Source organism: Oryza sativa, chromosome 10, assembly GCF_034140825.1.
Source record: "Oryza sativa Japonica Group chromosome 10, ASM3414082v1".
NCBI lineage: Eukaryota > Viridiplantae > Streptophyta > Magnoliopsida > Poales > Poaceae > Oryza > Oryza sativa.
The window spans coordinates 13,403,723-13,466,916 of NC_089044.1; the positions used below are offsets into that span (position 1 = coordinate 13,403,723).

General features: G+C 42.4%; 2 protein-coding genes, 3 long non-coding RNA genes and 15 other non-coding genes across 20 annotated transcripts; 17 read left to right on the forward strand and 3 right to left on the reverse strand.

Annotated features, from left to right (window-relative positions):
* The first annotated feature begins 1,430 nt into the window (after positions 1-1,430).
* Positions 1,431-2,928, forward strand: LOC107277328 (uncharacterized). Its single transcript, XR_001540866.3, has 3 exons — positions 1,431-1,667; positions 2,012-2,288; positions 2,564-2,928. It is a non-coding gene; the product is annotated as an uncharacterized lncRNA (long non-coding RNA).
* Positions 2,929-3,100: 172 nt separating this feature from the next.
* Positions 3,101-7,229, reverse strand: LOC4348512 (ethanolamine-phosphate cytidylyltransferase). Its single transcript, XM_015759496.2, has 10 exons — positions 7,103-7,229; positions 5,896-6,299; positions 5,217-5,452; positions 4,930-5,087; positions 4,560-4,631; positions 4,386-4,453; positions 4,145-4,262; positions 3,952-4,011; positions 3,737-3,859; positions 3,101-3,620 (listed from the first exon to the last, which is right to left on the reverse strand). Exons 2-10 carry the CDS (start codon positions 6,264-6,266, stop codon positions 3,549-3,551), a joined length of 1,278 nt encoding a protein of 425 aa, XP_015614982.1. The 5' UTR covers positions 6,267-6,299; positions 7,103-7,229; the 3' UTR covers positions 3,101-3,548.
* Positions 7,230-12,894: 5,665 nt separating this feature from the next.
* On the forward strand, positions 12,895-15,543 carry LOC107279000 (uncharacterized). Its single transcript, XR_001540362.3, has 3 exons — positions 12,895-13,205; positions 13,322-14,982; positions 15,066-15,543. It is a non-coding gene; the product is annotated as an uncharacterized lncRNA (long non-coding RNA).
* Positions 15,544-16,222: 679 nt separating this feature from the next.
* Positions 16,223-17,507, reverse strand: LOC136353537 (uncharacterized). Its single transcript, XM_066304544.1, has 3 exons — positions 17,309-17,507; positions 16,564-17,196; positions 16,223-16,455 (listed from the first exon to the last, which is right to left on the reverse strand). Exons 1-3 carry the CDS (start codon positions 17,505-17,507, stop codon positions 16,223-16,225), a joined length of 1,065 nt encoding a protein of 354 aa, XP_066160641.1.
* Positions 17,508-25,601: 8,094 nt separating this feature from the next.
* Positions 25,602-25,684, forward strand: LOC112936741 (small nucleolar RNA Z163/Z177 family). The gene has a single exon (XR_003239165.1). It is a non-coding gene; the product is annotated as a small nucleolar RNA Z163/Z177 family (small nucleolar RNA).
* Positions 25,685-26,130: 446 nt separating this feature from the next.
* On the forward strand, positions 26,131-26,214 carry LOC112936739 (small nucleolar RNA Z163/Z177 family). The gene has a single exon (XR_003239164.1). It is a non-coding gene; the product is annotated as a small nucleolar RNA Z163/Z177 family (small nucleolar RNA).
* Positions 26,215-28,566: 2,352 nt separating this feature from the next.
* Positions 28,567-28,658, forward strand: LOC112936728 (small nucleolar RNA Z165). Its single transcript, XR_003239152.1, has one exon. It is a non-coding gene; the product is annotated as a small nucleolar RNA Z165 (small nucleolar RNA).
* A 13,235-nt stretch (positions 28,659-41,893) lies between these two features.
* Positions 41,894-42,000, forward strand: LOC112936735 (small nucleolar RNA Z173). The gene has a single exon (XR_003239159.1). It is a non-coding gene; the product is annotated as a small nucleolar RNA Z173 (small nucleolar RNA).
* A 903-nt stretch (positions 42,001-42,903) lies between these two features.
* On the forward strand, positions 42,904-42,987 carry LOC112936724 (small nucleolar RNA Z168/Z174). Its single transcript, XR_003239148.1, has one exon. It is a non-coding gene; the product is annotated as a small nucleolar RNA Z168/Z174 (small nucleolar RNA).
* A 297-nt stretch (positions 42,988-43,284) lies between these two features.
* On the forward strand, positions 43,285-43,379 carry LOC112936738 (small nucleolar RNA Z163/Z177 family). The gene has a single exon (XR_003239162.1). It is a non-coding gene; the product is annotated as a small nucleolar RNA Z163/Z177 family (small nucleolar RNA).
* Positions 43,380-43,573: 194 nt separating this feature from the next.
* LOC112936743 (small nucleolar RNA Z175) lies at positions 43,574-43,654 on the forward strand. Its single transcript, XR_003239167.1, has one exon. It is a non-coding gene; the product is annotated as a small nucleolar RNA Z175 (small nucleolar RNA).
* A 938-nt stretch (positions 43,655-44,592) lies between these two features.
* Positions 44,593-44,674, forward strand: LOC112936721 (small nucleolar RNA Z168/Z174). The gene has a single exon (XR_003239145.1). It is a non-coding gene; the product is annotated as a small nucleolar RNA Z168/Z174 (small nucleolar RNA).
* A 728-nt stretch (positions 44,675-45,402) lies between these two features.
* LOC112936755 (small nucleolar RNA Z169) lies at positions 45,403-45,473 on the forward strand. Its single transcript, XR_003239179.1, has one exon. It is a non-coding gene; the product is annotated as a small nucleolar RNA Z169 (small nucleolar RNA).
* Positions 45,474-45,770: 297 nt separating this feature from the next.
* LOC112936725 (small nucleolar RNA Z168/Z174) lies at positions 45,771-45,844 on the forward strand. Its single transcript, XR_003239149.1, has one exon. It is a non-coding gene; the product is annotated as a small nucleolar RNA Z168/Z174 (small nucleolar RNA).
* Positions 45,845-46,787: 943 nt separating this feature from the next.
* LOC107278997 (uncharacterized) lies at positions 46,788-51,629 on the reverse strand. The gene is made up of 3 exons (XR_001540350.3): positions 51,407-51,629; positions 51,191-51,289; positions 46,788-47,160 (listed from the first exon to the last, which is right to left on the reverse strand). It is a non-coding gene; the product is annotated as an uncharacterized lncRNA (long non-coding RNA).
* Positions 47,223-47,303, forward strand: LOC112936723 (small nucleolar RNA Z168/Z174). The gene has a single exon (XR_003239147.1). It is a non-coding gene; the product is annotated as a small nucleolar RNA Z168/Z174 (small nucleolar RNA).
* On the forward strand, positions 47,407-47,475 carry LOC112936754 (small nucleolar RNA Z169). Its single transcript, XR_003239178.1, has one exon. It is a non-coding gene; the product is annotated as a small nucleolar RNA Z169 (small nucleolar RNA).
* LOC112936742 (small nucleolar RNA Z163/Z177 family) lies at positions 47,793-47,875 on the forward strand. Its single transcript, XR_003239166.1, has one exon. It is a non-coding gene; the product is annotated as a small nucleolar RNA Z163/Z177 family (small nucleolar RNA).
* On the forward strand, positions 48,256-48,337 carry LOC112936722 (small nucleolar RNA Z168/Z174). The gene has a single exon (XR_003239146.1). It is a non-coding gene; the product is annotated as a small nucleolar RNA Z168/Z174 (small nucleolar RNA).
* Positions 50,205-50,296, forward strand: LOC112936727 (small nucleolar RNA Z165). Its single transcript, XR_003239151.1, has one exon. It is a non-coding gene; the product is annotated as a small nucleolar RNA Z165 (small nucleolar RNA).
* Positions 51,630-63,194: the final 11,565 nt, after the last annotated feature.

Sequence of the window (63,194 nt, forward strand, 5' to 3'; positions counted from 1 at the left end):
ATTTTACATTTTGGCAGCAAACCAAATATGATCAAATGCAATTTTACCTTACCAAATATTTGGTAGTGCCAAAACTTGCTTATATTTTGGCACTAACAAAATATTTGTACGGTAACAATCCAAATATGCCCTAAAAAATAATAAAATTGTATTTACCAGTATTGGAGATTTTAATCTTGTATAGTTTTCAATATAAAAAGATTTGATAACTATTGATATTTATACAAAAATATAGAGCACAGTATAAAATCGCCCTCCCCCAGGGCGGCAAGGGGGCCGCCTGCAAAATTCCATGCCCCCTCGCCGCCCATTTGCAGGCGCCCCCCCCCCCCACAGTACAAAATCGCCCTAGCGGAGGGCGGCAAGGGGGCCGCCTGCAAAATTCCATGCCCCCCCTCGCCGCCCATTTGCAGGCGGCCCCCCGCACAGTATAAAATCGCCCTAGCGGAGGGCGGCAAGGGGGCCGCCTGCAAATTTCGTTGACGGCCGTCGCCCGAGAGCGAACGGCCGGCTGCCACGTTATTTTCGCCGCCCTCTGAGAGGGCGATTTTTAAAAATCGCCCTCCCAGAGGGCGGTAGGCGACTACTTCCGTCAATTTTCAAAATGGAAAATTATTTTTGTAAAACTTTTAATAAAAAAAATTATAAATAAAAAAAATTCGGAAAAGCTTACGTTGGTGGTGACCTATTGTGCGAGGGGGAGTTCCTTCTGGTTAGCGCAACCGAGTAGTGCAAAGGGCACCTAGTATTGTGTGATTCTCTTGTAGAATCATTGTTTAGAATAGGATGAGGTTCATTGCTTGAGAAGAGTTGAGTTCTGAACTGAACCTACGGCTTTGAGGCTATCTTTACATTTTACCTGTTAGATGAATTCAGTTCAAATGTCCAAAGCGCCATATGTTCAGTTCAGGCGCTTAATTCTACTTATCTGTCTGTGTGCTGTTGTAAACTTTTAATACATGATACAATCTCTTCCATAGGAATTTCATGAGATAAACAGTGATTGTTCGGTTGTGCTTATATTGAATTTCTGGTGATATTTAACACTCATTCTACTCAAATACCAGCAATCAAATATCAAAATTTTCATGTAATCTTCTCATAGCACTCCCATGAATTTCCCAATCTTTTGTTCTATGAAGAATTGAAATGTCAAATGCTTCACTGATGATCTTTTTCCTATTCTTTTGTACCCAGAAGCCTCTCTAACAGGGGATAATAACAAAGAACAGTTATCTTTGACCCTTTTCTGTTTTACACAGGCCTTTCATTTGCCAACAAACAACCGTAGGAATGGAAAAAAAAAAGAAGCTAAGGGTAAAGTACTCTCTCTAGTCATTGTAAACGTGCAAAGTCAACTTGAATTAGTCAACACAAACACACCATAATAACATCCATGGTTGTTACAACTGAACTTCAAGGAACCATCAAGATCCAAGTCATCTTGGTTGCCTAGTCAACTCTTTCTGTTCACAAGAGATAAGTTGGCTGAATTCTGTTAATTAGTAGACTCCAAATCATTAGCTGTCCTGGGTTGTCTTGAGGCTATCATCATAGCTTAGAAGATGGCTAATCTTGTGGCAATGAACATGAAGAGGAAAGAACATGCTGAGGTGGCCAACAATGGATTGTCCATCTTTCTTGATCCTAAGAGGCTCAAATTACAGGTATGGCAATAGCAATTGGCAAATGCTGTCCAATCCTCACTCTTCTGTACTAATTAATATACATAAGTTTTTCTTTTTTACGAGATCGTGTTAGAAGCTAGCAGAATTTGGGCTAAATAGTAGAAAAGCATGAGATCATCAACATGGCAAGATTCCATGGTTGATTCACTATACTCACCTCAATCTATAATCTGCCTGAATTGTTCAAAAACCTAAAACCATTATCAATTCACAGTGGAAACCAAGAACATAAACTGAGGCATTCAATTCAGTTCATGTTTTGAGGGCAATTGAAACATTTAATCCATGAGTTCTAATGTTTCATCTCTTCTTTCTGTCATCAGGATGGTGAGATTCCAGACATGATGGAGGAAGAGAAACCATCAGCAGGTGTTCAACTTGATCCTAATGTGCCAACCATGGCCTTATCATGGATGCTACCAACTCAGGGCCAAGAGACTACCCATGACACTATGAACACTGCATATGAGATGTCATCTTCAGAAACGCCGCCACTCAGAGCAGACCAAGCCGCCACCGCGGCGCCGATGGACGTCGAGGTTCAGCTCCGGTAGCGGCAGCCTCAGGCGGCGCCGTGTCAGCAGGCTCATTTCCGGTCAGGTTAGTGAACAGCAGACGATGCTAGCTAGGCCATGTTGATGATGATTTTACCTGTGAAAAAATAGCCTTCAGGAATCAGGATTCTGGTAGTAAGTAGAGTAGTAGATCGAGCTGAAGGACCATGGTGTTCTTGATTTTGATTTTTTATTTCTTCAGTTAGTATTTATGAATACATGTGGGCTGGATATTTGAAATATTTGGGGAGTGAAATATCACTTTATAAGTATTTTCTTTTTTTTTTTGGCTAATTGAAATGATTGGTTCCTACCATGCAGGTTTCTTCTGAACTGTAAGAGGCTGCTGGAATTGGGGGGAGTAAAAATGACAAACTCCTACAAGTTGCTCTGAACTTGTATTGGGGGGAGTAAAAATGACAAACTCCTACAAGTTGCTCTGAACTCTGAACTTGTTAACGTTAGCATGTGACTAGCATAGGGTGTTTCCAAATCCATGTTGTCATATGCCACAATGTGCTGATCCAGACTAGTATTTGTCGGAGCAATGTATGCTGATTTGATGGTTAAGAGTATGCAATGTGAAATTCATCTGCAGATTCTCTCTTTCAGATGAGTTTCGTGTATTGTTTTGTGAGAAATTACATAAAATATCCAAAGAAAACCATGTTTAGTGTAACGATGCTGTTGAACGGACAGAAGCCTGGAGAGCCTTAGTCGCCTACTGCCCTTAACCAGAATGTCATGTGTCCAATTATTTCATCTCAAAACACAAATTCATCTTCAGCATTCCCTGATTTAGTATCAGAAATTTGATGGATTAAACAAAGTGAACATAAAATTCTCAGACAGGGCAAATGAAATAAATGAAATAGACCACGGTCATCGCACAGCTCATTGTCTCATAAGTGTCGTTTGGTACAATTAGGGAGTATGCAACTCTAATCACTCCACACACTGTTAAGTAATAACATACAAGTATACAACAATGGTTTGCTGAGCACCTGTTCAGCTATGAATATTGTCCCCTCCAGGGACAACAAAAGTAAAAAGAAAAAAAGAATCATGTATGTGAATTCTGGCTGTTAAGTGGATTTTCCTGCCAAAAGGGCGACGGCAGATTTTTAATTTAGTTCCTTGAGCTGGTTCCCATGCTGAATGGCCATCAATTATAACTGACTATGACCTTTCTATAGCCGAGTAACTGTTGAAATCTCTGTTGTAGAATTATCTTGAATAAATGTGGCAGCATGCCGTCCCCCCTCTGTTTTAGTGCAAAAATAAGTGCCACGATATTTCTGAGCCATTAATCTCCAGAGACAAATTTCTTTTGTGTGTAGTATCTATCTTCGCTTGCCTTCTTTTTCAAGTTCCTTTTCTGTTTACAGAAAGAATACAGCAATAATGTAAAGTAGAGAAAATACTACTGATCAAGCAGACCAAAACACAAATTATTTTTATTCATAAAGTAAATCCCTGAGACAGAAAATGTACCTTGTAAGCTTCATGGTTATCGATTATTCTGGTAGCCACTGAAACTGTTGTTATAGGTTTGGTGCTTGTGATTGTTTGGAAGATACCCATGCTCTTTGGAACAGCGTATGAATCAATACCGACCTGCAGCATGGATTCGTTAAGTTCCAAGGAAAATTGGGCAACTCATTATGGTAATCTTTCAACCTGTAATTAGATTAAGATTAAGTGCTTACCACAGAACTACCCTCGGTTACTGTCCCATGCACAACCAATGAAATGTTAAATGTGGTAATCTGCATCATTTGATAAGAGAAAGTGTGAGGGCTTATTCAGTTGTCAAAAAGATGTCATGACACTGCATTGTGTTCACTACAATAGTTCTTTAAACCTATTCACGCAAACATAGCTAAACATATGTGAACATACCATATCCCTTGAAACCTCCCATGGGGCACCTATTATAACTTCATCAACATAGCGACATGCAAGTACACTGAGAGTACGCTCATGGAGGTGCATGATAGGACGATACCCTCTTCTATCCCTGGACATTTAATTTGCATAAGCATCTTATATGAACTTACAAAAGAGTCACATAACATGAATTGGTCTCAAATGTATTTTACGTTCGCTTATTATTAACTAGTTTCCGATACCAAATAAGTACCTGATTGCCTGGTCATCATGGACACCAACAAGAAGGAAGTCACCAAGTTGCCTAGCACTTCTGAGGATCTGCATTAAACAAAAACAATATACACTTAAACTCTGGAACATGTGAACCACTGGGTGAATTATGGTAAAATTATTGGCAAATGATAACATGAACCACAAAAATTACCTCAACATGGCCGGCATGAAAAAGGTCAAAAGCACCATCTATATACACAACGCGAGCACCTGGCGAAGGAGCCTGAGTGCATATGAGCATATTGTTCAATAAAACCAATAGAGTGACATACTGACATGTCATAGAAATATGTACGAAAATTACCAACTTTATACTGTCAACATTATCATTCATGACCAAGATTGAAACAATACATACGGGTGTATTATCATTAATGTGTGTGATCAGTCAGATTAGCTCAGAGTTATTTTTTATCCATAACCATGCTAAATAAAGAACACTCACATGGAACCATAAGAATGTTGAGTAACCTTAGCCCCAACACAAGTGAGAAAAATCAGAGTTCCTTAAAATTTCATACCTGTCCATTTGAAAACTGCATTATCCGGCGAGATGTTGGAAGAAAATTGGATAGCTGACTTTTCACTTTATCACATGTTGCTCCAGTGTTCTGATTTGCATCTGTGGTAGTTTCCATACTGCCAGCCTCTTTCTGCTTGAATGTCAGTAGTATCCTCCCTGGGTGGAAAAAGAATACAGTTCCCACATTAAGATCACAATAGACTGAGAATATATGACATTGATGGCCACCAAGAGAATTAAATCCCAAAAGAATAGTGTCGATACTGAACCATGTGGTCATCTTACCGACTATATCAGTGCTTGAGACACCTTCAGTGCGTTTGATTTGCTTGTAGCGTCCAACCTTCTTTGCCAACGCATAAGCATCCGTTCCATCAGGTAGAAGACAAGGATCATCTCCATGTATAATGTAATCAATGTTATATTTATTGAAGAGGGTATTCATAAATTCTTCCGTGATCTCATAGGGCGCGTTGGGAATGACCTCGTCCACCCACTTCAATCCACTAACAAGTGTCAACCTATACAGAAATAGCAAGTCAATGGGGAACCAGAATATTGTACATCTAGCTAAAGGAGAATTTGCGGTTAATATTAAAATAACCTAGGACAAGGCAATTTATAATCTCGAGAGGACAATATCAACGATCATCAATAACATAATAGAGTACTTCAGCAAAATGAATTCAGAATATTTTATAGCATGCCTCACAATACTAGCAAGGAGCCAAGGAAACCTACATTTTAGAGTTAATGTACAATTGAAGATTGTGTAATTCCATGACTGCCAATTCCAAGAGGTCTAGAACTCTAGCTTTTAAATGTTTTGGATATCAAATGATAAGATGGTGATTCTACAAGCTTTCCCAGTCAATTTTGTAATCCTACTGCTAACATCAACAGCATAATTTTAAGGAGAAATTGATAGTGTATTGCACAAAACAAGAACTATTTTCTGCAGTACCTCTCTTCCATTGAAAGCACAGGTGGACCCTTGTTCGCCACAATCTCCTCATCACTAACAACTCCCACTACAAGTTGATCTCCCAACAACTTGGCCTGCCGTAATGCATTTGCATGGCCATAGTGCATGAGGTCAAAGCATCCATCCATGTACACTCTCACAGGCCTTTTCCGTTCCTTCTTCTTTGGAAGTTGTCCTAGATATGGCCAAAAATATGGGGCAAAAGGAGCACCAATTCCTCCAAAGTAGCCTGTCGATAACCAAAGAATGGCGACAGTGACCATAACTCCTCCAATCCCAAACAGCTGGGAATAATATCCACTATTCCAGAGCCCTTGGTTGCTCTCAAACGCTAGCAAACCCATCATCATTTGACAAGCAGGTGTATTATCTTGGTATTATATCTGAAAATAAAGAATAAGCAACCAAAATAAGATCCCAGAGTTGACAGAATTGTGACATGAAAGGATAGTGATATACACAGAGATGGAAATCGTGTCGTTGTCCAACCAATGGAGATTCATTCTAATTTCTTTATTATTTTATAAACAAAAGAAAGTGACTGCATAGAAGGAAAGTGTCTTTTTTAAAAAAAATAATTTATTGCGAAAGGTTTGACAGATGTTAGACGCATAAGCACAAGAAATAGCTACCAAGTCATGCTGTAACCACCAGATATTTCATAAAGCTACTGCGCGAGAAGAAAATTGTTAGGAATACACAACAGACTTATGTTGCGTTTGCAGGAAGCCATATAACGACAAACAATGCTAGCCAAACAATGCACGCTGATTGCATGAACCGTGTTCTATCTTTCCCCATCAGCTCATCTCATAACAACAACTTCAATATACAATACAGAGCACAATGTGAAAATGTTGTTCTATATCACCAGGCATCAGAAATCAAACAGAATAGCCACTGGAACATGCATTATGTTAAGCCAAGTAAAGAAAATCTAGCGACAAACGGAACCATGATCCACCAACACTACAGGGGCGGATCCAACTTGGGACATGGGGGGTTCACAAACATTTCGGGGAACAAACAAACGGTTACTTGTATTAAGGTTAAGGCTCTGAAATTAAGAGAAGAGCTTCTTCCAGATCTAGAGGAGAAGCTAGGGTTAACGAACGAACGCAAGCGAATTCCAGACAAAACTAGTCCCGAAGGGAGAGAGAGAGAGATGAATCAGGAAGAGGCTCACCAGGATCCCCTCCCGTCCCCTGCTCTGCCCGCCAGATGGAGATCGCGGCCCCTCCCCTGTTCAGCCGCGACTCGTCTTGGCAGGAGACAAAGAGACGGGAGATTTCCCTTCTTTCATTTACGCCGCCAAGGGAAGGGAAGGGGAAGATACTCGGAGTCGGAGATATAATATAAGTACTACTCCTACTGCACATACACATGTATTCCCTTTTTCTATTAGAAATACATGTCTTTGTCCATTTTCTTATAAAGTTTTTTTTCTCAAATTACTTATCTGATCAATAATCCGATTACATCATTTTGTTCGTTGCAATTAAATCTTCACAACAAAATCTTACATGATTAAATTACAATGAAAAATTATTTATGTATGTAAATTACTTTATTATATATGTAAGTTACTTTTATCATATTTATGAATTACTTTTAGATTTGACTAAATTACTTCTTATACATTCATCATGCTCTAAGTTGATTGTTTTGATTATTTTTTTAGTCAATTCTATAATTTATGGACTTTAAATTTATTTTTACATAGACCATATTTTTCTCTCTAATGAATTTACTTCTAATATTGTAACAACTTACTTCTATTTTGTGCTAAGTTATTTTTATGATTAATGCAAATTAATTTTAGACTTTATTAATTTATTTTCATAAATACATTTACTTAAAAATTTTCTCTACACTTTACTTGTGAATTTACTCTACGTAGTTTTTTATTCCAACTCAGTCACAATGTAACTACTTCTATTACAAAGAGTTACTTCTGTTGCATAGCTAAATTGTTTCTACAATTTAAATAATTACTTTTATATTAATAAAATATTTAAATATATTCAACATGTATCTTGTTTTGTCACATATTTTATGTAGAGCACAATGATGCAAATAGATCTTGAATAATACGTGATTTAAAATATATAAGTTATTAAAGAGGTTATATCAAAAAGTAATTTGAATATATATATATATATATATATATATATATATATATATATATATATATATATATATATATATATATATATATATATATATATATATATATATATATATGATAAAGTAACTTACATATAATAAAAGTAATTTACAACATAGATATTTTTATCATAATATAATCATGTAAGATCTTGTTGTAAAGATTTAATTACAACGAACACAACGATATAATCGGATCATAGATCAAATAAGTAATTTAAGATAAAACTCTATAAGAAAAAAAAGACATGCACTATTGAGTATACTAGTAGCATCTAAAGTGAGGTCGTTGGATATGCCTAACCAGCAAGGGTCTCGTCGTAGTCACATCCTTACCTATTTGTCACTCTAACTATTGGTAATTAAGAATTTGCCACTAGACCTATATGTTATAGACACATGAAGCCCCACGTATCATAGATTATAAGTGGTAAATCCTTAATTACCATATCTTAAAAGTGGTAAAAAGTTAAAAGCCCCAGACGAGTACTCTCACTTTTATCTCAATATTTTTACTACTTTAAAACTAACTATTTCTTTATAAGACTAGTGGCCCACATACCAAAAATTAACAAACTCGGTTAGCGATTGTGTCGACAACAAAATCCTTATACCACCAACAACCACTAACCATCACTCTACGCACCACCACCACTGCTCTTCTCCATGAGCCACCATCGTTCCCCCTCTCCGCCTTTGCATGCGCAACCACACTCTTGTTACCCTCCATGAGCCACCCTTTTTTTTCTCCTCCCCTCTCGTCATGCACACTATTGTTATAGATGCCATTGAGGTCGCTAGTGTCGGGCTTGCAGGGACTCAGGGAGACAAGAGTTGACCCGATGAAGAGCGGAGACGCTAAATCCGGACTCCTTGCTAGATCTAGCGGTTCCCCAACTGTCGGAGGGAAAAAAATAGGGAGAGAGAGAGAGAGAGAGAGTTAGTGTGCAGAGTGGTTGGTGCGTCACCAGACTTGGAGATGGATGTACATAGCTATTACTAATAATCTCATGATATGTTGATGCATGAAGATACGGATTTCTACTAACACATGTTGATTAATTATGGTTAGAATAAAATTAACCGTCAATTTTGCTCAACAATAAAGCATTCAAATGTGGTCTCCTTTTCTTACTGCATGATATACGATGACTATATCAGTAGATATTTCCGTAATTCTTTCATATTATTTTTTTCTACATATACGTTAATTTGGACTAATATTTTTTTCTCATAATTAAATAGATAATAAATCATTTTTCATATTTCTCCTATAAAATGTGAATAGGGCATTGTATAATTTGAAAATTATATTATAAGTATATGTAATTTAGTGTGTAAGATATGGGCTTATAGTATAAGATTTAACTTTTTGTAAAAATGTCGCACGATAGTAGATAGGTAATGAACTGAAAAACCAAAAAAAAAATACAGAGAATCCATTGTGTGTTACTGATTTTATTCTTGTTCTACAATATGTCACTGGGTTTGTCAAGTTCTAATATGCCATTGTACTTTGCTTAACTTCTATAACATACCATCGTCGTCTAGTTAGCTTCCATTACTATTGTACAATTTTATCATAATGATCGAAATAGCCCTGGGACAAAAAATTCCAAATATTAGATTGTAAAACTTCCAAAGTTTGAGATGGGCAACTTGTTTGCCTTGTTTATAATATGATATTTCGGAATTTTCGGCCAAATTCTGGAATTTCCGTCCTTGTGATATTTCGGTTATTGGGACAAAATTATACAGTATTAACGGAGTCTAAATGGACGGCGACGGTATTAGAGGTTAAGCAAAATACGATGGCATATTGTATAACTTGACAACTCAGTGGCATATTATAGAATAGGGACAAAGTCAGCGACACACAATGGATTCTCTCTAAAAAATAATCTAGTCAAATTGTTTCTTTATTTCATTCAAAATAAAACATTTTTTTACCAAATACGTTAGGAGAACTTCGAAAGAATGTAAGAAAAAGAGGAGGTTAGTCACTAGCTCAAACACACGTGTGGAAAAGTTACTCACCTCCATAGTACGGTATATACTCACATTAATCGATAATATACTAATATTATTAAAATTGTTCTTCATCGTAATATAGTGTGAAACTAAAACTTTACCCTTATATTTTTCTATTGTTACATCTTCTTCTTGTTTTCTAATTCTTATTTATTTTTGATAATAATATTGCTACAACCAACACTATTACTTGCACATGAATACTAGCAGGTAAGTCATGTGTGTGTGCTCCGTAATAGATATTATCTATGTTTTTACATGAGTAAACAATAAGTATTATCTTTGTTAATGATATTGTATTTATATAAGATACCTGACTAGTTACTTAACAAGTGGAAAGATATTTTTGTTAAACATAATCTAGAATGCTATAAATATTAATGCTATTGAACGATATATAATCATATAAATTTTTTTATGGACGAATTAGAGATTGACAATTGTTATGAATCCAATGATCATAATGCTATATATATATTGTTCAAGTGAGTTGTGACATTCTATTTATTTACTAGTTACATGTCTATGCATTACAATGGGATCTAGAGATAAAAATAAGATTTAGTATATTTCTTGTCCAATTTTTATGATATATTGGTTTTTTTATACTTCATTAGAGATAATATTATATAATAATTAGAATTTTTTTTTTGTTTTATAAGTAGATTAGTTTGTTGTATCCTCATTTATAAAATCATACGTCTGTTACTGCAACACTAGCATTCATGATATCACACAAATTAAAAGGCATTAATCAGAAATAGCTAGCCAATAAATTAAAAGGCATCCATCAGACATAGCTAGCCAATAGTGATAGGTACCTGCATAATTCTGACTTAACTTCTTCATGGTATCACCGACGGCACCCTGGAATGGCGAGTTCCATGTTCCGAGCTTTTGACGTTGGATGAAGCCGAAGCCAAAAGGTCCAAACTTGTTGTTCCTGGAACTGGGCCTCCCTAGTCCCCCATGCCCATGACAGTGAGCACGATGCCCATGATAGGAGATCTCGACACTCGGCCGTGACAGTCAGTGAACAAGAGGCATCGCCCGGCTGGTGTGCGAGGAGCATGGAGTGCCTGTGCTCAACGTATTCGACCGGTTGTCCATCTCACCGAGAACCTCTAAAATTGCAGCCTTTGGAGGGCGAGGAGGTCGATGACTGTATTATCAATACGTAACGTACCGGTGGGTATGCATCCGCTGCGAAGAACAAGCCGGTGGAGAGGAGGATGATGGTGAAGAACACGAACGACGAGGATGATGGTGAAGAACACGAACGACGTGGTTCCCATAGCTTGCCATTGACGGGATGAAGGGGTCGGTGAAGGCGGCCGAGGAGGAAGATGGGAACGAAGGTGGCGAGGAAGTTGTGCTAGTTGCCGAGGAGGACGACGGGGACGAAGAAGATCGGTGATGGCGGACGTGGCGATGTTGGTGCGCTGCTGGGGAGGACGCCGAGGACGACGAGGTCGGCGCGGCGCCGGTGACCGGAGTGGAGGGGGAGGGTGGTGGTGGAAGCTGCAATACACTGCTATGCTCTATTTACGGTCAAAAATGAGTCTGGTATCGATAAAAAATGAGTCTGTTCTCGGTCTCCACATCCTCTGGCTGTGTTGCCGGTAGACATGGGCAAATGGGTCGTTCGACCCGGCACCTCAGATCTGGCTAGAAAAGTTTATTATACATCCCTCATATCTTTGCCACTTTCCTGCGTGCTGTCCTTTCACCGAAATGGCAAGACACCAAGCTCTCTTTCTTTCCCCTTATTTTTTCTTTTTCCTCACCGCCAGCGTCACCGGCCCCCTCTGCCGCCAGTTGTCTCCTAGCGCGGGCCCGGGCGAGACGTCGCCCCCGGCCCTCGAATCCATCCGTCCGTGGCGTGATGACGTCCTAGGGTTGGTCGGATGGACCGGGCCGGGCTAATTAAATTTCCCTACTGCATGTTGTGTCCTATGCGCTATGTGCAACTAGAAGTAGAAGCAGCCCGATACTACACTGGTATAAGTAGCAGCTTGGTGGTCGATGTGTGCAACAAGCCAGGGGGACACAAAAGAATCTCTGCATGCCTCCCATTCCGTGCATGCATGATGCATGTTCGATTGCTTCTACTCCAATCTGGGGCTGCCATTAAAGGGGTGCAACCGAAAACGGCACAGTCAAAGCAGGTGCTCGTACCGTGAAACGAAGCCCCTCTCTTTATCCATTTATCTATGATCTGCTGCGCTGCAGAGCTAGCTGCTGCTGCACATTAATCTGATCTCATGGTCGTGGAGCAGCAGCATGTTTGTCTGCTAGCTTACTATTCTAGGGGCCATATAGCATGTGAGAGGGATTTCTCTTCGTCTCTCCTCTTTTTTGTTGTTGCCCATGTGAAAGAAAAGCAGATGCAGCTGCAGCTGGACAGGTTGCAGAACAAACGAGGCCTTTGTGGCCGCACAGTTCTCCGAATGAGCAGTGGATCCCGGGGAGCAGGGGCGGATTCAACGTGGTTGCAGGAGGGACTTGAGTTCCCCTTACCCTCTCCGAACCTATGGAGTACCCCTTGAGCCGCCCTCCCCCCCCCCCCCCCTCCCCCCTCAAAAATTTCGCCAAGGAAGCAGCAGTGTGACTGCTGTGAAGGTCTTTGGAGGCTGGAGGTTGAAGAAAGCGCGAAATTGGGCCAAGGGGAAGCTATTGGGCTTTCATCTTACTCACAGAGAAAATTTGTTGCAGGCCAACAGGCCACATCTAGCCCCCAGCCCAACTACCTATTTCCCCAATCCCCACCCCCAAATCCCTAACAGCCATTGGGGCGACCCCGTGCGGCGGCGCAAGAGGCGAGCAGCGAGGGGGTCGGCGGCACGGCGGCACCGGCGAGGTGGACCGGCAAGCAGCATGTGGAAGCGTGTGGCGGCAGCTTGCACGACCTCGTGAGCAGCGGAGCACGCGGCGGTGAGTCCGCACGAGCATCAAAAGGAGCAGCAGCAGGCCACACCGCCACGGGAGCTTGCGGAGGCAGCGGAGCAGCTGAGCAAGAGCAGCCCGCAGCCTGCAGCCCATAGGCGAGCAGCAGTAGGCCGGCGGCTGCAAAACAACTAAACAAAAAAAAGGTATGTAAATATGTAATGTAATTGTGATTAGTGATTACTTAATTGGAAATTTGGAATGATTCAATCCATTAGCAGTTTAGCACCTGATTTAGCACTTATTCATTTTGTTTGTCTAGACTGAATCGCAGCATGTCGAAAAGAACATTGTTCAACTATTATTCGAGTGGCAGCAGCAGTACCCCTACTGCAGAGGATGATGAGAACATAAGGCAACAAAAAATGGCAAGGGTAGAGTATGTCGGTGTTTCCAGTATGTTGACACTCCCCCCCCCCCCAAAAAAAAAAAAAAAATTCATTCTTGGATCCGCCCCTGTGGGGGAGCGCGCGAGAGAATTCGTGAAAATGTTCACACACTCTCTCTCTCTCTCTCTCTCTCTCTCTCCCTGCCTACTGCTACTGCCACGGGCCACGGCGCAGAAAGCGGCAAAAAGGCTACGCGCATACAGCAGAGGTCTCGTGGTTTTGCCCGAGCTAGGGCATGGTGTTGTACGGTTTGACGACGTACACACATAACATGCACCGTGCTATGCGCATACGGGGGTGGCCGGTTAGTCCGATTCGGTACGTGCCTATGTGAGAGAAACGACGCGTGATTTTGCCCACTCGTAACAGTGACACGACGCAATGCAGGCGATCGTTGTCTTGTGGATTGTTTCCATGTTGCAATGAGCGCTAGAATTGCAGGCATATATCCTTCGTTTGTTATCACTAATTAAAACCTTATGAGTGTGTCATGACGAAACAACGTTCCAATGAGTTGAATCTGTGGATAATTAATGCAGCAAAATGTCTCTACATGGTGTGTTTTCGTTGGTGCCACTTAGGCACTTTTTGGTTTTGATTTTTGATCGCACCCAAATTTTGTAGAGCTCCTAGTAGACATTTTCTTTTGACACTAGGAATTAGATTGCATGTTTGAAATTATTTTTTCCCAAAGAAAATAACTAAGGCTAGGATCCTACTATTACCTGTTTTATGCTTGCCATCCATGCGATTAAGCAGCAGCGCTGTAATACAGGATTAATTGAGGCCGTATGATCTGTTTCAGTAATCTGTAGCCATCATAGGCACCCACGCCTCTCATCACAGGAGCGCATGGAAGCGGTGGTTGGTTTGTGGTCTGTGAGCTAGTACAATGGTTATAATCTTTTTTGCTTCCTTTTGGTTTATCTCCTCCCGATTTTTATTTGGGTTAATTGGATCCATGCCACCGCAAATGTGGTAAATCAAAAAAATGCCACCACTATTCGTCATATCGCAGGCGTGCCACTACTATTGTGTCTAAATTGGATATGTGCCACAATATACCACACGCGTGTGCTTTTCCAGAGTTTAAGCATACCGTATTTTCATATGGACCAAAATGCCCCCGTGTCGCTGGGTTGTAAGCCATCGTGGTCTGGCTCGACGAGCTCGCCATCCATTCCCTACCTCACACCAAAACCCTAGATCTCGAAGGCGGCGACGATGGCGTCCGCGATGATTGTCAGCGCGACCTCGCTATCCATTCCCAACCTCACACCGAAACCCTAGAATCTTGAAGGCGGCATCGGAGGCGGTTGCGCAGGCGACGGCGACGACGACGACTGCCGACACGAGGATGGATTCACCGAGGCAAAAGCAGGACACACAGGCAAGCGGCAGTGTTGTTCGTCGACCGGGGGGATTAGCTCCTTCCATCCCCACATTGAAGTGCGCTTGCGATGTCCCCGCCGCGGCGCTCATTTTGAACACCCCGAGGAATCCTCGACGGTGATGGCTCCAGTGCGGCAAATCGGTAAGAAATGTTAAATTCTTGTGTTAATTGGCCAGTGCAATTGATCCAACTGAGTATGTGTTTGTGTGTGTTTGCAAAAGAAGGGTTTATGCTACTTATGGATTTGAGAAGACCTACTGAATGAGCACGCTGAATAAATGGTAGCATACTGCCAGGCCGGTGTGCAAGATTATCTGGGTGAAAGAATCGACATGCTTCAGCAACAGTTAACTGAGGCTCAACATGAGGCTCAACATCAAAATTGCAAGTTGTCTGAGCTGGTTGATTTTGTAGGACAATGAACTGAAGTTGATGAAGAAACATTTGGAAGAAGAAAAGATTACCCGTTCCAGATTACTTTATCTTGTGTTAGTGATGTCCCTTGTAATAGTTAGCTTAGTTATTTGTTCAAATTAGCTAAGTTGAGATGTATTGTAAAGAAGTCAGCTTCTGGTACTTCAATGAAGCCCCTGCTCCCCTATTTTGTATGTAATGAAGCATAATCTGTGATCAAATGTTGTGTGGCAGAAATGTTGAGTATTTTGGCAATGAAAAGTGATGCAGAAATGTTGAGTATTTTAAGTTAAAATGTTGAATAATGATAGTGATCCAATAATGTAGCAGTTTCCTTTTTGCAATAACCTCAATTTCAATTTTATTTCACAGATCACAGTATGTAAGACATTTGCACATCTTGTATGTTCACAGGAATAGCTAACCTCGTTGCCAAATATTGCATGTTCACAGGAATAGTTGTATGTTCACAAAAATAGTTGCATGTTCATAGGTGGCATTAAATTCACAAGAATAGCCAACCTTATGGCCAAATATTACATAATGAGTTCTCAGCAAAATGAGTTTTAGCAGAATAAACTGCATGTTCACATATGACATTACAGACCATGTTCCACAAGTCTTTAGCAATACTTGGCATTACAGATCAATATAATAGATTTAGCAAAATACTTAGTTTTAACATAATAAGCTGGAATAAAGCTGGCATTACAGACCAAGCAAGCTAGATAAACTTCTAATTACTCTAACAGGTGGTGCACTAGATGTAGCCAGAGCTTTCCTCTTCTGTGGTGTCTTCTTTTTCGTTGGTGTCTTCTTTTTCTTTTTTGGTGCAGATAAGCTAGCTTCATCTTCCCTGGACACTTGTCTCCTCCTCCAAATTGGTAAGCACTCAATTAGGGCAAACAGAACATAACATGGCAAAAAATGGAAAAAGGCTACAAATGTACCTTTTTCTGGGGGTGTATTAGCTGCCCATATCATGTTCATCACCAGGCCTAGCCTGTTTGCATGTCTTTTGGAAATGACCAAATCCATGACATCTCTTACATTTCACCTTCTTTCTTCCCGGCTCTAGACAACCCCTTATCCTCTGTACTCTAGGACTTCGAGCACCACTCTTTTGCCTAAGTGCATGCACCTTGAAGCCAAGATCAACTATTGGCCACTGTGATCTATGAGTCATGGGTGCAACTCTACCTGCATATGCAGCCCTAAACATCTGCACACTATAATATGGACTGACAAAATCTTGAATTATTCCTCTGTTAGTACATATCCAAGCCAATGCATGCCTGCATGGCTTACCTGATACTTGCCAAACCCTACAAGAGCACTTGCGATTGTCTAGATCAACAGTGTGCCTTCTAGTCATATTGTCAGCATCAACAAGAGTGACTTCTGCAAAGCCATCATCACTCCTTGCCACCTTAACAACCTTGAGAAGAGAAGTCAAATCATTCAACTGCTTCATCACTGACATAAGAATTTCATCACCCAGGTTCTTGGCCACTTCTCTTCTAGTGGTCATCTTCTCCATGATTAAGTCTCTAATGGAGTCAACTAATTCATGTGGAAGCAACTCTTTCAATCCTCTTATTTTAGCATTAATGCTCTCTGACATATTATTTGTCAAGTAATCACACTTGTTGCCTTCCCCAAACCCACATGTGTACCATATCCTTGAATGATGCTTCTCAAGAAACTGTATTGCTTCTGGCTTGGCTACATGTATTTGACCCATATGGTATTTGAAGCCTTCTTTTGTGTAGCTTTTAGTAACATGGTACAGATGATCAGTGATAACAGTACCATGAAACTTCTTCAAAAAGTTAGAATAGAGGTGCCTAATGCACTCTCTATGCTCCACAGGCATAGGAAATGAAGCATCAACAACCTTCTCTAACCCCTTGCAAGCATCTGCTGATATCACCAATCTTTCTGGACAACCAATTATCATCAGTTTCTGAGTGAAAATTTGCATATGCTACATAAAACAACCAGTTGTGACCATCTACAACAGTGGCTGAAGCTAACTGTCCAGTGTATTTACCAGTCAACTTAGTTGCATCTACACCTATAAAGGGTCTACATCCAGCAAGAAAGCCATCTATGCAAGGTTTTAGAGCTACAAATATGCGCTTAAAACACATTTTCTTGCTTGGAGACTTCTCCATTTCAGCCTTCCAGTTGAAAAGCAATTGAAAGCTCTCTTCAAATTTCCCGCGTATCTGTTCCAGTGCAACCTTCATGCCAAACCATGCCTTGGAATACTTCAACTTAGGCCTTGTTGTTTCAGCTTAAGATTATTGCAATCTAGATTATTAAACCAGATTACTCTAAGCTGGATTATAATAAGCTAACATAAAATAAGCTGCGACTTGTTTGTTTCTCTGGATTATTGAAGGCATCTAAGGGTAGTGGGTCTTTAGCCACCCAATAATCTGGAAAAAGCTCCTCCAGAGGAGATTATTAGATTATAGTAATCTGGCTTATAGATTATAATAATCTATCATAATAATCTACTTGTTTGTTTCAGCTTACTCATAATAATCCAAATTATAATAATCCTAAGCTGAATCAAACAGGGCCTTAATCTCATTGTTCTTCCAACTTCTCCTTGGCATCCTTTGCCTTCTTCTGTGGATTTTTCTTCACCCAGTCACCAATTATGTCAGCAATCCAGCCTTGTGTAGCCATCTTCCCTTCTCTTAGTTTTGTTGATGCACAATTATGGTCAAATGGAAGCACCTTATTCTACATGGCATGATGGACATTCATTAGTAACTGAAACAATTTAACTCAACTTTAACCATGTCATATAAAACACTGCTTACCTTATTTGTTTTACTGTCATAGATTCTTGAAGCACGAATGCGCCAAGGACAACCTTTAGCATGATACTTAGCAATGAATCTTGTTGGATCTGTCTCCAAATTAGCAAACTCAAAACCTTTCTTAATTGCATAATGCCTAATTTCTTTTCTATAAGATATAATGTCAGGGAACAATGCATCCTTCTCAATTTTTGGATTCTCTAGATCATGTATGACTCTAACAAGCTAGGGATCTTCATCAATAACTTCTACCTCAGGAGCTCCAACCCCTGTGGCAGCAGGCTAAGAAGATTGCCCTTCAACCCTTGTGGCAGAAGGCTGGGAAGAAGGGCCTTGAGAAGATTGGCTAGGGATTTCAGATGGTTGTGCAGGTTTTGGAGGAACATATAAGTGCTCATCATTAACACCCACATATTCCTCCTCATTGTCAAACATGTCTGATTCTCTAACATCTTCTTCCATTGTTGTAGGCTGTGCAGAACCTCCAACATTAGTTGCAGCTTGCCAAGAACCAACACTTGGTGTGGGATTCTCTAGAGGAATGACAACAATGGTCTCATACACATATGATGTGGCATCTAGTATTTCCTCATGAATTGTTACTATAAGGTGGAAACTCACCTCAGTTGCATACATCTCGAAAAAACCAGGCAGATCATTGTCCCCTAGGAGCCTAACAACCTGACCAATAGTTTTGTGAAAATACCACACTGATGGAGATTGGTTTGAACCCCAAGTAAACCCAGTCCTTATGCTTTTCATCAGAAAATAAAAGGAAAAACTCTCTGAATCGATAACCTAATGCCTAGTGTCACCTTTACTGATGATTTTCCTACCATCAGAATCTACTGTCACATAGACTTGAACACTAACATCGACTGAGAACTAGTGCCTACCAACGAATGACAAATAAACTCAAATCGTGCATAGCAGGGCGTACCATAACCTCACAAATAGCATATTCTAGCTCGACTAAGAGGTCTTAGGGGGAAGATACTCACGGTTTTGAAGTAACGCGTCGAAGGGATCCGCCCAGATCCATTGCCTCTGCTGCTGACGAGGGGAGCATAGGCATAGGGCCTGGCGCACTCATCCCTCCATTGGCGGTGACCAACTCCTCCTCGCCATTTGTGGTCGCGCTGACAGTTGTCGCTGTCGACGTCGCGGTAGCCGTCGTCGCCGCCTTCAGGATCTAGGGTTTTGGTTTGAGGTTGGGAATGGATGGTGAGCTGGTCGAGCCGGACCATGATGGCTTACAACCCAGTGATGCGGGGACATTGCGGTCCATACGAAAATATGGTATGCTCAAACTCTGGAAAAGCATGCGCATATGGTATATAGTGGCATGGATCCAATTTAAACACAATAGTAGTTTGACGCCCCGATATGACAAATAGTGGTGGTATTTTTCTGATTTGCCACATTTTGGAGTGGCATGGATCCAATTAACCCTTTTTTCTGCCTTGTTGCCCCAGCTTTTACTTGGGGTCCTGCCTTTCCCCCCTTTTTTCTATACATTTGGATTTTTGTGTCTTGCAGAGTAGGGGGTTCTCTACTGCTCTGTCCTTCCAGCTCTTCGAGGCGATCACTATCAGGCGGGGCTAGCTTCTTGCTGGAATTTTGTTTCAAAATTGGCTTCTTGCTTATCAATGAAATTGGCGCCAATTGTTTTGGTTATTGCTTTCCAATCCTACAGAATATGCAAGAAAGCAGTTTGAATTAGTGCTATACTAAACCAAGAAACTAGCTCTACTTCAAGAGTTAACTGAGCATACATAACATACAGCAGAAAATCGCTTATATGAATCAACCTAAATTGTCGAGTAGGAACTGAAGTGTCATTACCATGAAGGACATGTGAATCACCTTCAACTATTTCATACAAAATTCAGTCTAAATAGCTTTTTCCCTACGTCGCTCTCGCGCAGGCAAAACCCTAGCCTTGACACCTCACTGCTAGAAAGCCGAGCAACTAGCTGGGAAGGCGGCGGTAGGTACAACGAGATCCGGCGAAGCTCGTCCTCGATGCGGGAGGACAGAGCGGCACACGGCATAGCAGGACCATGGTGATCGGAGATGGCAAGGGCACGACGAATCAGGCGCTCCCAGAGGTGAATGCGACGTTCCCCAAGGTGGAGGTACAAATAGTGGGGGAGGTTGGCCATGGGAGCAAAGGTGGCGTCGGTGGTGCCGGATCTGGAGCTCCTAGATCCAGTTTCAACAGCGGCGCTGCGTTGACGGCATGGGGCTTCTAACACCGGGAGGAAGGTGGAGATGGGAGGAAGCGGACGACGCCGGCTAGGAATGGGGCCGGCATGGCGGTACGTGGCCGGCGGCAATATCACGGTGGCGCGTGGCTAGTGGGAGGAGCACGGTGGTGGAGGCCGGCGAGGCGCGCAACACCCGTGGTAGGGCTCCCAGGGAAAGGCCCCAGCACGGAGGAGCACAGCTGGTGGCGGGAGGCCAGCGAGGAGCATGGAAGAGCACGGCACAGTGGCACGTGGCTGGCGAGCGCGGCGCGGAGGTTTGAGCGGTGTGGCGGCGAGCCTACCGTGGTGTAGCACGGCAAGGTGGGGCGGTGCAGCGATGAGACTGTCATGGTGGGAGGACGAAGGCAACGGCGATACGACTGGTCCATTGGAGGACATTAATCAGCCTGGTTGAGGTAGAGACAATGGTAGCGCAATGAGGTGGGTGTTGAAAGCTGCGATAAGCTCCTTTCCAAGCGCACTCCTCTTGCCGGTAGGTGACGACGCGTTGGCACGGTGGCCATGTGTTGAATGGGATTAGCTGGTGGTGGCTGCTGAACTAGACATGCACTCAATGACGCAGGAGAGTAGGGAAACTACTGGCGAAAACCTAGCCTTCAGGCCGATAATGGTGACGCCTGCAATCACTGCATTCCTATAGAGACGCTGTTGCATTTCTTCTCTCCCAATGGTTAAAAACACTAGTACTACATTTCCCTTTGGTTTTCCTCCTCCAGTCCTCAGTTTCTATTTGCTCCGTGTTGTTGCCTCAGCTTTTGCTGCGGCTTCTGCCTTTTCCCTTTTTGTTCGATTTTGTATTATTTGATTTTGGTTTATTTTGGTAAGATTGGTTGAACGAATGAACAGAGACTTACAGTGGCATGGATTAGAAAGACCAAACTGGAGATTTTGGGATGAAATGCACTGTAGCATCTCGCATGATTGTCTGCGTAGTGACTTCATTTACCGATGTCGCGGCTGGTACTCATGCTCGTGTAGGTGGGACGAAGAACCATGACGGCAACCTGGCAGCCTAAACACATTTCCATGGTCCAAACTGTAACCTTTTGGCAAATTTGGATGGTGTACAATGCAAAATTTAGCTAGCAAATCCTGGTCCAATATGCAATCACGATAAGAAAAATGGGTGCAAAGTGGAATTCACTAAAAAAAATAAAAACTAATTAGTGAACTACACTTATTATATTCAAGATGGAACTATACTTATTATATTCTTAAAAAAAAATAGGAACTTACATGTTAAACGTAACAGTATTATGCAAGTCCTTCAACTCAAAATATATTTTTGGGTCCCCAAATTTATCATGAGTGTTGTATAGATTGAAGGGTTAATTATATTCACATCATTATAAATTTGCTGATTCGAAAAAGTACCACTACTATACTATTCTTGAAATATATTGCGTGCCACTGAAATTATCTAAAACTTAAACCATGCCACCGTCACGTTTACGGTTAGCATCCTCTTTCTATCATCGGTGGGCCCACTTCTCAGGCCATCTTCAACCTCCGGCTGTTACTTCGAGTTTAGCCGTGGTCGAGAAAGGGGTTCCATCTCCCTCTAGTTTGTGTTCATGAATTCGCCGAAGCACCATCTCAATGGATTCTAGTTTCTGCTCATGAATTGCTCAAAGCCTTAGCCATAGCAAAGATCAGATCCAAGCACATGGACAAAAAAAATCCATCCAAATATCCATGAAAAGCTAAATCCAAGACATGGACTAAAATAAATCCATCAGGTACAAGGCCAATCACAACACTGGACCACAGTTTGCCACATCTTCCTGAATGCGGCGGAGCAAGGAGAAGCCCCCATGGTTTGCCACATTGGAGCCGGAAAGGAACAACGGTGAGATGCCCCTGTATCTTCTGATTGAAAGGGGATTTATGAGGGGATTGGAGAGGGAGTTGGGAGGAGTAATTCCCCTCAATCAATTGGGAACAAGGATGGCTGAGTGAAGCGAATTGGAGGCCAAGCTGCGCTAGGGTTCTCACTGAGGAGAGAGGATGCAGCAGCTGGAGGTTGAAGATGATCTGATGAGTGGGCCCAGCAACAGACGGAAGAGGATGTTAAAAGAAAACGTGCCAGCGATGGCATAGTTCAAAATTTAGAAAATTTTACTGGCACGCAATAGATTTCATAAATAACAATGGTATTTTTTTAAATCGATATATTTATAATGGCATGGATCCAATTAACCCTGATTTAAATGTTAGTGGGGCCGACATGTCAGTCACATGAAAAAATAAAATAAACATAATCTTTATCTCCTCTTAAACGGAGAGGAGAAAAGATAAAATTGAAAGAAATATTTTTAGAAATTTCAAGGTATAATAGAAAAAAAAATTTAAATTTTTTTCAATAATGTGACTAACATGTTAGTCCCACTGATACATAGGCACCACTGTGGCATGTCATGTTAGCTCATATGAAATGTTGAGGATCCGAAAATGTATTTTAAGAGTTGAGGGGCTTAGATGACACACCCTCGTAAATTTAAGGACAATTTTTGTACTTCATGACAGGATGTTGAAACATTGTGAAACGGAGGGAATAATTAATAAGCTACTGATAAACAACTTACAAAGTTATAAGCGTAAAGAAAGGACAACATAAAATTGGCTTAATAAGAGAGTTGCATCAGCAAGTTACTTAAGCCAATAATGATTGTCTAATAAACTGACCGCGGCGATGTGATTGCGCTACAAGAATTGGCGCGGCGGCCACGTAAGTACGAGATGTGAGTCCGTCCTACAGCTATGCCCCACTTGTCAGGGCACGTCTACGTACGTACGAACAAAAAGCAGAGAAGAGGGATCGATGGGAGAGGCTTCTTGCCCGCGACGAAATCTGGCGCCATCTGGGCCGTCCGTCCGATGCGCCCAGATGATCTGCGCCGTCCGCGGCAACCCAATCCTACGCCTATTTATATTGACCACTTCCTTTCTCTCCACCCGATATATATGATGGTTATCTCGTTTCTGCTAGCTCTGCATGTTCCAGTTGCAGTGGCTGGTAGAACCAGCTTTTGGTTGGTTTCTTTTTTCCCTTCTGGTTTTGATCTGTTCTTCTATCTATCTTGCCATTGTTTTGTGGGTTCTCCCTCCGGGTGTGCTCTTCGTGAGAGATGGAGTGGCATATGCCATCAGAGCGCTTCTGTGCTGCGTGCAGGTTGGGTGTTTCTTTGCGTGTGCGTGCGTGTGTGTTCATCTGCTAGATCTTGCTGTTTCTTTCGGAGAGTGCGTGTGTGCGGTTCTTGCTGCTCCTGGTTTACCCATTCGCCTATGAAAAGATTGAGCTCATATATATGGTGATTTGGTCACAAAAACGCTCAGATCTGAGGCACTCGGTACACGCAGGTGCGGCGTTGTTTTGATCTTGGGATTGGATGAACATTAATTTGCGTCGTTTTTGTTCGATGCAAAGCTAGCCCAGTGCGAAAAGCATCTCCCCTTGTTCTTTGGCAGGATTTTTTGCCATGTTATATACTGTATATTCTCTCATCTCTTTTCCTTCCCTGCGTGTGTGCTGCGTGATCATCTCATGTCTTGAGCGTATGTGCTGCTGCGGATGAGCTACGCGGCCAGAGTAGTGTGAGATCTTCTGGTAATTTATATTTCCAGAGAACTCGTCCCTTCTTTTTGCTTCTTTTTCCATTTCTTCGGTTCTTTGCTATCTTTCTGATCGATCGATTTCTTCACTTGGTTGCCTCTTTAGTTTGTTCTTCCGCGTTTCTTGATCTTTCGCAATATACATTCTTGAGGCCCTACATATGTGGATTGATCGGCAACTTCTCCATCCTCTTTTTTTTTTTAAAAAAAATAATGCATCTCAAGGCAGGTACCTGGCCAACCTACCAATAGGTGCAAGCCATCTGTCCAAGCCAATGGACATGCATGCATGCGACGCACTCTTACTCCAGGACTCCTGGTCAGAGACTCAGAGCCAACAAGTTTTTTTTTTTCTCTTTTTTGGCTTCTCTTGCACTGTCCTGGAGGAAAATCAGGATCAATAAAGCTGCCCTTCTTTTTCCCCCCTTTGGGCTTGGCTCTCTGTTTGTGTTCTTCTGCAGGCAAAACTGCAGTAGTAGGGCTTCTTTTGCATCCCTGGTCCCTGCTCTTCTTTTGGAGGACAGTAACTTGCAAAACATCAGCACCACATTTGCACTTCTTGCCAGGACCTATCTTGGACCAGCACAACTGTTCTGTTGATCTTGTTCTTTGGCTGCAACCTGTTCAATGCAAGCAGCTTTGTTACTTTGTTCTACATTCCTTGATTTGGTTTTATTTGGGGGGCACCAATGATTAGTTCAAAACACTAGGTTGAATAATGATGGACCAGATTGCTGTTCCTGTGTGGAATAATTAATATGTACGTTTCAGACGATTACAACCACATGTTCCTCTCGATATGAGCTGCCCTTTGAAATATATTGATAATTTTGTAAACGCAAACTCTTTTTTCTTTCTGGAGGTTGATTTCTTTTGATTTATGGAGTGTAATTTAATTGCACCCCCAATGATAAGGTTTGTGATTTCCTTTTTTTATTATATTTTTCTTTTTTTTGCCTTTTTATCTACTGCCAAAACTGCAAATACTGCAAAAGCCCCTGCAGCTTTGAATGTGGGTGCCTTGAGCGCGACGAAACAATCCGGGCCGTTGTTATCTGAGCGGAGCAATCTGCAGCGTCCACCTGTCCCTCTCTCTCTCTCTGCAACTATGCTGCTCGGTTTTTTCTTCTCTCTGATAGAAGAATGTTACTGCTGCTTACCTTTTGATCGATCAGCTCTCGTTCTGATAAGTGTGGTGTTTGTATTTTTTTTTTCATTTGACAACAAATTTCCGATGATTGTTTACGCTGTAGACACTGAAGCACATTTTGGACTGGGTTTGAAGATGTCTGAAGTTTGAATAACTGCGTAGTATTTGATTTGAAATCCGATTCAACTAATACATTGAAAATGTCCAACCCGATTTTATCTTGATTCAGAACTTTCTGATTTCTCGTTCCCAGGAGATTGCAGTTGCTTTCTTCTTTTTCCTTCTTTCTTGCCCAGGTTCTGTAACAACTGCAGTGCATCTTCAGTAATTGGCATTGCATCGATTTAATCGAGTTTTCTTCACTTTGTTCGAGCCGTAGGAAACATCCGAGTGTGCTCTTCCGCCCAGCCACAGAAATGTTTTAAAAAAAATAATCTGAATTTTAAGCTTTTTGTATTGCACCAAAATCTTTTGGATTGGCCAGTGATTAGATGAAACGTGAGTTGTGCAGACACTCCACTGAAATTAAATGAAGCGCAGTGATTAGTCTTCTGAGGCCATGGATTTAGTTTAAAATGTTCATGTTACATTTAACCGCGTTTGTGGGTAGTTTTTTTTTTTTTGCCTTCCATTATCCTCTGTTTTACCTGCAACTAGTATTTGATTTGAAATCGATTCAAATAATACATCGAACATATCCAACCCGATTTTATCTTGATTCAGAACTTTCTGATTTCTCGTTCCCAAGAGATTGCAGTTGCTTTCTGCCTCTTCCTTCTTTCTTGCCAGGTTCTGCAAGAACTGCAATGCATCTTCAGTTGTTGGCATTGCATCGATTTAATCGAGTTTTCTCCACTCTGTTCGAGGCATCTATGGAGAAAGGCAGGATATGAAACATTCGAGTGTACTCTCACAGTCACAGAAATAAAACACTGAAATTTAAGTTTTTTGTATTGCACCCAAGTGTTTTGGATTGTTCGTTAAAAGAAAAAAAAATGTTTTGGATTGGCCAGTGATGAGATGAAACGTGAGTTGTGCAGACACTCCACTGATACCAAATGAAGCGCAGGGATTAGTCCTTCTGAGGCCATGGATGGCTTCTTTGTTACTCCACTTTGAAATGTTCTTGTTACATTTAATTGTGTTTGTGGCTAGTTGTGCTTCTTTATTAGGCTTCTTTTTTGCCAATCATTATCCTCTGCTTTACCTGCTGAAAGATGAACTATTCGTGCCGATGATGAGAGAACCTCATTGAATTGACGAGCCGTCCAACCGGTCCATGGATCTCTTGAATTTCTTCACTTTGTTTGAGGCATCTCTGAAAAAGTGCAGCCTAGGAAACATTCAAGTGTTCTCTTATCAGTGACAGAAACAAAAATCTGATTTTCCAGCCTTTTGTTTTGCAAAGTCTTGGATTGGCCACCGATGAAACGTGATTTTTCATGCTCCCGACTGTTTATAACCCATTATTTTGGTTTTTGCATGCCAACGCTGCAAGGAATGTCAGGGTTAGCCTGAACAAATTTTGTTTTCTTATGATAGACCAATGTTGAGGTGCTGGCAAATTGTAAGTCATTTTAGCATTTCCCACATTTATATTGATGTTAATAAATCTAGACATATATATCTATCTAGATTCATTAATATCAATATGAATGTGGGAAAAGCTAAAATAACTTACATTGTGAAACGGACGAAGTATTATCTTGGTTTGTGGCACAATTTACTATGACTTTTCCTGTAGCTCTGTTGCTGCAGATCAAATGCAAATGTGTTGAACTTACCTCATTTGATCTGTTATCCATGCATGGTTAGTAGCTAAAGTATTTGTTTGATGGATGGACGAGGCCGATGGTAATTGATGCAAATCTTGTTCCTCTGATCTCTGCGTCCATTCTGATCTTTTGATTCTGAACTTTCACCCTATTCTTGCCAAATGTTAATTTGCTGTACTTGAGAGGTATTGCAGTTGCACAGGGTGCACTAAACTGGCTTCTCAATGAACTGTTGAGAACTCTACTTGTTTGCCCTCTAGAAGCCTTGATTTCCCCCCAATGTCTTGTGGATTAGCCAGTGATGAAACAAAGTTGTACAGAAACTCTAGGAGTGAAATGAAGTGCAACTATATCTCGGGCCTTGAATTAGCTTATATGATACTTTGCAATTATCATGTTAAAATTTGACTTGAATATATCTGGCTTTATTACTACTCTGCTCTATAGCTGTTTGTTTGATTGGCTTGGAAGCTTGTTCTTGACAGAAATATATACTTTTTTGTTTTTCTTTTATGTATATATAAAATAAAATGACTTTCTGTCATTAAAACTAAAATGCAGTTGGCCAAGTACAAATAAAATGTCAATAACAATAACATGCTGAGAAATTCCTGACCTACAATTTTGTCTGTTGAATGTGTTGTTCTTGAACCCACCAGTGTTTGGCCAATGATGCATCTATGCCTCTATCTGAGTTCCTTATTTGGTTGAGACTTTTTCTGAAAGGAAACTAACTATAGCTGAGGCCTTATATCTTTGATCTTTTAACTTCGTCACCACTTTTCTTTCTTGAAAATTACTTAGTTGGATGATGTTGACAAATCATCCCTGTGTATTCTTGTGTATGCCTGTGAAAGTATTTATCCTCACTCTGATATTGTGTCTTCTTGGTTGTAGGCGAATTTAATACTTTTAGCTGTAGAAATTAGGAAAAAATATATCTTAGTTACTAGTTTACTCAAAACTCATTTTACTCAATTAATGTATGTAATTTTATTTTTGAGCATAATACAAAGGTATCGAAAGGGACAAGCTGTTTACATAGAGAGCCAAAGAGAGTTCTCTACACCATCTAGCGAATACAGGTACCTTACAGCTTGTCTTTCTCATGTCTTGATCCTTCTATGCATTTTCGTTACTGGTTTGCTCACAACCATCCTAAAATGACATCTTAGTTATTACTGGAGATATGACATGAAAATTTTAACTCTCTGATAAGGTGCCTCTATGGCCCTGGAGCACCAAACATATTTATTTGATCAGTATGCAAATTGTCTGCATTGGAATTAAAATGAAAGAAAATAAAAGGACAATATTAAGATCTATCTAGTAATAGTTCTGGTCAATGATATGATATTTAAGTTGCCACTATGGGTAGTTACTTATTTCAATTGCTAGAGGCGTTTTGGGTTCAATTTCCCATCAATTTGTACATGTCCACTTTGTTTGAATACTCATTTTTGTATCTTTCTGAATAGAATTGAATAACCCTTGAAATGTCATTCTTTGGTTGATGCTGCATTTGAAAAATACATTTGCACTCATCACTTGTTCTGTGCCACATTTGAAAAATACATCTTGATGTCCTTTTGCATGATTTTTAGATTTTGTCTTCTACTTTTCTGCTAAACATAGAAATTTGCACTCATCACTTGTTCTGTGCCATAACCATTCTATGATGAATTGTCCTTAGCGGATTCCGATGAACCTGATGTTAATTTGGTTCTCTGAGAACATGCTATGACATGTCTGAAATAATAAAATTTCTGAGTCATGATCACTTATATCTGACTATGTAAAATGGTTTTGAGCCGATGGGTTCACAAGTCCATTTGTTCTGCATTAGTTGTCAGCAGTGCATTTAGCTTTGCAACGTAAAATTCTTGATGCTATTTAAGGCAGGGATTTACCTCTTTTTTTTTTGCTAGTTTGCATTTTATGGATCACTTGTGCTTTCTACAATCTGATTCCAGTGTTTTGTATTACATCTTGTTTCCGCTCATGGTCTGATCAGTGCAGTTATTATGTTATCAACTTCTGTTTGGCACATGCACTTCCTCTGCTTCTTCTCTCTTTTGGGATGTTGTGAATCAGAGGTTTTCCAATGTGTTGCTTTCATCGAAGATCTGTGGTTTTCACTTCTCTTAGTGGTAACCTCAGCGTGAGCTTGAGTTGCCATCATCAAGTCATTTCATTCTTTAGAATATGAAGATTTTTTGTTTGCGTTTTTTGTTCTCAACATGGTTTTTTTTTTTGGCATGTCCTATATGAGTTTGGTGTCCCAATGGTTATGACAAAATGCTAATGAACCAAGGCTGCAATGACGGTTCAAAGGATGAACTTATTTAACAAGAGAATATTGAAATCAAAACTGTTGTTTCATGTAGAATGTTTTATGTGCAGAAATGCCTTATTGTATCACTTATCTGATCATGTTTGTTATTTAAAAACTAAGACATAACACTGGATTGGTGTACTAAGACATGGAGCCTCTAATTATGATATAGCTGATCCATTTCTAAAACTTCTTGTTAAGAAAACTTATTTCCTAAATGCAAAGTTACATTGATTCCTGAGTATGTGCTTTCTCAGAAGAAATAAACAGGTGCCAATGCAACCATTTAGCACAGCAGAATTCCTGTGCAAACGTAGTCTTATATGACTCAAAAACTGAGTAAACATGGACACTTGGTTGCAGAGCATTATCTGTAACTGCATTTGTTCCTAGATACAAAGGATTTACCTGTCTTTTCTTTCTGAAGGACTGAACAACAACCACCGCAACGGTGCATCACGCGCGGCGGAATTACTCCGTGATACACAGCTCCTACTCCCACGAACACACAGAGTTACAGAACTGAGCATACCAGTGGTGATAAATCCAACTGGGCAGTGTTCTCCTGTATCGCAACCATCAACCGAGAACAAAGAAGCTAAATTATTCCTATCTATAAATAACTGGCCATGACTGACATCTATTTCTTGTAATTAAGAAAACTTGTACTCCTATTTTTTTCAAAACTCTGAAAGCTTCTATTTCTTCCTGATTAATGCGCATGTGCTTTCTAGTTTCTACTAAGAATCGAAGTACAAATGCAACTGTGCAGCAAAAACCAGAATGTCGCTGAAACTGTAAGCAACATGGACATTGAGTAGCAGAGGCGGTGGCCGGAGTTGAGGGCGAAGAGGCAGCGTCGGCGGTGGTGACTACGATCCAAGGGGGGATTGGCCGGCGAGACTTGATGGGGATGGCTCCGCCGTTGGGGAGGAGCCTCACCGTCACCGGGAGCGGCATGTGAGGTCGGAGACGGCGGCGCGCGATAGGACTCGGCGCGTCCGACAGACCGACCGGCGGCGACTCGCTAGAGAACAAGGCGGACAGAATGTACGAGCCCAGATTTTTTGTTACGGCCCATGGACAGAAATTTTTGTCAGTTTTGGTTTATTTCTTAATTTCCTAAAAGGGTAAATTGTAAAGTGATTTCGCTAAGTCCACGAACTTGTAAAACGTGTATAGAGATTCTTAAATTTTATTTATAGTACTCACTCTATCCGAAAGTTTAAGAACTCTTTCATTTTTTTGGTTTTTCCAAAGAGATAAGCCCATTTTACAACCTCCAAGCTTCGTCTAAAATACACCCTCGTCCATTTTACGGGAAAAAAGAGAGAAAGGAGGGAGAAAGAGAAAGGAGGGAGAAAGAGAGATGAGAGCTGACATGTGGGTCCAAGGGCATTTTTGACATTTCACGTGATTTCTCTCTCCTCACCCGGAAATCATTATTCTAATCGGCGCGGTGTCCATTGGCAAATTACCACGTTTATGGAGTGTTTTTCCCCAAAAGTGACTTTGGGCAGTATCCCACGGCTAAAACTACGAACTCGTAGTGTCCTGTAGCAAAATTTGCCAAAATAAAAATAAGGAGAGTCACCACTTCTTCCTCCATCTCTTATCCCCTTTCTCTCCTTCCTCTTTCTCTCTCTCTATCCTTATTCCTCCCAGGTCAGGTCATCCCCGAGCTAACATCCCCGAACTAAAAAAAAAAACCTGAATTACCCCCTTTGTGGCTAACGGGGCCATTGCTGGCATCTGATTGGAATCACAACTAGCGGAAGTAAGTCACGGAAGGTCGGAGATGCACTATCTCAGGAGCAGGAGGCAGCCGACGGCGAGGTAGCAGAGGCGGTGGCCGGAGTTGAGGGCGACGAGGCTGCGCCGGTGGTGGTGACTACGATCGAAGGGGGGGATTGGCCGGCGAGACTTGATGGGGATGGCTCCGCCGTTGGGGAGGAGCCTCACCGTCGCTGGGAGCGGCGTGTGAGGTCAGAGACGGCGGCGCGCGATAGGACTCGGCGCCTCCGATAGACCGACCAGCGGCGACTCGCCGGAGATCAAGGCGGACAGAATGTACGAGCCCAGATATTTTGTTACGGCCCATGGATAGAAAAATTTTATCAGTTTTGGTTTATTTCTTAATTTCCTAAAAGGGTAAATTGTAAAGTGATTTCGCTAAGTCCACGAACTTGTAAAACGTGTATAGAGATTCTTAAATTTTATTTATAGTACTCCCTCTATCTGAAAGTCTAAGAACTCTTTTATTTTTTGGTTTTTTCAAAGGGATAAGTTCATTTTACATCCTCCAACTCTTTGCTTCGTCTAAAATACACCCTCGAACTTCAAAACCGGGTATTTGACACCCCCTGAACTTTCAATACCATTCATTTTATCCCCTCTAGTGGTTTTCAGCCTGATTTTCACCTATCTAGCGCTGATGTGACGGTCCAGTCAGCAAATATAAATAAAAGGCAAATTTTACTAGAAGACACTACGAGTTCGTGGTTTTAGCCTTGGGACCACTGCCCAAAGTTATTTTTGGGGGAAAACACTCTATAAATATGGTAATTTGCCAATAGACACCGTGCCGATTAAAATAATAATTTCCGGTTAAAGAGAGAGAAATTACGTGAAATGTCGAAAATGCCCTTGGGTCCACATATCAGCTCTCATCTCTCTTCCTCTCTTTCTCCCTCCTCTCTTCTCCCAGTCACGGTGAGGTCGAGCACGTCATCTTCGTGGTTTCCCTGGACTAGCCGGCGCGCCTCCACATCGCCGCCAAGGTCGCCGACGGCATGGCGTTCATGCACAACACCCTGTGCGGCGGCGGCGGCGGCGACGCCGACGACGTGAACGAAAACTTGTCGTTCTCATCCTCCTACGAGGAGGACGAGGCCTCCTCGTTCTGCGGCGGCGCCATCGTCCACGGCAATCTCAAGGCCTCCAACATCCTCTTCACGGGCACCATGGAGCCCTGCATCAGCGAGTACGGCATCACTACGCCGCCGTCGGTGGCGGCTCCATCCTCTGGCGCCGCTGTCCTCCGCACCGACGTGCGCGTGTACGACGTGCTACTGCTGGAGCTGCTCACGGGGAAGGCCACGGCGGCGGACGGCGCCGAGCTGGCGCGGTGGGTGACGGCCGTCATCCGGGAGGAGTGGACGGTCTAGGTGTTCGACCGCGCGATGCTCTCCTCCGTCGGCGCCGGCGACGCCGTCACCAGCGAGCAGCGGATGGTGCATCTTCAGCATGTCACCATGAGATGCATCGACGCCTCCTCGCCACCGCCCACCACGAGAGAGGTCGCTGCAATGGTGAACACCGTCCGCGAGGAAGACGACGGGTCGCTCTCCTCGAAGGCATGAGTGACACTGACGCGGACGGACACCAAGCACTTGAGCGGTGTGTGCAGCAATACAAAATTCCACACAAAATTCCCGGTAACGGTGAGGTCGAGCACGTCGTCCTGGTGGCTCTCAAGGACGCATGCTGGCTGGTCGGTGACTGCGAACGCCCTGTCGGGGACGACGAGGTGCTCCGGGAGCATGTCCTGCCGCTCTTCCCCTTCACCAACTTCTTGGACAGCTGGGACAGCGCCAGCGTCGTCGTCATCGACGATGACGTCCCGTCCGCCGGTGTGGCGCTGGGGGGATGTGGCCGCTGAGCAGGCCGCGTGCACTCAGGGCGTTGCCGCCACCGCCTCGGCGAGCAAACCGTGACCGGGAGAAGAGAGAAAGGAGGGAGAAAGAGAGAAGAGAGATGGAGAGCTGACATGTGTGTCCAAGGGCATTTTTGATATTTCACGCAATTTCTCTCTCCTCCTCAACCGGAAATCATTATTCTAATTAGCGTGGTGTCTATTAGCAAATTACCATGTTTATGGAGTGTTTTCCCCTAAAAATGACTTTAGGCAGTGTCCCACGGCTAAAACCATGAACTCGTAGTATCCTGTAGTAAAAATTTGCCAAAATAAAAATAAGGGGAGTCACCTCTTCTTCCTCCATCTCTCATCCCCTTTCTCTCCTTCCTCTTTCTCTCTCTATCCTTATTCCTCCTAGGTCATCCCCGAGCTAACATCCCCAAACTCGACGAGGAGAGCGGTGGCGGAGGAGCTCGAGCAGGGCAGTCGGGCGACGGCAAAGCTCGCGGACAGCAACCACATTCCAGATCTGGCGGTGGAAGTGGTGCGCCCATGCGGGCGACGACGAGCTCGCGGACGCCAATGCCATAGTTGTCGGCGAGCTCATTTGTGGAGCCACCCCCACCCCCCCAACGCCCAGAGCTCCACGCCCTTCCGTCGCCGAGCCTGCCACAGGCGGCTGCGAGCCCGAATACGGCGCAGGCGGCTCCAAGCGCCGCCGCCCTCGCAGCTCCACACCACAGCCGCAGCCACCGCACTCGCAGCTCTATGCCGACGCCGCAGTCGCCGCCCTCATAGCTCCATGCCGCCGTCGCCACCGCCGCCCTCGCATCTCCACGCCGCTGCCGCCGCCCTCGTAGCTCTATGCCGACGCTGCAGCCGCCGCCCTTGTAGCTCCACGCCGCCACCGCAGCCGCCGCCCTCGCAGCTGCACACCGCCGTCGCTGCCCTCGCATCTCCACGCTGCTACCGTCTCCCTCACAGCTCCACACCGCCGCCGCCGCCGCCAATGGTCACGAGGGAGAGAAGAACGAATAGGGCAGGGTGAAGGAGAGAGAGAGAGGGGCATCCAACGTGGCAAAAACCACAGTAAAAACAACCCAGGGGGGGGGTTAAGTGTCCGGTATTGATAGTTCGAGGGTGTATTATATCCGGTTTTTGTAGTTCGGGGGTGTATTTTCGACAAGCATAAGAGTTTGAGGGTGTAAACTAGACTTTTCCCTTTTTCCAAAAGTCTAAATCCTATTTGTAGTCACTATGTGCTAAATTAATTTTTTTAGTGGAGCCCAATAAGTTATTGTACTATTTATTGGTTGCATATTCATTGGTTTTGTCATATGATGAATGAATGAATTAATCATTGGTATAGATAGCCATATGGTCCGAGGCCTGATGGCCTGACCCATGGCACGGCCATTTGGCCCGGCTCAAGCACGGCATGGCACGACTGGTGTCGGGCCTGTGCTGGCCCGGCCCGATAGTTGGGTCATGCCTGGGCCGATGCCTTGGCACGGTGGACTGGCCTGGCACTACACAATCGAATAAAAATAGTTGAGGGACCAAAAAAAAGACTTAAATTAACCATATAAGACACGGTCCAAAGAGTATAGGGATACATAATATACTTATTCCAGCCATATAAGGCACAGTCCAAACAGTTGAGTGAGGAAAATAAACTTATTCTATAGAGAAGCACGATGGGCTATCGTGCCTTCAGGCCGGCCTGGCACGACCCGAGACTTATTGGGCCGTGCTTGGGCCGTGCGTGCAGCCCGTGGGCAGACACGGCACGGGCCGGCGTGTTGGTCGGGCCGTGCCGGTTCAACTAACCTCGGCCCAGGCCTGGTCGTGCCTGTGTCATTCCAGCCCGGGCGGCCCATTTGGCCATCTATACTCATTGGTCTTGAGGAAAAAAAAATGTCTTAGACTTTTGGATAGAGCGTGTATCATTCTGGTCCAAAATCCAGCCAATTCGAGAATGGCACGTGTCCCGATGTCCCCCGGTGTCACAGGTACAAAAACAGAGGCGAACGATCTGGTCCGTCCGTGGGGCGCAGCTGCTACGCAGAACGAATCACCGCCGTCAGATGAATGAACAAGTAAGTGCATAGTTCTAGCATTGTGCGTTTCTTTGTTCGAGATTGGTTCTTGTTTCGTTCGAATCTTCTTCTTCCTCAAACAGATTCATGGTTGCTCTCTGCTGCTGCAGTGCTGCACGCTCTGTGTTCTTGATCTTGTGCTCTCTGCTCAAACAGATTCATGGCCGATGATGATGTATACGAACAAGAGATTTTACCTGCTCTGCGACCACCATCCATGATGATGATGGTCACGCTTGGCAGAAAATCGCCCTCCATATGAGGCTCTCCACATTTGATTTTCTTTCTTTGCTGATTCTTCCATTTTCCCTCCATATGAGCCTCGTTTCTATATGATCTTGCCTACATGGCAGGCCACATTTCTATTTTTTTTGTTAGTTATTTTTTTCTACCTTCTCCCTCCCTTTTTTTCCTTCTTCCTCTATTCGGCAAGAGGCAGCATTGGCAACAACAGTTGACTCTCTCTCTCTGCCGACCAGTTGGCACAGTTGTCGTCGCTATGGATTTCTCACAGCGTTGCCTAACGGATCGCACTCGTACAGGCCTCCGTTAGCACCCATGTTCTCCAAACTTGAACTCCTCCACTAACTCAGCCCCCTCCTCCGCTCCACAGGCCCCTCTGCCTTTGGTGGTCGGCGCCATCACTCTCGCTGCCTCCTTCTCTCTGCATTGCTTGTTTCATTAAGGATTCCTCCGGCCTGCCACCGATGCTACCGTTACCTGCGGCCGCAGTCGGCACATCTAGCGGTGGAGGAAGAAGAAAAAAGAAGGCGAGAAAAAATGGGACAAAAGGGAATTTTGCCATGTTATCATCCACGTGGCATAACACATAGGTAAAACCATATTCATATGAGACTTTGGGCTAGGACGATACAATAAACGATGTTTAGGGGCCTCGTTGCACGCTTTGCAAGTTCGTGGATCTAGGTGAAATCTCTTTACAAGTTGAAGGACTGCTAGTACCATTTACATGTCATAAATAGTCTTTATTGACCTAGCTCAATTATGGCGGAGTCTAATTTTCTCCCTCTAGCGCAAAATCACTCTCCTCAACTATTAGAAAAGGTTTATTTTTGCCTCCCCGAATGATTTTGGCAATGGTTTTTGTTCGCTGCGGCAACTTGTGTCACCACCTATGTTCGTTGTAGAGAAGCGCCATGCTCACCTTTAAATAGTCCGAGTAACCCTTGTTGGTCGTGCTCGTAGCAAACCTAGCCGCTACCATATAACTTGCTCTCTGCCTCACGTTGCCAAGCCACCATTGTCTCCTATTCTACGCCTTGATGCCGCCATTAAGTTTCTATGTGCCTTGTGACCCCAATTTCACCCTTGCCGGAGCTCGATTCAAGCCCGGGCAAAAATCAAGAATTTGGCCTTCGTGAAGTAAGATACCGGGTTGGTGACTTAGTATAGGAGCAGCAATTCTGTAATAACGAGCTAAGAAAGAATGAGAAAATAGTCAAGCTAACAAACCCTAAACCTACTCTAAGTTGTCAAGAAATAGCACAATTCCAGCTCAACGACATCTCAAGATGTTTTAGTCGATTGTGTACGCACTAATCCTACTAAACCGACCTTATGATGGCATTGACCCATAATTACGTGATAATTTGACAACATATTCCCTCCATTCCCCAATTGATCATCATATAATTTTTTTAGGTTATTCCCAAATGATCATCATGTTAGTATCCACTCCCTAAATCTAATCATTATTAGTGTATTAGAGTAAATGGACATTGGTGCATGCATCCATACACATAACTCTTTACAACCAACATATAATGTCTTGATTTGTTATTGGCTAGGAACTAGGAGGGATGGTGCATGCATCAATTTTGTTACTAGAGTATATTTTATATGAGAGAGTTATTGGCTTTCCTTGATTTTGGTACATGATCAATTCGGAACGGAGGGAGTAATCAACTACTTGCATACATCTATAATAAAAACCATATCTCTCATGCAATTAGCTTGAACCCCAAACCCTAAATTAGTAGATATGTATGCGCAATCAGCTTGGACCCTAAACAGGTAGATCTATACGTATGCAGCCAGCTTGAACCCTAAGCCATAGCCAGCAAGCAAATGAGCAAGACAACAAACAACTTTCATCACCCAAGCAAGCAACCGAGCCAGTGTAAATTAACTTTGAACTCTGAACCCTGAACCCTAAACTTGTAGATATGTATGCGCAGTTAGCTTGGACCCTAAAGAAGTAGATCCATATGCATGCAGCCAGCTTGAACCCTAAACCCTAGGCAACAAGCAAATGGGCAAGACAACAAACAACTTCCATCACCCAAGCAAGCAATCGAGTCTGCATCTCGAACTAGCAATACATTCAATATCCATGGTTGGGCGTCTCACTTGGATGGAAGGCATGTAGGTGGGAGATCAGACGAGTCAAGAGCTCACCTGGATGGATACGACCCCTTGTTGCAGCACATATGTATGAGATGGAGGAGAAGACGTCGGCAACAGCGATGGCGTTGGCAATTTTGGACTGTGTACTCCACTACTCTTGTACTTAGAACTTACAACTATGGGTCCATTTAATATGTCTACACGATCTACATGGGCAAATGTCTTAAGACACCTCCCGCAAAAAGTGTTTGCACTGGTAGACAACTTAACAAGTTGACTGTGTAAATTATTTTCATGGGTGCCTCAAAAGACACCACCTATGTTTGAAATATTTAAAAGTTTGAAAATTCATATGAACTTCAATTGAGGTAGACAACCTATCACCGTGCTCGTGCTAAACAAATCAAGCTAATGATAAACCACTTGGCCCACTTGTCATACTCTAGGCTTGTGCTAAAAAATAATAGTTGTGGTGGGCCCTCTTCATCACCGCCGAGAAGGAAGCACTAATGGCTAACCCTATCATGGAGCACATGTGGGGCCTCCCGCAATGCTTTATCCGCCAACTCCACTTCCGCTGACACCTCCTCTTTGTCTTCCGATGCTTGGCCTAGCTTCAGCCTCCTATGCCTCGACCATCCTAGCATCTCTCGTGTTTCCTCCTTGATGGCATCTCTCGCGTTGGCTACTGCCAACACCGTTGTGGCCACGCCTGCTGGGCCCGTCTCCTCGGCCTTGGCCTCTGTCTCTGTGCCCTCCTCTCTTGCCTATGAATCCATGCCCTCGGCCTCATCGTCGTTGTCCTTTGGTGGGGACCTGTTATAGCATTTTTCCTAGCGGAGCACCCGCAGCGCTTGATGGTGGTAGGAGCGGCAGCGGCAACATACTCTCTCTCTCTCTCTCTCTCTCACGCGCATGCGCTCGATTGCCGAGGAGGAGGCACATGCGCTCGACGGCTGGCGGCAGAGACGGAGCATGACCGTGCGGCCGGTGTTGGAGGCGGGCTCGCCACCATCGCCGCCTGCCATGCCACGCCGCCGCGCCATCGCCCCACGCGGATGCCGCAACTCTGCACGGCTGCGCCCAGGAGCACAGCAGCCACGCTCCTCCTGGGCTCCGCGCCTCTGCCTGTCCTCTTGCCAACTCCGGCGAGGCGGGCCACTCGCCGCCAACCAAAGCTTCGTCCCCGCCGCTCCTATCGCCGCCTAGAGCACACTCCCAGCCACGCCCCCTCCCCGCCGCTCCCACTGCCGACCGGTTCCCCCTCCCATCCACCACCTTGCTGCCGAGCACCCGCAGCCGCCGGCGGGCACCTCCACCGTCTCAATCTCCTCCTGCCCGGTAAGGAACAACAGGATGTCGCCGCTGCCAAGCGGGCTCTGCCACCACGAGCTGCCGTTCGCCTCTTGTGTAGCTCCATCTCGTGCGTCGCCGCTGTGGACGCGGCCACCGACACTCGTGCGCCGCGTCCGCAGTCGCCGCCCACCCTCCCCGCCGCGTCCACAGTCGCCGCCCGCCCTCCCCGCCGTGCCCACCGCGCCCCCAGCGGCAAAGAGAGAGGGGGTGAGGTAGGACCGTGGGCCCCGCCTCCGCCTCCGCCTTCGCCCCCACCCCCGCCCACCCGCCGCCGGCCTCGACTCCTCGCCCGTCGCCCGTAGCCGCCTCCGCCCACGCCCGCCACCGGCAGCCGCCTCCGCCCCCGCCCGCCCGAGCCTAGCTCCTCGCCCACTGCCCGCCAGGCGCCAGCCGCCTCCTCTGTGCGGATAGAGAGAGGGGGGGGGGAGAGAAGGAGAGAGAAAAAAAGCTGACAGGTGGGCCCCATCGGTTTTATTTATTTTTTGCTGATTGTATCGCCACGTGTGTGCCACGTAGGCTAAAAACCGCTTCGAATCGAGTTAGGGGGTATTTCATCTGGTTTGCATAGTTGGGGTGAAGAATGTCAGGTTTTGTAGTTTAGGGGCTATTTCGGACGACCGCGATAGTTGGGGGTAATTCGTACTTTTTCCAAAAAAAAAAAAAGCTAATCAAGCACTATATCTATTTGTGCTAAGCTACTAATCGACAATCTTGAGGGTAAAGAAAGGAAAGACATAAAATTGGCTTAAGACAATTTACTTAGCCAACAATTATCCAATTAACCAATCACGTCTATGCGATCACGCTACAAGAATTGGCGCGGCGACCACGTAAGTACGACACCATGGATCGAGAGCCGGCCCCCCAAATCACCAATCTCAAAGCAAGAGAGGGGAGTCCCTCCCATTGTCTGTCCCAAACTACCCCTATGCCCCACCTGTCAGGCCACGTCTACACGTACGTACAGTCGTACACAAACAAAAAGCAGCAGAGGAGAGGCTTCTTGCCCGCGACGAAACGTGCCCCGGGCCTCTCGATCTGGCGCCATCTCGGCCGTCCGTCCGATGCGCCCAGATGATCTGCGCCGTCCGCGGCAACAACGTCGCGCTATTTATAGACCAACCCACACAGCTTGCTTGACCAACCACTATTCCTCCCTCTCTCTCCCACTTTGGTTATCTCGTTTCTGCTTGCGCTGCATGTTCCAGTTGCAGTATAGCAGGTAGAATAGAACTAGTTTTTGGTTGGTTTTCTATAGCTTTTCCCCTTCTTGGTTGATGTGTTCTTGGCATCTTTGCCATATGGTCTTGGGTGTGTTCGATCTCCTCGATCTCCCTGGTGTGTGCTTCGTGAGAAGATGTGGAGTGGCATGCCATTGCCATGAGGAGAGCTTGTGCTGCATGCGTTCGTGTGTTTGTTGATCTCGATTGCCCAAGTTCTTGCTTTCTTGTGTTTGTTTTCTCTAGATCTTTGCTGTGTTTCTGTTTTACTTTCCGAGTGTGCATGCGTGTGTGGTTCTTGCTGTGATTTGGTCACAAAGAAACGCTCAGATCTGAGGCACGCACTGGTGCTCCATCGGGACACACGTTGCTCGATCCGTCTTGGGCTTGGATGAACATTTTGCGTCATCGGTACACACGGCGTGATTTCTTTCTTTCTTTCTTGTGCGTCTTTTTTGCTGGTCCGTGAGAAAGCATTTTTCCGTTGCTGTTCTTCCACGATCGGTACGATTCTTGCCAGGATTGTTTTTACCTTCCCTGCGTGCGCGTGTGTATGATCATCTCCTGGATTTTTTTTTTGTGTTTTTGGTTTCTTGCCTTTGTGCTCTGCCGCTCGCAGTTCGATCTGCAGCTCTGGTTTACATTTCCAGAACTAGTAACGTTGTTCGCGGCAACAACTTGTCTCTCTTCTTTGTTGCTTTATTTTGCCATTCCTAATTTCTTCACAACCTGTCTCGCATCTTTTAGTCTGTTCTTCCTCTTTTCTTCATCTCTCTTGTTCTCTCTCTCTCTCCAGGCATGTACCTGGCCAAGCCGCCAATAGGTGCATGCCATGATGCCATGCGTGGTCAGAGGCACAGAGCAGCAAGTTTTTTTTTGGCTTCTCTTGCACTGTCCGGGAGATCAGGATCAGTAAAGCTGCTCTTCTTTTTTTCTCCCTTTGGGTCTCTCTCTCTCTCGTTCTTCTGCAGGCAAAACTGCAGTAGTACATCTGCTTGCTCTTTTCTTACCACCTGCTTCTTTTGTATCCCTGATCCCTGCTCTTCTTTTTGTAACTTGATTATAGTTTGTGCATGCAAACATCAGCACCACAATTTGCTCTTCTTGCCAGCACAACTGTTGTTCTGTTCTCCCATTTTTTCTGTGATTTACTAGTTGATCTTGTTCTTGGCTGCAATCTTTCAATGCAAGCAGCTTTAATTTGTTGCTTTACATTCCTTGATTCGGTTTCTTAGCAGTAAATAATCTTGGTTCCGTTTGTAGTTCTTGGGGGCAGCTATGATTAGTTCAAAATATACTAGGTTGAATAATGATGGACCAGATTGATGTTCCTGTGTGGAATAACATGTACGGTCCAGACGATTACAACCACATTGTTCCTCTCGATATGAGATGCCCTTTGAAATAAAATGCCATCTTCTCTGCTTTCTTTCTTTTTTTTTTCTGAGTTAATCAAATCAATTAATTGGTTCTAGGTTGAATTCTGATCGACGAACCGTGTTTAACTTCTCCGGTTCGAACGATGACCACCTGTGCACCAACACCCACAGTTATTTCTAATCCTTTCCAGGTTATTTCGTTTCTTGAATTTTATGAGCCCAGTGATGAACAACTGATGCTTTGATCCTCCGCACAAGCTGCGCTGTGGAAATGATGTGTTTAATTTAGATTGTTCTGAGGGTGCAGTTGCTTAATTTTCTGCTTTTTTTTGGCCTTTTCATCTGCAGAAATAACTGCAGCTTTGAACGGTGCGTGCCTTGGGCGTGACGAAACAATCTGGGCCGTTGGTTGTTTGCGCGGAGCAATCTCAGGCGTCCACGTGTCGCTATCTGTCCAGCTTTACTGTTCGGCGCCTTGTCTGTACTCTCCCCGTTCTTGGTTTGCTTTTTGATCGGCTTCCTTTGTGCCAGAGGATTTGTGACCAACGTTCTCGGGTTTTCCCTGTAAATTTCTTGATTGATTTGCCCGCAAATTTTGATTGCAGCGCCGATGATGAGTTCACAAATGTACTAGGTTGAATTCTGATCGAAGAACCTCTCTTGGTTCGAACGATGGCCACCTGTGTTCCTCTCGATCTGAGGCGCTGCGCGTGACTAATCATCACCAATCCAATGGATTCAGTTTTTTTCCTTTTTCTGATTGCCATAGTGTGCTGATGAATTTGTTTCCCTGTGATTCCCTTACGTTGAAGACCCTGAAGCACCTTTTGGCCGCGTTTGAACTTGATTCAGTTTTTGATTTTTCAAACAATGAATTTGAAAATCCAGCCAATTCGAGAACGGCACGTGTCCCGATGTCCCCGGTGTCGCAGGTACAAAACAGAGGCGAACGATCTGGTCCGTCCGTGGCGGCGAAGCTGCTACGCAGAACGAATCACCGCCGTCATATGAATGAACAAGTAAGTGCTTAGTTCTAGCATTGTTCCATAGTGTCCTGTTGTCCCTTTATCCTTGTAAATAACTTTTATTTCTCTTAATAGAAAAAATGTGCTCCTTGCGTATTCCCGAAGAAAGTTCTGGCATTGTGCGTTTCTTTGTTCGAGATTGGTTTTTGTTTCGTTCGAATCTTCTTCTTCCTCAAACAGATTCATGTTTGCTCTCTGCTGCACTCTCTGTGTTCTTGATCTTGTGCTCTCTGCTCAAACAGATTCATGGCCGATGATGATGTATACGAACAAGAGATTTTACCTGCTCTGCGACCACCATCCATGATGATGATGGTCGCGCTTGGCAGAAAATCGCCCTCCATATGAGGCTCTCCACATTTGATTTTCTTTCTTTGCTGCTTCTTCCATTTTCTCTCCATGGATGATTGCTCTGATGAAACGGACGAGGCCGATGATGTTTATGTATAAAAAAGCTTTTACCTCTGATCCATGCGACCATCCATGGTGGTCGGTGTTCTGACAGAGAACACCTCCCGTTATGAGGCCCTCGTTTTCATCTTTGTCTGATCACCATTTTTCTTTTTTCTTTTTTTGCCTTCTTCTTAGGCCGATGATGCTAATCATGCTCCTATGGTCTTGACCAAGAAGCTGAGGATTCTCTAAGAATGTTTCCCAAGAGCTGAGGCCCTTAATTACTCTGCAGTTCTAGTTGGCTAGTGAGATGAATCGACGAAGAAAGGTACAGTGTTAGCAGTGATTGCGAAACCAAAGACTTTCCTGAGATGCAAGCCTGTGGGTTTGCGTTTGTGACGTCTCTTTACTTGGATGAGCCACACTGCATCTTTCTCTTGAACTTGCTATGCTGTTGAGCTTTCATGCCTGCCTGTCTGTCATTATCCTCTGTTTTAACTGCTCAAGGGATCAACTGTTTTTGCCGATGACGGATCTCTTCGCACTGTTGAGATTCTAATCGTTTCTTTTGGACTGGCCGGTGATGGATGAAACCTGAGTTGTACAGACACTCTTAAGTGAGTTGAATGAAGTGCACTGACACACACTCACATTGCGTCTCTGAGGCCATGGATAAGCTTCCAAGTTTCGTGTTACATTTAGCCATTCGGATGCTAACTTGTTTAGCATAATGTTTTCACTTCTTTCTGTACTCATTGAACAGTTTTGATGCAAGGATCAATCTCGAGGAGCCAGCTACAGGTATACTTTTGACATAAAGTTTATTTTCCCGAGCATGCTAATGAGAACTTGCCTTTTGCACAGCGGCAATGATGAGAATGCAATTCTATGATGTACTTTGATTTTTCTATGATGTACTTTAATTCTATGATACTCTGAGCCATGCATTTGTTTTGATTTTTTAGGCTGAACTTCCCCTATCTCGATCTTTTTGATTTTTTAGGCTGAACTTCCCCTATCTCGATCTGTTATCCATGCGTGGTTAGTAGCTACATATTTTTTACCTTGACCGATGACAATTGCGTCCATTCATGATGGTCGTTGAACACTGTTAAGGGAGTTTTTCAGTCATGTCAGATTTCTGGCACGTTTGCTGTACTTGATGTGCGCTGATCCTAATTCTTCTATATTTTGTGCTTTCACTTCTATATTTCTTTATGAACAACGGATGCCAAATGATAAGAAAAGGATGCAATGATGAACAGATTTCTCGAAGTTATGTTGAGGCATTTCAATTTTTCCCGTTGTCATTGCAGTTCTTGATGTATTGTCCTGCTCCTCAACTGCTTCAGTAGTATCATTGAGACATTATGCCCAGATTTTGGTTATTATCATTAACTTGATGTTTGCCAATAATAATATTAGTCATCATTAATTTGAGATAGACAACTGCAACTCTTATCTGTCAATTTAATCAGATTTGGATTTTAGTCTGGCCAATGAGGCGACATCGTTCCAAAATTTAATCAAGTGGCCAAGTGCTCATTTGAAGTGTAATTTTTTGTTTTGTTTAGGCCAATAATGATGACTATATTTCTGTATTCAGTAGAATATATTTTTCTTCTGTTTCTGTTGCTAGACCTGCATGTTAAGTCCACTACGCTAACTCTGGTTTGGTCCTATAATTGTTGTTGATGACCATCTAACTTGTATATTTTCCAGAGCATGAATCAGAACACTTCCATTTGGGCACATTGAAATAGATGGTGCAATTTATACAGTAACTCAGTTAACTGTCATGATCATTTATTCTGTAAAAATGGCTTGATGTAACTGATCTGCTCAATCCCTTATACCAATATGCTTGATTTGCTTCCTTCTTGGGCCGATGATGCGAACCATGCTCCTATGGTCTAGACCTGTGAGGAGGATTTCCTAAACATATTTCCCAAGAGCTGAGGCCCTTAGTTACCAACCTTCTTTCTGATTTTATGTTCTTAAGAGAATGTAGTTGCTTTGTGCTTCATTCTCTTTCTTGACAGGTTTGCAACCTCAGCTGCAATTCCTTGTCTTTTGAATTGTCTGTGCAGTGGGCAATGAAAAGAAATCCATTCGATGATGTAGAAATGAATATAACCTCGCAATGCTTTGAGCCCCACATTTACTTTGATCTTTTGATTCTGAACTTTCATCCTATTCTTGCAAAATGTTAATTTCTTGTACTTGAGGTATTGCAGTTGCTCAGGGTGCACTAAACTGGCTTCTCAATGAACTGCTGAGAGTAGCTAGTGCTCTACTTGTTTTGCCCTCTAGAAGCCTTGATTTGTCCCACAACTTCTTGTGGATTAGCCAGTGATGAAACAAAATGAAGTTCATCTAAGAATCTCTCAGGCCTTGAATTAGCTTATATGATACTTTGCAATTATCATGTTAAAATTTGACAGCTCTGCCCTGACTTTCTTACTACTCTGCTCAATAGTTGTTTGTTTGATTGGCTTGAAAGCTTGTTCTTGACATACTTTTTTGTTTTTCATTTTATGTATATATAAAATGAATTGACTTTCTATCATTAAACGAAAATACAGTTGACTTTCTTTTATGAGTTTCTCAGCTCTTATTTTTATGCAACTGCAACTGTTGGAGAATTTATACAGTATTCAGCAAGTGAATACCTTCTGTGCCTTCTGTATTGTTTGCAATGATGACAAAAACGATTGGATGATGTACTTTGATTAACTCATAAATCGCAATGCTCTGAGCGACACATTTGTTTTGGTTGTTTTTTTAGTCTGAACATCCCCTAGCTCTTGCACTGCAGACCAAAAATGCATAAGAGCGGTTAGTAGCTGCATATGTTTGCTTTGATAAAATGGATGAGGCCAATCTGCACCCTTTCATTGATGTCACCTCCGATTTCGGGCACATTTGCTGTACTTGATGTCTTGGCGAAATTTTACAGGGTGCACTGATATGGATTGTTGATGAATGAATTGGGAATCACCAGTGCTCTACTCAAGTATCTTTTTCGGTTCATCTTTGGTTTATCCAAAAATCTTTGTCGGATCGCCTTTTTCATTTTTGCCTTCTTCATGTGGGGTGGATCTTTAAAGAATATTTCCCAAGAGCTGAGGCCCTTAACTAGATTTGGCCTCATTAAGATTCTTTCTGATTTATCTTCCCAAGAAATTGTAGTTTCCATTACAAAAAACAGAGATTGCAACACCGCCGATGAAGTGCTTCTTGAGAAGGTACATGTCTTCAGTTCTTGGCATTGCATCGATTTTATAGAGTTCTTGGCTGTTATTCACTTTGTGCAAGTTTGTTCATGTTATTCACTTGGCTGTTATTCACCTTCTCTACTCCCATTTCGTCTTCAGGCTTTCAGCTCTGTGCTCTTGCCGGCGGGCAATCTGAGCTTTGGTCGAGTGACAGGCGGCGCAGAGCTTTCGTGGACCTCCTAGCGCGGTGCAGACCAATCCACACAGCACCTGAGCCTTTCCTCTGCATTTTGGTGGTCACTGCAGTTCATGTTGCTCTGCTTTTATTGGCTTCTTTGTTCTACTTTGTCCCCGTGTGTTTGTGAGAAATATGCAGTGTTTTGCCAGTGATATGAATAAAAAATATTGGTTGAATTTTTGAGGTGCAAGCCTGTAGGTTTGCGTCTATGATATCTCTTGCGTTTGTTGGAACTGTATGAGGTACACTGCGTCCTTTCTTGCACTTAATTTGTATAAAACAAGTTATGTTTAGCTTTCATACCCGATCGAACTGACGAACCCGTTGAACGGGTCCATGGATCTCTTGGTTTTCTTCACTTTATTTGAGCCATCTCTGAAGAAATGCAGCATAGGAAACATCCAGAGTCATGAAAAATAAAATTCTGATTTTTTTAAGCCTTTTGTATTGCACCAAAGTCTTTTGGATTGGCCAGTGATGAAACTTTAGTTTTTTTAGTCTGAACTTTCCCAGCTCTTGCTGCTGCATATCAAAATCACATTTGATGTAATTGATGTCTCAGGAAGAGTCCCTAGTTCTCTTCCTGAGCTCATTCGATTCTGTACTAGGGACTCTTCCTAGTACAGAAAATATAGTGTCCATGGAACCTGTTGTACGGTTCGTCAATTCAATCAGGAAATATAGTGTACACTATATTTTCCGTACACTATGGACCTGTTGTACGGTTCGTCAATTCAACCAGTCATTTATGGAACTCTAGCCATACATACACTATAGGCGGAAATATAGTGTTTGACAGTGATATGAATCAAAACCTTGGTTGCTTCTTGCACTCAATTTGTACCGGACTAGTAGTTCGGTTTACTATGCTGTTTAGCTTTCTTGCCAGTTATTGTCCTCTGTTTTGCCGATGATGAAAGAACCTGATTGAATTGACGAACCGTACGACAGGTCCATGGATCTCTTGGTTTTCTTCACTTTGTTTGAGGCATATCTGAAGAAATGCAGCATAGGAAATCCAGAAGTCACAAATAATAATCTGATTATATCTTTTGTGGGCCGATGATGCAAACCTTGCTCCTACGGTCTAACCTGTGGGGAGGATTTGTAAAGTATATTTCCCAAGAGCTGAGGCCCCTACCTAGTTATCAACCTTCTTTCCAATTTCTCATTTTCCAGGTGTTCACATAACAGTTGTTAGTAAGTCAATGCCTTATGTATCTTTTGTATTGTTTGTACAGTGGCTATGATGAGGAAAAGATTCAATGATGTATTATGATTACTCACACATTGCAATGCTCTGAGCCACAAATATACTTTGATTTTTTGAGTCTGAACTTCCCCAGAAATTGCCGCTGCATATCAAATTCACATTTGATGTAATTAATGTAGTTAGCATTGCATCAAATGCACAATTGCAGTTTTTGATGTCTTGTCATGTTCCTCACTTTCTCCCGTTGTAGCTTTCTTCTTAAATTATTAATGCTAGAGTATACTTTTAGGCTGACGATGTGCCATTTATTTGCATATCGGGCATTTGAGTTCAATAGTATCTGGCTTTCTTAGTTACAGCAACTTTCTGTTATGTCTATGTAGCCATAGTTTCTTTTTCTTTCTTTTTTGGATTGACCAGTGATGAACTGTGAGTTGTACTGATACTCTGGTGAGTTAAATGAAGTGCATTTGACACATGCGCGTCTCTGAGGCCTTGAATAAGTTTCAATTAACTCTGATGGATAGCATACCAACTTGACTGCATTCTTCACAGTAGTCTCACTTCCAACTCTATGCATTTGTTCAATAGTTCTGATAGTCTGATGAAGCTGATACATCAACAAAACACTGATGATAATTCAATGCTTAGGTACCGGCAGCAGGTAAACACTTGATTCCTTGATCTGTATCGGGAGTTATTTTCACGGTATTAGAGAAATATGAAGTGGTTTTTTCCATTATCCAAAGTGAGAACTTAGTCATTATCTAGGTTTGAGGCACAATTTACTTTGTTTTTTTTTCCAATCTGAATTCCCCCTAGCGCTTGTTTGCTCGATTTCATCTTTGTTTGTGGCAATCACTCTGCCTCGATCGCGGGCCGATGATGTGAACCATGCTCCTACGGTCTAAACCTGTGGGGAGGATTTCCAAACCATATTTCCCAAGAGCTGAGGCCTTAGTTATCAACCTTCTCTCTGATTTCACATTCTTCTATGCTATTCCTTGACCGGTTTTGCAACCTCATCTGCAATACCTTCTGTGTCTTATGTATTCGTTTGCATAGTGGGCAAATGAAAACAAAATGAATATAACCTCACAATGCTTTGAGTCCCCAGATTGATCTTTTGACTCTGAACATTCCCCCTACTCTGAACTAATCTGGCTTTGAATGAACTTCTATGATATTTGCACTACACTGGCCAAATTTCTAGCACACATTCTTCTGTGTTTTGTGCTTTCATTTCTATCTTCCTTATTGATTGAAATGTTCTGATTGCCAGTGATAAAACTGACACATTAATGAACCACTGACTGGTAGTTCAGTGATCTATGTATAAATCTCATCAATTTTCTTCACATTTTGAGGCATCAATGAGTTGGCTCTGATACCTTTTTTCTTTGGTTTTCTTATTGGCTATTTGGACTGGTTTTCATGCACCCGACTGCTTATGACCCATCTTTTGGTTTTTGTGTGACGATAATGCAAAGAATAACAAATGTAGCCTGAATAGAACTTCTGTTCATGATGATACACCAATGCTGAGGCTCCAGCAGGTTGAAAACTATCAGAAAGTATTTTTTTTCTTGAGCATTTAATACGAACAATTCCATTAGGGCACAATGATCAGTTGTTATTTGCCATTATTAGACTTCTGCATCTTTTGATGTGTTTGTATACTTGCCAATGATAAGAAGACAATGCAATGATGAACAAATGAGTTTAATCTTGCACTACAAGATTCCCGAAGTTATTTTGAGGCACACATTTACTTTGAATTTTCCCAGGTTGAATTTTGTGCCAAGCTCTCTGCCCAGTTTGCATTGTTGCTTTACAGTAAAATAGTTTTTCTTGTTATGATATTAAGGTTTTCAATGTGTGATATTTTAAGCTTCTTTTCCATATAAAGATATATGATTTTTCCTTTTAAGCCAATGATGCAACACACACAGTTCGAGATTGAAACAAATTGGCTAATTGCTTATTTGATATGTGTAAACTTCAGTTTCATTGAGGCCTACACCGACAGATGATTCTTATTCCTTAAGTTGCCATATTGGAATTTACAATGAAGTGCCGATGATGACTATCTTATTGTACTTTTTGATGAACCTTGAGAATTTGTTATCCTATGTCTGAGGTGCTTTTCCTATATATTCGTTTTTTTTTACTTTCTATGATGTCTATATAAATAAAATGGCTTTCTGTCATAAAAAATGAAATGCAGTTGGTCAAGTGGGATAATAAGTGTACTATGGCTTTCTCTCCTGTTCTTGACCCCGCCAGTTTTTGGCCAGTGATGCATCTATGCCTCTATCTGAGTTCCTTATATCTGTGATTGAGATTGTTTCTGAAAGGAAACTAACCATATCTGAGTTCCTTCTATCTGTGATCTCTTGATTTCTTTGCAACTCGTTTTTCCTCTTGAATAGTTATTTAGTTGGATGATTTTGACATATCGTTATTCTTGTGTAGTGTCTGTGAGACCATTAATCCTTTGCTCTGATATCTGTCTTCTCCGTTGTAGGTGAATTGCATATTTTTCGATATTTCAGCATAAAACAAAGGTCTCAACCGAAGAGAGTTCTACACCATCCAGCGAATACAGGTGTTCACATAGAGAGCTGAAGAAACACAGGTATCAACTGGAACTAGCTGGTTACATTGAGAGTCGAAGAGAGTCTCCTTAGTAAAGCTTGATGCTGCATTTGTAAAATACATTTAAATATCATGATTTCATTTTTCTTGATTTTTGGAAATAAATCTTTTCTGTGTGTTCTCCTTATCTGCTAAAGATAGAAATTTGCATTCAGTTCAGTGCAATAACCATTCTATGATGAATTGTCCTTAGTGGATTCTGATGAACCTGATGTCATTTTGGTTCAATGAGAACATGCTATGACATGTCTGAGACAATAAAATTTCTCAGTTCCTGCATTTGACATTGTAAACTGGCTTTGAGACAATGGCCTAAGTCAACTTGTTTTGCTTTAGTTGTCATTACTTTGTTCTTGATGTTATTTGAGGCAGGGATTTACTTTGTTTTTGTAAGTTTGTAATTTACCGATCACTTGTGCTTTCTGCAATCTGATTCCTATCTGCTGTCTTCATGTTTTCGCTCATGGTCTGACCGGCACAGCTGCTATGTTCTCAATTTCTCTTTGGCACATTTACCCTCTCTGCTCTTTTTGGATTGTAATCAGAAGTCTTCATCTGTTGCTTTCATTGAACAACTTTTGTATGTCTTATGGAGTTTGGTGTCCCAATGATTATGATAAGTGCTGATGAACCAAGGATGCAATGGTACATTTCAAAGAATGGACTTATTTAACATTAAAAGTGACACATGAATATTGAAACCAATGCTGTTGTTTCATATGGATTGTTGCCACGCAAATGGCTGGCATTACATTGTCACTGTTTGGAGGACTAGTGCTCTTCATTGAAATTTGGAAATTAAACTTTGAAATCCGGTTTTGCCAATGATATCATCTTTGTAAATATACAAAGATAAGAGCTCTCTTGTACAAGGCATAATGGGCAATTGATACTTATTTTCGGGATTGTCCTTATGTGCAATTATTTGTATTGCTTATTTTGGGATTGTTGTATTAGTTAAATGTTGATACTCTAATTGTGATATAACAGATCCATGTCTATAACATATATCATGAAAATTTGTAACTATTTTCATAGCTCAGGAAACCTCTATTTCTTCCTAAACGCAGAGTCACAGTGATTCATGCAAATGTGCTTTCTTCCTAAACCAACATCTGATAAAACATGGTCACTTAGATGAAAAGAATTTTACCTGCCCATATTTTCTTTTTCTGAAGAACTGAACAGCAACCACTGCAGAATTATGCCCGCGATGAATCCAGATGGTTGTATTGCATCACAAACCATCAATCTTTGGCAAGAACAAAAAGAGATAAATTAAATTAAAATTTACTCCTGTTGGCCATGGTTGGCATCCATCTGTTAGGGGTCACAACCAGAGTAAGTAACGGAGGGGTACGAAACGCACCATACGGCGAGGCATGAGGCACCCGACGGCGAGGTAGCAGCGGCGGTCGCCGGAGCCGAGGGCGAAGAGGCGGCGCCGCCGCGTCGGGCGGTGGGGGGCAAGAGGGGGATCGGTCCGTGGGATGTGGTGGAGGCTTGGTTGCGAGGTCGGAAACTGCGGCGCGTTTGAGTACTCGGCGCCTCCGACTCTGAGAGACGGCGGCGCACCCGGGAACAAGGCACATGGAACGTACGGCCGTATGGGCCCCCTTATGTGATACGCTGCAGGCAGTCCGACAGGGAAGCAGATCCTCTTGCTTAAGGATGTAACTAGTGCCTCATCTTTTCCCTTATACTTATACTTATCAGCCAAATTTTAAATTTTTACCTTTAAATTTGGATCTGATTTTGAGGTTTTATCATTGAAGTTTATTTTTTAGCATTTGCATTTATATCGTTAAGAATATACATATCTTAATCTTAACTAATTAAAATATTAGTATTTTTTCTTTCGTCACATTATTTTCGTCCGTGTTAGTAAGGCTTCCGGGATGATTTTTCGTCCATCTCCCGTCGTTTGCATGATTGCATCACGCGCAACTTCTCTCTACTTGAGTCCGATTATAATTTTTGCTGGTCATCCGCATCACACGCACTTTCCCAACATCATCGGACTCTTCCAAAAATCTCAAAAGAAACACATACATACAAACAAATCATAAAATTCTCTCCAAGACATCCAATCCAATCTCTAGACAAATCATGACTTCACCAGGCAAAGAAACATAAGCAAAACTTCAACCAAACAAATCGAGGCAAGAACAAAAACCGTACAGATAGCTAGAGCCTGCACTTCTCCTTCCTCCATATCATCAGCCACCCTTCCCAACCTTAGCATTGATGTTCCGCTGGTCCCACCACCCACGCCAGACTGGCCAGTCGTCTCCTCCAAGACTCCCTCCATGGAACCGCCTCCTCCTCCGTGGAGCCATCGTGCTGTCCTCACCATCCTTGCCGTCTCCGTGCCGTCTTCACCGTCCTCCTTGCCATCGTGGCGGTCTCGAGCTCGGGGGTTGTTCGATCTGGCCTCCGCCGCCCTGCGCCTCCTCCTCCACCTCACAGGAGAGGAGAGGCCTCACTGCACAGGAGAGAGGGCCGGAGAGGCGCCAGCCGCCGCCCAGGGAAGAGGGCGAGGCGCCAGCCGAAGCGAGGAGAGAGGGATTAGCACTGGCCGCCGCGCAAGGGAGAAGGAGAGGCGCTGGTGCAGCGCTAGAGGGAGAGGGAGAGGCGCCGGTATAGCGGTAGAGGGGGCGCCGGTATAGCGGCAAAGGGAGAGGAGCGCGGACACGAAGGGAAAGGAGAAGTGCGAAAGGATAAGGGGAAGGGCTCGCTCCACTCCCTCGAGAGTAGGGATGAAAACGGATCGGAAATGGACGAAAACTAGCTTTATCATATTCGTTTTCATATTTTTTTTTCAGAATCGAAAACTCGGATACGTAAATGAAATCGAATATTATCGAATACAGATACGGAGCGAATACGAGATGGAACGAATACGGTAGCGAATATTTACCGGTATATAAAAAACCCCTCAAATTGAGTTTATTGATCAAGGAAGAGATATCGCTTATTATTTTAGTTCAACATCTCCAACATTTATATCGTCAATTTTGTAGACGGTCCCACAACCCTATGTGAAAATTGATTTTCATGGCTATTCCTTTTAGAGATCCATATGCAAATATAATTATCATTTTCTATTGCCAGGACCTTTTACTAGATGTATAACTTACTTACCATTGTATAAATTGGAGTTGTTATTTATTTTACTTCACATCTTCGAAACTTGTAATATTTGTTTTATACTTTAAATGCTTTTAAATACAAATATTATAAACTACAAAGTGGTAGATCCCGTTGAGCTCTACAACTTTGATATGGAACACATCTCCATCAGATGTCGTTTGAATTGTAGATATGAGATTTTGTAAAAATTAATATGGTATATTATAATGAATATTTATACTCCTTAAATGACCTCAAATAATAAAATAATCAATAAGAAAGTTGTAGATCTCATCGAGCTCTACAATGTTGATATAAAGTTTGTCTCCATCTGATTCCGTATGGAAAAGTTATGTATATATACGTGTTTTTTTCTAAAATTTGCTCAATGTCTGCGGATATCCGAAAAAAAAATACGGATAGTTTCCGACTGTTTTCCGATTCCGACAGATAGTACCCTTACTGTATTCATTTTCGTTTCCGAGAAAAAAAAATCCGAATTCGTTTCTGAATCCGAGAATTTCCGGATAGTTCCGACCGAAACTATCCGAATCCCAAAAATGGTCCGGACGGACGGAAACTATCCGAACCACTTTCACCCCTACTCGAGAGGATAAGTGCAAGATTTTTTTTTTGCTCATCTCGTGCTCCACGTGGCTCCTACACACGGCCACGCGGCTTGACCGGCTCGGCTACATGAGCGCCGGATTTCAGCAACACGAGGCCCTGTTTAGTTCACACCAAACTTCTCCCAAACTCTCAACTTTTTATCACATCACATCACATCCAAAACTTTTCTACTCACATAAACTCCTAACTTTTTTTCAAACTACCAACTTTCCCCAAACTTCTCCCCAATTTCAGAAACTAAACACAGCCGAAATCTTAAGAAATAATCGTAGTTGATGCAAGCCCTCATAAAACTCCGAACTGTCATTGCTGGCCTATATGCCTGTTCCAGTCTTATAATATTCTGTCATGCTACTTTGTTGTAAACAACATCTATACTAATATAAAAAGGAGGAGTTCACCCCTCCAATCCTACAGGTGAAATCGATATGTTCAATCCCTACCAATCCTACGGTGAACTCGGAAACCCGGCCCAACACGCAGAATCCCCGACGCAGCATAATTCATTAGCGCGATGACACCGTCGCCGCAAAATCCTCCGCGCTAACCCCGCCGCCGTGCCATCATCCACACGATGAGCCAATCCACCAACATTGCCGCACATATCCTACCACTGCAGTGCGCCTCCTCTCGTGAAATCACTTTCTCTCGCTGCAAACCGCATCCTCCCACCACAAATCGCATCCTCCCCTCGCCTGGTCTTCCTCAACCGTAGTGCCGGCGAGAGGCCTCCTCCACTACACTGTGCTCAATTCTCTGGTGAACTCTGCCAAACCCATCACGCAAAGGCGCAAGGGCCTACTTGGTGTCTACAAGACCAAGAGGTAGGCCAAACCAAGAAACCCACCCATCGTTGCTTACTGGACCTTGGATAGATGAGAACCTCCTCTAGACCAACGGTGGCATTCTGCTCTATCTATGCATTGCATTGAAGGATCCTATGCTTTACCTTCCCATGTACTTTATGTCTTCTTGTGCTCTTTGTTTCCACAAGTGTGCAATGCAGGCATGCATGGAAAGTGCTCGATGAAATGCTTACTCGATGGAAGGACGCCACACAGAGGTCACAGCTAGGAGTTCAACACTTTTGGATGGCAGTGCCGTTGGATCTGCATGTGAAGAGGGTCCTAGGTTAGTGCCTACTCCCAATTGGCTTGTAATTCGCATTCCAGTTAATCCATTGAGCTGTGCAACTGCATTTCAGCCTCTCCAGTTGCAATTTGAATTGATATCTAGATTTTTTGAGTGTTTCATAAACATAATTCAGCTTGCTTGATTTGTGCTGCTAAGCAAGCTTCCTAAATCCTGAGAGAAACAATTTTGTGCATTGTATTGAACTTCCCGGTAATATGAATATCTCCACCGGGTCAGCATATAGAAGTATACCATTTGCTTGTAAAAAATGTAACCCTTTATTAACGTACATGCACCTAGATAGCTGGGTTCATCTTCATTTTTCTAACCAATGTTTGCAATTCAGCATGCGCAAACACAATACCGATGAAAAAGAAGTTGAAATAAAGGAGATTTTTTTGGGAGAGAAAATGACAAGAGGCCTTCGGAGTCCAAGGGTGCTGCAGGTTGCGGGCAGAAGCAGCTCTTGTCAATGGTAGCACTTTTGTGGCATTCTAAAATCAAATTGTGAAATTCAAAACCAGCTGTAAAAAAGTTGAGCCAAGCGAAATTTTAGTTTTTGACTGGCTGCCAGCTTATTATATATGCTTTTGTCTAGGTGAGTCCATGAGCTTATGATGCCTTAGTATGGATGCTTGACGTATTAACGTTGCATAGCAATTTCAAGGCGTAGATTGAAGAATATGGTAACAATCACTCTCGCTCCTCTAATTTCTCAGCATCTGTACACGATATCGTGGATGAGCACCATATCCAACGATGAGTAATTTCGAAAGGATTCATTGTACGACTTTTTTTCTACACAGTACATGCATGTGACTATGAGATGTTTTCTCATGTTTTTTTCATCTTTTTCCTTACGAACTTGCAGAGATTGAAAATATACTTTATTCATCTGCATGATTATTTCATATGCAGGATGGCTTTCATTAGCCATACCAACAATTATGTAGGATGATGTGCAGCAATTTCACCTCATCCTTCAAAGGTAATTTGTTTTCCTCGGACCCTAGTCCATTAAAGCTATAATAAAGATTGAAACATCAGCTTAAGTTACCGGCAAAGCATATGCATGGTTATAGCCTTCTATCCGATCTAATGATTGTCTGCTTCCCTTTATATAAAGGTACAGAGGGATTTCCCTTACCCAAATGGGTTGGAACTAATCAACTAATTAGTATAACCTATGGACCACTTCGTGCAAAATTTTAAATTCTAGTTTGATAACTGAAATAGTTACCCTCCATGTGTATTTGGTTAATTCGATGTAGCAAGTTGTGGTGTCATTAAGTTAACCTCATATTTCTCTTCCATCATTTCGACAATGGCATCTGTACAATCTTCCAGGTGTGGACAAGGGTCAAGATGTGCAAATTATAGCTTGTGATGGTTGGTTTGGTATAGCAGTTAGAGTTGGACAGTTGGTCATTTATGTTTTGACAATGGCTATTTGAAGGAAAACAAAATGCAAATTTTTTGCTCCACAAATGCTGTTTTGTTGTGTAACACTGTAACCTCACGGATGTGGGCTTCTTTGGTGAACTGATATTGTGGCATAATTAATCTCCATGTCTTTGCTACTGAATTGAAGAGAGCAAGCTTGTAATTGTGACATTTGAGTTGATAACCTTTGCTTCAGCTATCTTCCAATCACAACTATAATTATCTTTTATGTCTGTGTACATCCAACATAGATCATGATATTAATCTACCCTTTATGACGATCTATTATAACATGATCATATATTAGCATGCAAACCAGATTACTATTCATCTATCATTTAGCTTCCTATCAACTTGTCTGCTGGAGGTCACATGCTAGACCATTTTTAAATTTTAATAAATGCTTCCTAATCGATTGGAAGTCCTATTTGTGATATTTTTTTTCTTTTCTAGGCTAGAAATAAGATCAATAAGTATATATACACATGATGGCATATAGATGAGGACTTCTTTTGTTGTTGTGCTGTTGAATGCAGAGTACCATGAAATTTTAGACAACCGGTTCTTTCTTTCTTTTTAGCCCATGCAGGAGAAAGAGTGAAGTATGACATTGGCCCACATTCTAGGGACTGGAGCCAGAGTCAAAAGTGATTGGAAGATAGCTAAATCTAAATTTCAAAAAATTTGCAACATGAATGCTATATTTTAAGTATTACCACATGTTTCATTATGTTATTATAGCTAAAATACATCTATTATATAACACTGGTTTCACTCATTTATATGGTTATTTGCTGTTCACACAGAAGATGCACAGTTGAAATAAATGCCCCTACATGGATATGAAAATTTGCTTTGTCCTCCTTTATGGTTCATAAGGTCATGTTTACAGAATATGTCCACTAGGTCATGTGTACATAATATGTCCATTGAGAGTTGCATTTTCAGTATGCATGTATGGAGGAATAATAGATCAATATGCTAATGTTGTAACACTCCATGTAGGGGCATTTGGACCTCGGAGAACCAAATTAATGTGTGCCATATTTACCACATCAATTGAAAATCCAGAAAATGCACAAGTTTCTTGGGAATTTAGACTTTCAATTAATGTGTTTATGTTTACTCTCATGGGGCATGTTTGTTGTTTCCTTTTTAGGATTCACTGATGTGAATGATTTGAAATCAACTTAGGAATTATGGTTTTTGTTTTGATTTAGCTGAAGATAAGTGTAATCTTAGGCTTGAGGTCATCTTTTGACCCATGTAGTAAGCAGACAGTATGTTGATGAAAAAGTCGAACACACTGGCCTGGGAGATCTGCTTAACTTCTGTGCAGGTCCAAAGATTGATGAGATGCGGGCGTGCCAGTCAGTTTGATCCTGCAACTGACAAGTTATGTAAACAACAGATAAAACTGCCGATCGGCTAACAAGCCGATGTAGTGATTCCAGCTGATGACGATACCGGCCGATAGCGATAGGGTTTAAGCAATCGGCTATATGTCCAATGTAGATGATGATATACAGGCAATCGGCTGATGTAATAAAATAACAATATAATCGAGTAGAAACCAATCGGCTAGAAACAATATATAATAAGCACTGATCCGAATGGTTAAAGCACACATCGGTTGGAGGTCCGATGTCATGAAATCCACGAGATTAGATTAAACAGTGAAACCTTTGTTGTCATCGGCTAAATCCAACTTATATGTATATGCAATCCTTGTGAGCCGATGCAACGTCCAAATAACTCATCGGCTGAAACCCCGATGAAACCCTTATTGGCAATCAAGAAGCAGGCTAGAGATTATGGTTGTAAGCATGACTTAGTAGATCAAACTTAACTGATGCAGCACTAAGTATGAAAAGAAACATAATATCTAGACAATCAAGCCGTTGACTGAGTTTTCAGGGTGGTAGATGTCTAAGCTAATCTAATCTAGCAACGCGATTTAGCCGATACCGGCAGAAACCCTAAAACAAGAAGCAGCCGATAGAGCTAAATTGATATGCTAAGACTAGATTAACAAAGACATGATAAATAGGTAGACAAATATATCATCCAAACCAGAGTAATCTAAGAGGTCGAATGTACTGATGCAGCTTTGAACGACGCCGACGTAGACGATACAACTGCCTAGGCCGGCGGAACATTGGACTTACCCCTTAGCCGGAGATCAAACACCGATGCAGCCCCGCGTCAGGTGCCAAGTCCCGCCGGACGATAAAATAAAGTAGAAAAGGTAAAAGGTGGCGATGCGCCGAATTGTATTGATCGTTAAGATAGATTACATAGACCCCGAGTGTACATATTTATACCTATGGGTTGATACAAGTCCTTGTCGGACAAGAAAGAAACTTTCCTAAAGATAAAAGGAAAAGATAAAGTCCTTATAGGACACTAAACACACTTTTCTAAAGATAAAAGGAAACTAACAAACTATTCCTAATTAATAGATAACTTGCTATGCCGCATTCTCTTTGAACTCGGTCTCTTCTAGATAAGCTTCCTTTAGTAGATCAATTTCCTTAACCGAATATAGCAAGAATCCGACAACTGACGACTTGACAACTCTCATCAGCTAATCTCAGGACTTCGAAGCCGATGCTGACTCTAAGCCGATGACTACTCCGGGCTTACCAAATTTCAATGTTAACACAGTATAATCAGTCTTTTTTTTAATTTATTCTCTTGTGTGTGCTTCCATATATATGATGTAGGTGTTGTTTCTTTTTTCTGCACCAAACAGTCATATTCTATTCTTTTCTCTTGAAACATATAGCTTGGCTCATAGCCTGCCATCTGTTGGAACTATGTTACACTGGTGTTAATTTTCTGATCTAGAGTCATCTTGATGAAACACAAGACATAAGGGTGTGTTTGGATAATGGGAAATAGAGGGTGGGATTGGGATTGGGAAATGAATGAAGGGTTAGGATTAAATAGAAGAGAGAGAATGAACGGTTAGGATTTAAAGATATCTTTTGATGGGTGGTAAATCATTTCCCTTTCCCATTAGCCAAACATTACCTAAAAGTTGATTACTTGTTTTTTTTACATGCTAATATATAAAAGAAGAATGTGCATTGCACGTGCATGATTACTAGTTTAAGTAGTAAAGGTGAAGTTGTTTTGTTGAGATTCATGTACCATTAAAGATTCGTTACGTTAACACATTAATTTTTCGTCAGTGTCCTAAAAAAATCCCTCATCCACAACATCCGAGATGAGAGTACAAGATAAAAAGAAAATCATCCAGAGTCCGCAGCAACAACCAAATGCACAAGCGATTCAGCGAAAATTCATTGCAAACATAGATACAAAATCCAATAGGACAATCAAGCAAAAGAGGAAAAAAAATAAAAACATCACCGGAAGCCGCCGCCACCTTCGTAGCCGTCGGATTCGATGCAGGAAGCAGCCGCCGCCGCCGCCACGCACGTAGCCATCGTCGCTGTCGGATCCACCGCGGGAAGTCGTCAGCACCGTCGTCACCGTCGGATCCACCGCGGGAAGCCGTCTCTACCGCCTCGGGCCACGGGAAGCGACCGGCGCCGTTGGTGCTGCCGGATCTACCCGCAGGAAGCCGCCATACTAAGAGGCGCCACCAAGAGGGGAGGAGAGGGGGAGAGGGAGTAGCAGAGAGGGGGCGGCAGAGGAGGAGCGGCACCACTGGTCGGGAGAGGGGAAGGGAGGGGGAGAGGCACCACCAGGAGGGGTGGGGAGGGGTGCGGCGGAGGAGGAGCGACGCCGCTGGTCGGGACAGGGGAGGGGAGGAGGAGAGGCGCCACCGGTCGGGGAGGGGCCGAGCGGAAGGTGGAGCTCACGGTCGGGTGAAGGTGTGATTAGGGTTAGAGTGTTGATGGATTTAGAATCAATCTGAGCTGTCCATCAAAACGAATGGCTCATATCGATCCCGCATCGGGCCGGCCTCCATATCGGGCCACAGCACCACACGCGCTTCATGTGCTGGACGCGTAATAGCAGGCTGATAGGGTCTAATGGGCCTTTTTTTTACAACTTATTTTATTTCTATAAGGAATTTTTTTAATGGCTCATATCATAAAAAACTAAATCCTAATCATCTAATAATTTTATATTTGTTATAATTTTAGTTTACCCGTTGCACACAGGTATTTACTTATTAAAATTGTTTACATAATAAAAAAATTCTTGACATGTCCCCTCTGCTCTTTTTTTTCTATGTCCTTATCTGCTCTTTTTTCAATTATTATTTCCCTCATTGTCTAATCTTCTTTCATTTTTATGTCTACTTATTAATATTTGACCTCAAATACAATTTGTAAATCAAAAACAATACTTACTCTCACAAAATTAATAAGATTTATTAAACTCCACACATTTTCCTCAGATAACAATACACAGGTATATTCCCACAATGCAAAGTGGGTATAGTTTAACTGGATAGGTTTCTTATGGTGGAACCAGTCAACCTGGATTCAAATATTTGATTTGACATGGGTGCTCGAGGCATTCGTGGTAACGTCGTCAATCTCAATGTTCACATTGTGAGCGCGTTTATACTATGTGTTTCTAAAAAAATTTATATTCTCGCAATTCAAAATACATTGAGTATGAAAATTCCACTCGTATATTATTACACTTACCTACATAAAAAATACATATTTTCATTCATGATACAAATTTCCATCCGTCGCCTTTTGGGCAAAGACAATCGCATTGTTCGTCCATCCATTTTCTCTCGTGCTACGAATCATCCAAACTAACACATCATATATATTCCGCAAATATATAGCAGATTATTTATCGGACATATCTAAACCAAACAACACTTCTTGTCACTGTACACACTCCGTAATCACCAGGTGCAACGCACGGGCACTTTTGCTAGTGTGTGTGTGTGTGTGTGTGTGTGTGTATATATATATATATATATATATATATATATATATATATATATATATATATATATATATATATATATATATTCTTGTAAATAGGTTCAACATGCTCAAAGATTAGTGATAGATTAATATGATTTTTTAAAGCAACTTTCCTATAGAAACTTTTTGCAAAAAACGCACAGTTTAATAGTTTGGGAAGCGTCCGTACGGAAAACGAAACAACATCTCCCTTTCTCCAGCTGCCGGTAGTTGATATACGGCATGTGAAGACATGAGCGCCTCATTGTCATGACATTGATGAAACTATTTGTGAAAGAAAGTTAAAAAACTAAACAAATATTTTAGAATTTGGCGGCTGGATGTTTTGGGTGGTGTCCGATAAAGGCTAGTGTCGTCCCTGGTAAGGACCGAGCCATGAAGTTAAGCATGGAACGATCCTAGTACGACCGTACTTCTCGTATGGGTATAAATCTAGCAGAGTAAATAGCTGCGCGGAGGCGGTACCCAAGAAGTGGTGGTTTCATTTAGATGTGTGAATAGGCGGAGAGCCTACGATGGATAAGCATATGTGGGCAACCAAATTAAAACCTAACTTAACTATAACTTAACGCATGTGTGAGTTTTCCCTTCCCAGTAACACTAGAACTCCTCTCACTGCTAGAAACTGTGTATGCCTGCATGAGGGATCAAGTTCATGGAGCAAGTACTGCCAAAGTGAGGTTATTGAAATGCTTTGCTGTGACGCGTCTCATTCGTTGGGACTTCGGATCATGTGTTGGGCAAGTCACGAAGTATGGGTAAAATGTACATCCACTACAGTTTGAGTAAACCAATCTATTTGAAAAGCCGTGCTCGCAGATATTGAGCACCGGGACATGTATTACACTTGGCTAGACTCTTAACTTTTAAAATGATGAAACGGATGTTGCATGATGATTTTGTACTAGTAGATCAACTTCTCGGGAAGCGAGAAGGGGTAACCCCAGAAAACCATGATGACTCAGTGGCGGAAAGCTATCCTTAAAAACACAATAGATGGTGGACAGAATGTCGCTGATTAATGAACAATGGAACTAAAACTTGATTAGTCTATGCTTTCTTAGGCTTATGAAAAGAATTGCAAAATTGGTGGTGGTGGCTTGAATATCTTCCATATGCATTGTTGTTGCAGTGACTTGTTGAGTACGAACGGTTGGTATTCACCCTTTCTATTTACAAATTAATCAGGAGTACTATCAGGAGGTTGCCGAAGATGATAGCGTTCAGTAGGTCTTAGATACGGTCGTTGCCTGTGACAATAACAATACCGCTGCATTAATTCTGCTGCCTTACCTTAATTCTGCTTTTGAATACATTCCAAACTATTTGGTTCTATGTTCCAGTCTATGCCTGTGGGCTCTATGATGTAATAAATCGCGCAAGACACTTTATGTATGTGCACTTGACAAAATCAGCTATGTAATCGTGAGTATCAGACTACTATTAACATGAATGATTCTTGTTATAAAAACAGGGGTCGTCACCACTATTCCTTTTTCTTGGGTCTTTTTTCCATATTACAAACTTAATAGCTGACATCCTTTTCTTTCAAAATCTGGTCAGAAGCAAGCCGTTGATCCTTTACGCACAAGAGAGGAAACTCACTAGGTATGGATGGAGATCGTTGGAAAACAGTGTAGTTATAATATTGTGAAACCTGGTAACTAAGCAGCAGCTAATTGGATCAAATTACCATGTTAGTGGCAAGGCAAAGTCTACGTTGTTCCATTGCATGTAGCATATACACTAAAACAGAGATGCACGAGAAGGGTTTTTGCATAATAAACCATTTTTCATGACCTACAGAGAGAACAGACATGAAAACAAGTACTTACTCACAGTTTACTACACCTGTAGCAAGAGATAAAATAATCATATCATGGTTAT

Excerpts from the sequence above, each read along its gene's own strand:
- LOC4348512 (XM_015759496.2), bottom strand. The coding sequence starts at position 6,266 with ATGATGATGGGTTTGCTAGCGTTTGAGAGCAACCAAGGGCTCTGGAAT. Across the intron at positions 4,632-4,929 it reads TGCAGTTTTCAAATGGACAG|GCTCCTTCGCCAGGTGCTCG; the intron begins GTATGAAATTTT and ends ATATGCACTCAG. Across the intron at positions 4,263-4,385 it reads CATGATGACCAGGCAATCAG|GGATAGAAGAGGGTATCGTC; the intron begins GTACTTATTTGG and ends TTAAATGTCCAG.
- LOC136353537 (XM_066304544.1), bottom strand. The coding sequence starts at position 17,507 with ATGAAGGTTGCACTGGAACAGATACGCGGGAAATTTGAAGAGAGCTTT. Across the intron at positions 17,197-17,308 it reads AGATGCAACTAAGTTGACTG|AAAGATTGGTGATATCAGCA; the intron begins GTAAATACACTG and ends TTGGTTGTCCAG. Across the intron at positions 16,456-16,563 it reads TAGGGTTTGGCAAGTATCAG|GTAGAGTTGCACCCATGACT; the intron begins GTAAGCCATGCA and ends CTGCATATGCAG.